At 49.9% G+C, this 69906-nt stretch overlaps 2 protein-coding genes across 10 annotated transcripts; one reads left to right on the top strand and one right to left on the bottom strand.

Moving 5' to 3' along the window:
- Positions 1-18407: 18407 nt before the first annotated feature.
- Slc52a3 (solute carrier family 52 member 3) lies at positions 18408-32726 on the bottom strand. 5 transcript variants are annotated; one of them, XM_076929970.1, is made up of 6 exons: positions 32570-32726; positions 24596-25231; positions 23224-23711; positions 21580-21703; positions 21054-21293; positions 18412-19426 (listed from the first exon to the last, which is right to left on the bottom strand). In XM_076929970.1, exons 2-5 carry the CDS (start codon positions 25160-25162, stop codon positions 21081-21083), a joined length of 1392 nt encoding a protein of 463 aa, XP_076786085.1. In that variant the 5' UTR covers positions 25163-25231; positions 32570-32726; the 3' UTR covers positions 18412-19426; positions 21054-21080. The 5 variants fall into 5 exon arrangements, with proteins under 5 accessions (XP_076786086.1, XP_076786085.1, XP_076786084.1 ...); XM_076929971.1 differs by lacking the exon at positions 21054-21293 and having other exon boundaries at positions 18408-19426; XM_076929969.1 differs by lacking the exon at positions 18412-19426 and having other exon boundaries at positions 20229-21293.
- Positions 32727-34361: 1635 nt separating this feature from the next.
- Fam110a (family with sequence similarity 110 member A) lies at positions 34362-57556 on the top strand. 5 transcript variants are annotated; one of them, XM_076929968.1, is made up of 2 exons: positions 34362-34385; positions 56032-57556. In XM_076929968.1, the coding sequence occupies exon 2, from the start codon at positions 56108-56110 to the stop codon at positions 56996-56998; it is 891 nt and encodes a 296-aa protein (XP_076786083.1). In that variant the 5' UTR covers positions 34362-34385; positions 56032-56107; the 3' UTR covers positions 56999-57556. The 5 variants fall into 5 exon arrangements, with proteins under 5 accessions (XP_076786083.1, XP_034349605.1, XP_034349606.2 ...); XM_034493714.2 differs by lacking the exon at positions 34362-34385 and adding an exon at positions 46726-46930; XM_034493715.2 differs by lacking the exon at positions 34362-34385 and adding an exon at positions 52630-53077.
- The last annotated feature ends 12350 nt before the right edge of the window (positions 57557-69906 follow it).

The raw sequence follows: 69906 nt of genomic DNA, 5'->3' as shown, positions 1-69906 counted from the left end.
CCACAGGGTCCCCATGGACACTGAACCTCATGAGAAGTGGCAGCTGCTTCTGCAGACAGTGCACAGTAGGAGCTGCTGCAGGTCTTCAGCTGGGCTGAGCTGGTTGCACATGGCCTTGACCCTTTCTGGTCTCTTCCGCACCCTTGGCAGGCTGTTCTGCAGAGAAGGCTGCCAGGGGGCTGGGCTGTGACTGATGAGTAGGTGTTGCCTTAGTTAGGGTTTCTATTGCTGTGAAGAGACACAATGACCAAGGCAAAGCTTATAAAGGACATTTATTTGTGGCTGGCTTACAGTTTCAGAGATTTAGTTCACTATCAACATGGCAGGAAGCATGGCAGCGTCCAGGCAGACATGGTTCTGGAGAAGCCAAAAGTTCTACATCTTGATCTGAAGGTAGTCAGGAGGAGACTGGATTTGATTTTACGGGTGTAGCTTGAGCATTTAAGACCTCAAAGCCCCGCCTCCACAGTGACACACTTCCTCTAACGAGGCCACACTTCCTAAGAGTGGCACTTCCTATGGGTCAAGCATTCAGACAGTTCGGATCCCAGCTCTGTCACCTACAGACTTCGTGACTCTTGACAAAACACAGTATTTCTTTCCCGTTGCCTCCCTCTCTTCCCTTCATGGTTTGCAGAGTGTCTCTGTCTTTGTCTTTCCGTCGACTCTCCCTCTAAGTGTCTCTTAGAGGGAGACACTGCTGTGTCTGGATGCTCCAGCCTCTCACAAGCCTAAAAAGACAAAGCCATGTGGCTGGAGAGCCTCCTTGGCCACACTCAGGAGCTAGAGCTGCCCAGTGCCTCAGAAGCAGTGCCTCTTGTCTCCTCCTTTGGCAGAATCTGTTCTTTTGTTTTTTTTCTTTCTCTTATCCACCTGTGGGGCCTTGTCTGAAGGTTTTTTTCCTGGCTCCTGACTTTCAGCCATCTAGTTTCCCCAACACTCACAGGAATTCAATCAAGGGCTGAGAAGGATCAGGCCTGAGAATCCTTGTACTGTTCTGCATGAAGATTCTTCTTGTCATAGTGGTTCTGTGCACTGAGGCTCTTATTGTATCTCATGTAGAGACCAGAAAACAGAGCCATGGAACATGTAGTCAATTGCTTAAGGTTGAAGGAACACAGTATATGATACTCAGCTTCTGCCTCAGTTCTCTCCATGTTCTAGAAGAGGATTGTCCCATTTTTCAGATGAGGCACCTGAGGCCCAGAGAAGACAGGCAGTACAAACAGTCATACAGACCACGGTTGTTACTTCAAAGCTCTGATTTTATTCTTCCTTCATCTTTGGCAGTGTTCAGTAGGGAGAGTCCCACAGGTGGGTACAGAATGACACCAGGGACTGAATCAACCCCTTTCCCCTTCTGCTGTCAAGGCTTGTTCAGGTGCTAGGATCAAGGCTAGGGACTGATCTCTTCTCGTCCTGGAACCTAGACTTGGTGTCTTAGGGGCTTATCGCTGTAAAGAGACACCATGGCCATGGCAACTCTCGTACAGAAAAACATTTAACAGGCTGGCTTACATTTCAGAGGTTTAGTCCATTATCGTCATGGTGGGGAGCATAGTGCCATGCAGGAAGACATGGTGCTGGAGAGGTAGCTGAGAGTTCCATATCTGGTTCCACAGACAGCAGGAAGAGAACGTGAGACCTCAAAGACCACCTGCTAGTGACGTACTTCCTCCAGCACGCCACGCCCACTTCAATAAAGCCACACCTACTAATAGTGCTGCTCCCTCTGAGCCTATGTGTGTGTGGGGGTCATTTTTATTCAAACCACCACTCAAGGCAAGGACAGTACCCCTGTAAAGCTGCACACTACACACAGTAAAGTGTGAGGCCCATGTACATCTCTGGTTTGTTTTCCCGCTTGTCTACTCTGGTGGCTCTCTGATCAAGTCATCCCATCCGTATCCCCATAGCCATCCCATAGGATTTGGACCCTTAGCAGTGTCTTGTTATGGCTATGATTGCTATGATGAAACATCACGGCCAAACGCAACGTGGAAGGAATGGATTTATTTGGCTTACATGTCCCCAGTCACAATCCATTGTGGGAAGTCAAGGCAGGAACTCAAACTAGGTGGGAACTTGGAAACAGGAAGTGATGCAGAAGCCATGGAGGCGTGCTGCTTACTGGCTTGCTCCGTCTGCTTTCTTGTAGAACCCAGGACCACCAGCCCAGGGATGACACCACCCACAATGGGCTGGGCCTTCCCCTCTCCATCACTAATTAAGAAAATGCCTCCAGCCAGATCTTACGGAGGCATTTCCTCCACTGACGTTCTCTCTTCTCAGACGAGTCTAGCTTCTGTCGACATAAAGCTAGCCAGCACAGAATACTCATCCTTGAAGTTCACGGAAGGTCATCTGCAGTTCCAGAGCCCACTTGACAGATGACAAAGGGATAGTTCAGAGAGGGGAGGTTTGTCTGCTGGCAGCTCAAAGCCCAGCACTGGTAGGTATAGCTTAGAGCAGGAAAGAGGGGTGAGACAGGGGCATGCCTTTTTCACAGTCACCTTATAGGAGCCACAGAAGTTGCTTGTTGGGGTTTAACATCTGGTGACAGAGCTGGAGTATACATTTCATACACATCTAGAATATGGTGCCAAGGTTGTTTTGCTTTGTTTCAATGTTGGGAATAGAACCCAAGGCCTCATGGTTTCTAGGCAAAGCTCTACCACTAAGCCACACCCCCAGCTATGAGTTTCATTAACTCTCTACGGAGTAGATGGTCAGGAGACGGAGCTGTCAGGAGATTATTGCATCTGTGAGTTCAGAAGGAAGGACCATCCAGGGAGGAGAATCCTAAGCTGCACTGTTCTTCCACGAAGGACTTGCGATAGATATAAGCATAACTCACAAGTTAGTGGTGGAGGTCCTCAGAGGGTCAACGAATACATAGTACCTTGGCTTAGTACTGAAAACTCCCTGGCGCTATCTTTTAAAAACTTTCTGGCTATTACTATTCCACTTCTCTCTGAGGAAAGACAGCCTTCTGTCTGTTCCACTGAGGGGACTGGGAGTCGGGGGAGGGATGTTGTGTGTGTGGGAGAATCAACATGTGACCACAGCCTAGGCTGGAAGCTCTGGGCCCACCATTTGACCTCCAGCAGAAGTGAGCTGAGCCCTGAAGTAATCCCCATGAACTTGTCAGCTGAAATGGAGCGAACTATAGAGGACAGTGCTGGATCCCTCGCCTGGGGTTCCATGAGTATAGCGGATACTTTCTCTGGGGCTTGCGGCGCGGACTGCGCAGAAAGCATTCCTTGAAAAATCCGGCCTGCCCGCCTGACCTTGGCTGCGCTCAGGCGGGTTTCCAGTGCCATCATTGACCTAAAGTTTTGTAGACTCTCAGACTTGGAGCAGCCCGCCTCCCATGTTTTCCGCAGCTGACGGCGCGGCAGATGGGCCGGCGCGGGTCCGGAGTCCCGTCCAGGTGGCTCGGGCGACTCCCGGCCAGCTGCGGGGACCGGGCGGGTGGGGACCGCACTTTCCATAACAATGCCGCCGCAGTGCCTACAAAGGCGCCGCCATCAGCGTTTTATTGGCTCCAGTTAATTATCTGAGGCGGGAGGGGCGCGCGGTTCGAGGACATTAGGCTGTAGGAAGGATCCGCCCTTTCCTGCACAACTTGACTCCGCCCCGGCCTCGCCCCACCCCAGGCTCCGCCCATCCAGCTTGGATGCAGAGCTGCAGCGCCCTCTAGCGGCCACTTTGTCCTTCTCCCATTCCGACACCACCAGCTTGGCCGAAGTCAAAGCGTAGGGATGGGGTAGGGGACGAACTGAGAATCCACGTTGTTAACTGTTCCACCCGTATCTAGATCTCTGTTGACTCCCATTTGCACCATGAAAGACTCCATGAGACTCCAGAGCTCCAAAAGACTTACACACTGACAGACCAAAGCCTGGTGGATGCCAGAGAAGACCAACAGTGGAGCCGGCGGGCCTAGAACAAACTCCCAGGAAGGAAGCTGCAGCGAACAGCTACCTAGAGGAGGCCCAGTCTGAGACAAGACTAGGTGGGGGAGCAAAAAGGAGTGAGAGCTTTCATGAAGAAGTTTCAGCAGGAGAGCAAAGGGATTAAAGTCTGAGCAAGATGACCCAGCAAGATGCTGGGAGGGGTTGGTATTCACTGCATAGAGAGGACCCACGAGGTGAGCGAGGCTACCTGAAAATGTGTGCTGGCAGTGCGGTGAGAAGGGGAGGCCTGCCAAGTCAGGTTTACAGAAGGTGGAGACATCTATCTTTCATGAAAATAGAGTGTAGAGGCAGGCACTCTAAGGTTGGCGTGTGTTCCACAGTTTAGGAGCCTGGACTCCTGTCTTACTATTCCGCTGCTCTTAGTGCATGGCCACAAATGACTCTGTGGATACCTGCCGTTACATTTGCATCCCTAGATGAGAACCAGTTGCCAGAAAAGACTTGTAATCCTAGCCCGGACCTGTAATCCTAGCTATATGGTGGTGGCACACTTTAATCCCAGCACTTGGGAGGCAGAGGCAGACCGATTTCTGAGTTTGAGGCCAGCCTGATCTACAGAGTGAGTTCCAGGACAGCCATGGCTAGACAGAGAAATAATGTCTTGAAAAACCACACACACACACACACAGAGAGAGAGAGAGAGAGAGAGAGGGAGGGAGGGAGAGAGAGAGAGAGAGAGAGAGAGAGAGAGAGAGAGAGAGAGAGAGAGAGCGAGCAGGGATACAGCTCAGTGATGGGGCTGTATCTTATTCTATCTGCTGATCTTAAACCCAGAGAATGTTCTGCCACATTACATACTAATTATGAGAAAAAGCAGAAACAAGCATTTGACATCACTGTAGCCCAATTAAAAAAAAATTCTTACTCCCTTGGGCTGCAGAAGATAGCTCATCCATCAACAGCCATTACTGACCAGAGTTTGGAGCCCAGCACCCAAGTAAAAACAAACAAACAAACAAAAAAAACCAACAACAACAAAAAAACAATCATGGTCTTGCTGGTTTGATGCTGTAAATCCAGCTCTGAGCAGGGTAGAGTATCACTGGGGCTTGCTGGCTGCCAGCCTAGCTAAAACCCCAGGCTTCGGAGTCACCAAGAGGTCTTGCCTTAAAGGAATAAGGTAGACAGTGAGAGACCACAGATATCCTCTGGCCTCCACATATTCAGTGACACATGCATGTGTCCACACACAGGGTATCCTCTAATGATTCTTCCTGGCAATTGGGAGAAAGTTTAAACTTCAGGATGTCCCCACTTAGGCACCCACTGCAGCTACTACCCACTTCCTTGCAGACGGCGCAGCCTAGGCTCTTGCACTGCACACCAGCCATACCCCGAGGCTCAGCTCCTGGGGAAGTTCCTGCCACTCTTCGAGATGGTCTTCTGGGTGGAAGAACCTTTTCTTCATTAATTGGACCAACATGGTTCCTGATACTCACTATGTTCACCCCAGAAACTGTCTTAATCAGGAGCGTGCTTCCAGGTCTGTCCCCTCAGGTGCCAGACTCTCCTGACACTGGAACACCAGAGCCCCTTTTCTTGGTCTCGGCCTAACCTGAGGTAAAAACCTGGATACTTTTTTTTTTCAGTTCTTAACTTTAAAGTGGTTGTGTGTGTGTATATGTGTGTGTGTGCACACGCAAGCGTGCGCGTGCATGTGTGTGTGTGTGTGTGTGTGTGTGTGCATGTGCGCATGACAGTATTGGATACCTTGATGTGGTAGTTACAGGTGATTGTGAGTTACCCTATGTGCCTGGGGTAAGTAGACTTGAATCCTTTGTAAAAGTCGTAAGAACTCTTTTTATTTTTATTTATTTTTATTTTTTATTATTTATTTACTTTATGCATATGAGTACACTGTCACTCTCTTCAGACATACCAGAAGAGGGCATCAGATCCCATTACAGATGGTTGTGAGCCACCATGTGGTTGCTGAGAATTGAACTCAGGACCTCAGGAAGAGCAGTCTTAACCATTGAGCCATCTCTCCAGCCCTCGTAAAAACTCTTTAATTGTTGAACTATCTTCCCAGTCCAGACACACTTTTTGTTTGTTTGTATTTTTTGAGACAGGGTTTTATTGTGTAGCCCTGGCTGCCCTGGAACTTACTTTATAGACCAGGCTAGTCTCGAACTTACAGATCTATCTGTCTCTGCCTTCCAAGTGCTGAGATTAAAGACATACTACTATACCTGGCTACGTTTATTTATTTGTTTTTAAGTATTTCTTTTTTTTAAACCATGCATTTATGTATGTAGTGCACGTATATGTGTGTCTCTGTGTGTGACTGGGAACATGTGGATGTTCACCTGTGCATATATGTGTGGTGGCCAGAGGTCAACATTAAAGAACTTCTCTATAGCTTTCTACCTCAGTTTTGAGAAAGTCTCTCTCTGAACTTAGAGCTCAACCTATTGGCTAGTTTCCAGCAAGGAAATGCCTTATCCCCAACCGCAGTGCTAGGATTACAGATGTATACCATCATGGGCAGCTTTATGCAGATGTTAGAGAGTCAAATTCAGGTGCTTTACCCACTGAGCTATCATGCCAAACCCAAATATGTTGTTGTTGTTTTTTAAATGGTGGCCACAGACAGAACCTATCTCTTGACAAGGAAAGATGCTCACATCCCGACTCTGCACTCCCAGCATGCAGCCTTATTTGGAAATAGAGTCTAGGCAGAAGCAATCATGTGCCCACACTTTGTGTAGCCCTGGCAGTCCTGGGCAAAGTAGCCCATGTCCTGGGATAAAGTGGCCCTCATCCAAAGACTGATATACCGATAACAGACTTTTGGGAAGACGCAGCCATATCAGGAGACACCATGTGATTGTGGAGTCAAATACTTGAATACTATGTCCACAAGCCAGGGAAGGTGGAAGCTGGGTCAAAGGTAGAGGCTAGCCTGTAGCCCATAGCTGTTAAGAATAAAATGAGGGAGGCTTTTCCAGGCACATTCAGTGATGCCCTGTCTCCCAGGTTAAGAAAAGTCTCAGCCTTTGGCCACCAGACTCAAGAAGATGCCTCTTTTTGAGGTCTGAGCCAGCTTAGGGTGACCTGATGAGAGCCTCAGGAAGCCAACACGTCCCAGCAAGTTAATCCTTATGGCAGCTCTTGGCAGATGCTTTTGGGGATGAAACAAGTTACATCAGTGCATTCCACACGACAGCCCTCCTGCTTCTAGGGTGGATGGATATTGTCTCCAGCCTCCTGGAACTCCAAAGCAGGACTCAGGAGAGGCTAGCCATGGAATGGTAGCGTCTCATTGCATGGAATAGTAGCATGCCCATTCACCATTAGCAGACTTGCCCTTAGCCACTAGCAGAGGAAAGATGGCTCATCAAAGACAGGGCCAGCACCGACTCTACCACTTCCAAATAGCCACCCAGAGACAGACCCACAGGGGACAAGGGATGTAACTAAGTTAGTAGAGTTTTTGCCTAGCATTCATGAAAATCTGCATTTGATCCTCAGCATTAAATAAAAACAGGAGCTATGGAGGTGGCTCAGTGGATAAAGCATTTATCACACAGACACAAGGACCAAAACTAGCATCCCAAGAACCGATACAAAATGCAGGGTAGGTAAGGGCAGCGTGCCTTCAATTCTAGGGGATGCCAGAAACAAACAGGCTAGCGAGACTACTATCCTTGTGAATGAGCTCTGGTTTCAATTGAGAGTTCTTGCTTCAATGAGTAAGGCGGAGAGTGATGGAGGAGGACATCAACTTCATGCCTTCACATGTATGTACACGTATGTACACACACCTACACACACTGTGCTCACACACACACACACACACATTCTCACATGCACAGGCTCTCCACACATAAACACATACAATAAGGATACTGCATAAAACAGCAACCACCACCGGGTGAGGCAGCTCACGCCTGCAATCTCAAGCAAGCTGGAAGCCAGGGTGAGGTAAACATAAACAGAGCAGGTGACAGGAGCTATGTGGTTGGGAGGGCTTCTAGGAGGAGGTGGGCTGTCATGGAACTCTGCAGGAGGACTGGCGCTGCTTAGGGAAACTCAAGAGCTATTGGATGGAATTCTGATGATAGAGGTCACATGGCTGGAATCTCGGGGCGGTCCCCAGGGGTGAACTTATAGTGTGGCTGCTGCAGGCTGTCCCTTGGTCGAGGCCGGCTGGCAGCCGATGACAGAGACAGCCTAGCAGCTGATACACTGCTCTGTGATTGTGATTAACCATTCAGTCCCCTCCCTGCTCTGCTGAGTGTGACAGCTGCAAAGTGAAGCAGAGGGGCCAGGAAGGGGTTAATGGGTTATGCTTCCATCTGAGCCCTGCAGACGATGAGGGGGAGGACAGGGCTCTGGTGAGAGATGTGCATCAGCTGGGCCAAGTGAATGGAGGGGACACAGGCCTTGCCCTTGGGGACAGAAGAGCCGTCACCCTGCCATCATTTTCCTCTGTAGCACCATGCTTTCTCCTCCCCCACCAGGCCAGGGCATCCCAGATGACTGCCCTCCTGGTTCCAAGGTGGGCAGTGTTTCCAGCCTCTGGGAACTCTGGCAGAGCCCAGGAGGGCTAGCCACAGAATGGCGGCATGTCGCTGCTATAGGTACACCCAGCTGCAATCGTCAGACTTTCTCTCGGACACAAGCAGAGGAAGGTATGACCCATCTACAACTTGATGGTTATACTGTAAGCAGGGCCAGCACTGGCGCTGCTACTTCCCAGTGGGCACCCTGGGGACAGGCTCACAGCATGACATGGGTGCAGACTAACTGCAGTTTGTATGTAGAGCATGCCCATCAAGCAGGAAAGTGCCCCATGGCCACTGCAGCCAATGTACAGGAGGCTGGATAATTGCCATCCAAACAAGTCCAGAGTTCTAATCCCCGCATTCTGTTAGTATGACCCTATATGGGAGATGGATCTCTGTAGATGTGATTAAGTTAAGGATCACAACATGAGGGCTGTCTAAGGGGACCTTTATTACCATACCAGGTAGAAGAGAGGCAAACACCAAGAGGGGGCAGTGTAACAAACTGGTAACAAAGGCAGATGTTGAAAGAAGTGGAGATGTGGTTTCAAGCCAGGGATTGGCAAGAGCCACTCAAAGCTGGTGAGGATCTCTTTGAGAGCCTTTGGACATAAAGGCTCCACCATCTCTGTGCTATGTAGCTGAGAGCTCTAGTAATACTGATCTACTGAGTCTGTGGCAAAGAGCCAAAGACGCAAGTCTGACAAGAGAATAGGATCCACCACGATCCTGTGTGATGACAGAATGGCAGACGCAGGGCAGAAAGAAGTAGCTGATCGTCAGGAATAAAGCAAGCACCTCCTCCCTGACCAGGCCATGTTAGAAACAGGTACTATACAATGTTGGAAAGCTCCATGCTTGGCCGCCTTCTTCCTCTGAGCCTGGGACATGGTGGGGTGAGTGCTTGCTTCCAGGGTACTGTGAACATTCCTGAGTCCACTGCCCAGGCTTCAGAGAGGGATGAGGAGAAAGATGGGTTCCTGACTTGCTGTGTGACTCCCAGGAGATGTCCAGAATAAGACTCTGTCAGACTAGGACAGCACCTAGAGCTGTTCAGACCTCTCATGTAGAGAGATGTCACAGCAACAAAGAGTGGTGTTGCAACCAGAGATTGTGTTATTTACCGGGAAAAAAAACCCAAACCTGTTTTTAGTTGTGGTGTTGCTCAGCACACACAATTAATCTCTCTGGCTGGAACACAGACATGCCCTTTAATCTCACCTTTACTCCAAAACAATGAAGGTAAAGTTAGTTTGTAAAAGGAAGCGCCCTTGTTTGAAAGTGATGTTGAATTGAGTGGCAGACAAAATGATGAATCAGAGAAAGATTTGACAGAATGGGATGTCACCAGCTTTCATGAGAAGAGAGAGGAAAGGGAAGCTACTTGAGGGGCAGTGCAGAGAGAGGAAGGAGGCAGTTTTTACCAGGACACTTGTACAGAGACAGGTTGCAGAGAGAGAACGAGCTAGATACAGGTGAAGACAGAACAAACCAAAGAATGAGAAGGAGCCAGAAGATTAGAACAGATTGCCAAAGTTAGTTTGAGGCCAAACAGAGCAAAAAGTCAGAGGCTGAGAGAGAAGCCAGATTGAATCAGCCAGCTTGAGCCAGAATAGCTAAGTTGAACCAGCCATCTAGAGATCAGAAAGAACAAAAAAGGGTGAACAGTAAGTCTCAGAAGCTGAAAACAACCTAGGCCTAGATTAGATTGTACAGAGGCTAGAATTTTCCAGGACTAGGCCTAGGTTAGATGGTAATCACATCAGAAAAATAAAAGATCAGTGGCATGTATACACAATGGGATATTTCTTGGTCTAAAAAAGGGGAGAGAATGTTACCATGTGGTACTTGGGGGCAAACCCTGAAGACACAAATACGTGAAAGAAGCTAATCTCAGAAAGACAAATGCTGCATAATACTTGTGTGGAAGGTGCCAACAGCTCAATTTAACATAGCAAGTGGAATGGTGGTGGCCAGGGGCTGGCTGAGGTCTACTGTGGAGTTAGTGCCTAGAGTTTTGGTTTATAAAGACAAGAAGGTTTGGGAGATGACTGGGAACAGTTGCTTAACAAGGTAATTTTACTTAACTGACCAAAGTAGACACTCAGAAACCATTAAAGTGTTATACTTTTATGCAGTCTTTGTCTTTCTGAGATTAGCTTCTTTCACTTATTTGTGTGTCTTCGGGGTTTGCCCACGAGTACCACATGTTAGGATTCCCTCCCCTTTTTTAGACCAAAGTGTGTACATTTTTTTATAACAACAATAATAAATTGGAGCTAGAGAGATGTCTATGAGGTTTAGGATAACTATTGCTCTTACAGAGGACCCATATTTGGCTCCCAGCACTCTTGTTAGGCAGCTCACAATGGCCTGTAGCAGTTTCTGGGACTCTGGTGCTCTCTTCTGGTTTCCAAGGTCACTGCACCATATTGCATAAACACACATGGAAACATATTATTAAAAGATAAAATCTAAAAGAAGAAGAAGGAGAAGAAAAGAAGAAGGAGAAGAAAAGCAAACTATTTTTCTCTAAGGTCCCCAAGGGTGGCCTCCAAAACATATATAAACTATAGTTCAGCCCTGGAACTGCTTACATGAGAGCTAGGGCCGTCTTGTGTGATGAATAGACTTGCTTCTGAAGCTAGTGAGCACTATGGTCCCCTCTGTCGACGGCTCCGGAGTGACTCACAGGGATTCTCTATCCTCTTAAAGATGCCAGGCAGCAGCAGCAGCCTGGGAGCCCTGAAGCCACAAACACTGATTACCAGAAATGATTTCAGACATGGATGCTTGCCGTTGTCTTACGTTGCTAGGGTTTGATATGTGATAACTGATTTCTTGACATGGAATATCAACACATTTGCTTCTATACGATGACAATTCTCACATGCCCCGTGAGAATTCGACAGAATTCTTGAGTCCTGTCATTTCCTCCTTTACTGTATAGTCAGACTCCACATCCTCCCTCCCTGCAAAGCCACCCTGGCCATTTTGGTCACGATCCCTTGACCCTTGCCCTGGCCTCGTTATTTAAAAGTTAGATTCACCCATTTTTTTGGTGTGTGTGAGCAATTTGCCTGCATGTACATATATGCAGTGTGTGCATGCTTTGTGCTCACAGAGGTCAGAAAAGGGCATCAGATCCTCTGGAAGTGGAGTTATGACCCATCATGTGGGTGCTAGGGATGCAACTCAGGTCCTCTGCAAGAACAGCAAGTGCTCTTAACTGCTAAGCCATCTCTCCAGCCCTTATCTTACCATCTTGATGGCCTACTCTTTCTTTCCATTACTTTGGCCTGTCTTGTTCCTGCTGCTGCCCTGGGTGGATCTTTGGGAGTGCAGGGGAAGGGATTACCCATGGCCCCTCAGGATGCAAAGACAAGGTGCCTGTGGGAAGCAAACACCTTAGCACGGTCCTTACAAGAGAGGCCTCCTCCCCTGACCATCATCATAGATATGGCTCCATAGTAGTGTCACAGAGGAGGATGTGGTGACATTTGTGCTTCTGCTCTCAAGGGATCATATACCCTAGTTTAGAGCGTGGGACTAGGTGAGCATTAGTGTGTGTATGGAGAGTGTGTGTGTATATGGATGGGTGCCATGATTTACTTTGTGCCTGCTCTCAGCGGCTGAGCTGTGTGGGTCATCAGGGTAAGGTTAAACCGTAATACTCATGCTTTGTCTGTGTGACCTTAGGCAAGTAGCTTAACCTCTCAGTGCCTTATTTCCACTGAGAGATCAAAACTACTGGGGAGGGTATGCCAAGAATGGACAGAAAGACTTGGGTTAGAGGGGCTCCCTGAAGAAATTACATCAGAAATGGCCAGGCACAGATCAAATTCCGAATGTGTCATGCACTTGCTATGTAACCTAATACCTGAGGTCACATCCTCACCTCTAAAATTCAATTCTAACTGTAAATGAGAAGTCTCATTCTGGTATGAGGCTGGCCATGATAAAGGGCCTGAGGTCTCATCTCCAAAGCCTTCCTTTGAGGACCCCAGCTCATTTCAGTGGGGTGTGGGGGGGGATGTAGGGGGGCACTTGCCCACTTTTCCCTGCATTTTGAGTGACAGTGACCCCTGATGGTCACATTCCACATTGCACCCAGTGCAGCCCAGTGGGAGCTGGTTGGCAAGAACTGTTTGTCCAAGGGCCATATGCAAGCTCACTTACATGCACCCATAGTCTGAGTTCTAAACAGCCTGACACTTCATCATGGAGTCACCCAGAGCTGGGTGTGCAGCTCATACCTCCTGTTGACCTCCATTCCAGATGTGCTGCTGCCCCAGGGGCCTCCAGCTGACCTTGCCATGTGCTCACTCTTCCTTGAGTTCAGACATGCCTTCTTAACTGAGGTTCAAAGTCCATGACAAAAGTGGCAAGGCCTGTTGGAGTCTTGGGGCTAGAAAACCCACTATATCACTTCACTCATAAGTTTTTGGGCAGAGAAATTCACATGTATTACCCAGACTCTGTTTGATGGAGAAACTGGCCAAGTTCACCATGGATTTCTGGAAGGACCTGCAGAGGTGCTTCTACAGGCACCGCTGAGGGATGGGAGTACTGTGCTGAGAATACTCCTGCTTCCACGTACTGCCCCCGCCCTTTCCTTGTGTGCATTTTTTCTTAATGACTTCCCATGTGTTATACAGTCTCTAAGAGGCAAGTGGAAGGCTTCCCCATGGAGAGCTAGCCAGAGGGGTTTGTGCTTCCAGAAAGAATCTGAGACTGCCAACCTCAGTCATTCTTTGCAGATTAAATCCACTAATTCTTGTTAGGCCTAGTGCACGGCTGCTGGAAGTGGCAGCTCAAGTTAGCATTTAAGGAGCAGGAGGCAGGAGTATTAAGTTTGAGGCCAGACTAGGTTACACTGTGAGATCTTGTTTTTAGAAAGCCAAACCAGGCTGGCAAGATGGATCAGAAGTTAAAGGCAGTAGCTGTTAGGCTTGATGACCCGAGTTTGATCTCTGGGTCCTCCATGGTCGGAGAGAGCTGACTTCCAAATTATCCTCTGGATCAGAATAGAGCAGAAGGAAACAAATGAAACCAGCTGGCATAGAGCATGAGCATGTGACAGGCATGCAGCGGGAACACGGGATGGGCTCACCCTCATTTTGTTCACACTGGTTCTGGGCTCAGGTTTCTTGTTTTAACTCTTTTTTTCAAATGATGAGACAGGAAGGAACCCCAAGAGGTATAGCAAGCTCCCTGAGCGCCGCCCAGCAACTGAGCAGGACGCAGGACTAGAACCCAGGTTGGATGTGTCCAGTGCCTGGCCACATGCCCAGAGAGTCAGGACAAACTGGTTCATGGCTACGCTGTTCCCATAGTTTCCAGTCACAGACCACTATTAGTAGGCCCCGAAGCAAAGCATAGCTCATTAGGCCAGGGAGGAAAAAAAGTCACTCTTCACAGGGGACATGGAGCCCTGTCTAAAGACAGAACTTCTGAAACAAAGAAAGTCCATAGCTCATAGGAAACACAGCCAAGTATTAAAAGAAAAAAAAAATCTATGTCAGGTGCCGGTGACCTTGGCAGCCCAGCGGAAGCTGCTGAAGGTGATTAAACAATGGGGTCTACTTATAGCCTTCTTCCTTTCTTTAGATCTTACTGAATTTTGGGGAAAAATGCAAAGTCAAAGAAAAATTCAAAGTATAAAAGAGTGTCAAAGAAAAATAAATTACAGAAAACCCTTCGTCTCCTCTAGTTAGTGAATGGTGGGCTCCTGTCCCTCCAGCTCTGGGTGTTTTATCTTGAGTCCCAGTCTTTATGCCTCATCAGAGCCCTTTTGCCTTAATGTGGCCAGTCCTTGACACAGGGAATCCAAGGGCCTGAGGCCTCTGTTCTGGGCCACTGTGCACCCGGTGAGAAGTCAGAAAGCCAGGCTCAGGCTGCTGGTCGGTAGGTTAGCTATGAGAGGGACTGGCCAACAGGCCTCCAAAGCAGGACATAAAGGACACTAGAGGGCTAGAGAGATGGCTCAGTGGGTAGGGGAGCTTGCAGCCAAGCCTGATGGCCTGAATTTGAGCTTCAGAACCCAGGGGAGCATCTAATACATCTGGGTAAAGGGGCTGTGGAAACATGTCTCTTTCCTGCCAGCGCCTAGGTTGGGGAAGGCAGAGAGGAGGCCGGGATCTGGCTGCCGAGCTGGGCTCAACCTACCCTTTCTCTAAAGGCTGTATTCTTGCTTCCTTGTTGCTGCAGTTTAACTCTTCTTCAAAAAGTTATCCTGTGTGTGGTGGGGATGCATGTGCCTCAGGATGTGTGTGGAGGTCAAAGGACAATTTGTGGGAGTCGATTCTCTTCCTTCTTCCACCAAGTGGGTTTTGGGGATCGAACTCCAGTCATCAGGTTTGGCAGCAAGCCTCTTTACCTGCTGAACCGTCTTGCCCAGCTACTTAAGCTCTTGACTGCTTGCTGCCCTGCTGTGTTTGAAGTTTTTCCTTTGGGAACTTAAGTAACCAGACTGGTGCTGGGGCCCAGGCAAGGTGTTTGACCCCTCTGAGCTTTGCTCTATTCCTTCCCTCCATTTTTAGGGTATTTTGTTTGTTTGTTTGTGACAGAATCTCACTATGTAACTCTGGCTCTCCTGGAATTCACTATGTAGACTAGGTTGGCCTTGAATTCACAAAGATCCACCTGTCTCTGCCTCCTGTGTCCCGGGATTAAAAGTGTAGACAACCATACCCCCTGAGCTTTGGTTTCTTTGTGCTCAAACCTGGACTGAGTGTAGGAATCCTTCCAGAGAGATTCTGTGAGAACGGAATGAAGAAAGCTGAGGGTAGAGCCCACGCCCAGGAAGGACCTGCCACACACAGAAGGTGGCAAGAGTGGCCTCTGGTCCTGGCATGGGGCTAAGCAGGGAAGACCCTTTAAAGACATGATGTTGCTGGTTCCCAGGCAGACCTCTGGGGAGATGGGCAGGTGGGGATGTTTGGTATGGACCAGCCCTTGGAAACATATGTGCCTGTTTCACACCGTGTGGACTTGACTCCAAGCCATCCTGGCCTGATTTTCTGTTTCCTTCTTCTTGGGTCCTCTTTCCTCTGGATGAATCTTTAGTGTGAACCTCGGCATTTACTTACTAGGAAGAACTCAAGAGTCAGCAAGCACCACATCCGTGTCAGGACCTGCCGTGTGGATGCAGGTGTCTGAGGAGGGCAGAAGAGGACATTGGATCCCTTAGAACTTGAATTTCAAGAGTCTGTGAGCTGCCCAGTGTGTGACCAGGAACTGAACCCTGGTCCTCATCAAGAGTGTTAAGTACTCTCACCTCCCAATCAATCATTTTGTATCCTGAATGTGCAGCACCCTTTACAGGGGACTCTGGTCCTTCTCTCATCTGGACCTGAGTGTCTACAGCCTGGCATGCTCTGTGGCCATCAAGATGCACAAGGACATACTATCCAAGAGCAAGGGGCTGTGGGATCTCAAGAGGAAATACCATCCATCATTTTTTTTTTTTAACTGATGCTGTAAGAAACTACCACACAGCAGTAGCTGTGAAAGTGTGGGTCTAGAGGTACACACCCTTGATCCTGGCTCTCAGGAGGATGGAGAATTTGAGGCCAGCCTGGGTTACATGGTGATCAATGGATTGAAATCTAAATTGATTGAAGTTTTGTAGGTTAGAATTAGCCAAGGTCTCCCGGCAATGAGGATATTGGCCATCTGGGTGGAGGCTCTAGGAAAGTTGACCTCTTTCAAAATCCTTAAGGCTGTGGTCAGAAACTAATGTGCACATTTGCAAGATGAGATTCTGGTTCCCTCCCTGCCTCTCTGTATGAGTCCTACTTCTGACCCGGCCAGCCACCAAGGCTATTGGCCCCAGACTTCCATGCCTTTCCCTTGGCACCTCTTGTGATTCTCTGCATGCTGAGGCTGATGTGGATTTATGGAGCCCACTCAGGCGATTCCACACAAGCCTCAATTTTAGAGCATGCTTCTTTCATTTACTTGCAAAGAGTCCTCTGCCCTGCATGTTCCCTAGTTCCAGGAATTAAGGCGTGAAAGTTTTTCATGATCCTTCTCAGGGCGAGGCAGGGTGGAGTGCAGGGTGAACAGTTCAGCCTTGGCCAGTTTCCGTCCACAGGCTAGGACAGACATACACGGACACAGACACACACACACAGACACACAGACACACAGACACACAGACACACACACACACACACACACACACACACACACACACACACACACAGGCTTTTAAAGGCATATGTAAGGCCACACCCAGTGGGAGTGTTTTGCCCTATAAGGCTTTGGGTTGTCCCAGATCAGGAAGGAAGGACCAGCTGTGCAGGAACTGGGTGGGACTCTAAGATTTCTGGGCAAGAACAGGATTTGCCTAGACCAAAGGTAGGACTGGCTGAGCCAGGCTTTCCAGGGAGCCAGTGAATGGGCTGCTGTCTGGCTCTTGTTTCTTCTTGGCCATTCTGAACATCTCTCTAGGGAAACCACACCAATAAAATGGCAGGATAGACTGTCTCCAGGAGAACCCCACTTTGAGGGATTGCAGTGACTCTCACTGGGGTTCCTGGACAGAGGTAGGGACCTCATTCTGGCTCTGGCTCCCATCTCCCCTCCTGTCCTACATTTGCTGGCCTGGCTGTTCTGTCCTGTTCCTGAGTCCCTTTGTTCCAGGGTCACCAGGTCCTGAAAGGCATTCCTATGGGAGCAGAAGGACAAAGTCCACATTTCTGCTCCGTGTTGGCCCTCGCCCAGTTCACTGAGCCAAGGCCCTCTGCCAGAGTGGTGCTTTCTCCCCAGAGCACCCCAGTGGTGTATTAGCTACTTTACATCTTTTGTGCACCTTTGAAGGTTACCCCACAAAATATATTCAGGGCAACACACTGTTCGCACTGTATGTCCAAGGAGGTACTTCTGTGGCCCCCAAATGCCTTCTCAGGCTTCACCCACTTTGCTCCCACCTGCCTGGGGTCAGCATCTTTAGCCAAACCCCATGCTAACCTCAGGCTGAGTCCAGAGGGCTGGTTGCTTTCTTTTTTATTAAAAAGACTGGGCCTTGTTTTATTTCCCAGGTTACCCTTATGCTCTGAGGCTCCAGTGACTCTCTTGCCTTGGCCTCCCCAGCAGTTAGGACTACAGGCCCTCTCTACTGGCAGTTATCTTGGTTGGCCACTCAGTAGGCTACAGAAACATCCCATATCTTGGGACAGACTCAAGACTGGACTTGAGGCTGCTGCCTAGGGGACTTAGTACTTGCTTTGCAAGAGTGGGAACCTAAATTCAACCTCCAGAACTCTTTAGTAATCCCAGTGCTGAGGAGGCAAAGACAGAGAATCCTGGGAGTTCACTAGCCAGCCAGACTCACCCTGGGGTGATGGGGTAGACAGGGGTACAGCTCAGGGGCATCAAGGATCTGTGGTAAGCAGGGCACTTCCCTGTTTGAAGGGATGATACTGAATATTGTGTACACACAGCTGCTCAGACCCACTCCTAAGAATCCTGGGAGTGAAGCTCTACCCACCAGTATGCAGAAAAGAAGCTGAGCCACGCGGCCTTGAGCCAAGTTACAAGCTGGAGGCTCCTAAGATGGGGTAACAGTCAAACCAGACTAAATCCTCATGTGGCAGTGATGTCCCAAATGTCAGCACACTGCTTTATCTTCTACTGAGTGTAAGCCAAGATGGCTGTCTGTGCCCTCCAATCATTAGTTACTCTTGGACCATCTTCCTCTTCTATGCTGCTGTCTGGATACCCATGGGCACATTTTGACTGGCTGTCCAAGGGAAATTGCAGAGTATACTCTGGCTGGGGGTGGGGGCAGCTGAGGGATGGAGCAAGCCTAGCAAGTACAAGGCCCTAGCTTCTACCCTCCAGTACTGCAAACAAATTAACTCTCCCTGATACACAAAGAGGAGACAGTTTTCATTTTCTTCAGGGCATTTATGGAGTCATCTGAATTCTATCCTTTTGAGCCTTGGGTCTATTTGAAAGCTGAAGGAGTCCGTCCTGGTTAGTTTTGATTTGTTGACTTAACACAACTGAGAGTCATGTGGGAAGAGGGAGTTTCATCTGAGGGAGGTTGTCATGTTTGTGGGAAATCAGCTTGATTAAAGAGTGATGTGGGAGGACCGGCCTGCTGTGAGTGGTACCACCCTGTCAGGTGGCCTTGGGTTGTATCAGAAAGCTAGGTGAAGATGAGGCAGAGAGAGGGAATCAGTAAACATCGTTCCCCCTTGGTTTGGGCTCCAGGTTCCTACACCCATTTCTTCCCAGGTTGGTCACAGTGTTTATCACAGCAGCAGAAACCAGACTGGAGCAAAAGCTCTAATCTATTTTACAACAGAGGGCGGCTCTGCTGACCTGGGGGCTTTACCAGGAATATCACGGAAATCTGCATCTGGTCACCCAGCCTCCCGAGGAGGACAGATGCCTACTTCAGGGCATCATACTGATCTAAAGAACACCTGTCTTAAAGATAAGAGCTTGAATAAAGACAGTCAGCTGACATTGATGGCCACTCTATCGCCAGGGCAGTTCAGAGTGTGCTGTGTGACCAGTGGCCTTGTCCAGTCATTTTCCTTAAGGATTCATCATTAGATGTTTGAGAGTATCTGTGTGATGGATCATGCCCACCTGGCTATGGAAAGAGAGGAATTTTATGTTTACAATTTCCAGAAACTTTTTTTTTTTTTTTTGTGGTATTGGGACAGAACCTTGACATGCATCATGTGAGCTCGATGCCATTGAGATCCACACCCAACTTTTGTGTTTATATCATCGCTGTAGTAGATTGAATATGATGCCCACGGCTGCCAGATTTGGAGCCTTTTCATTCCATAACACTGCTTTCTTTTCCTTCCGCCTATGCAGAGAATTACCAGATTTTACTCTTCCGTTTCGCTCCCAGCGTCTTCAAATGTGGACAAAAAATTTGACACCCCCAGTAAAGTACCATCCAACCTAGGGTAAAAAATGAACAGGTTCTGTTTCCACTGAACCAAAAGGGGTGAGACGCACAATGGTTTGTGATTCGTTATCTTGAGGTCCTAGAAGGAAGTCTCTGTATTTCCTGCTACTTTGGAAGGGTGAACAGGAAGTAATGAAAGTGTTTGTGTATGTGTGTACATGCTCTTCTGGTTTGTTAAGACAACTCTCACTGTTTAGCCCATCCCGGCTTGCCTGGAACTCACTGGGTAAACTAGAGTGACCTTGAAGTCTCGGGCTCTGCTTGCCTGTCTCTTTAAGGCTGGGATTAAAGGTGTGTGTCACCATTCCTAGCTGGATTTCTTGAACTCCTGATTCTCCTGCTTCTCCCATCACTATCCCCCATCCCCTAATCCCCACGCCCGCCATGTGTGAGCACACACATATCAAGAGCAGCTGGATAAGCACCATTTAAGTATTTTGACTTTCAGTCATGGGACTTAGCCTTAAACGGCTGGACCATCTCTCTGGACCTACTTTAAGAATAAAGAGGAATGTAGGGTGGTGCAAGCCAGGAAGACAGCCCAAAAAAGTGGGCTGCATTAGGCCTCTCTCTGCTCTTGCTTCCTTGGTTCTTGACCTTGACTGAAAAGGGATTAGAATTAGGCTGAAGGCCGGGCAGTGGTGGTGCACACCTTTAATCCCGGCATTTGGGAGGCAGAGGCAGGCAGATTTCTGAGTTCGAGGCCAATCTGGTTTATAAAGTGAGTTCCAGGACAGCCAGAGCTACACAGAGAAACCCTGTTTTGAAAACCGATATCTATCTATCTATCTATCTATCTATCTATCTATCTATCTATCTATCTATCTCGGCTGAAACAGTGTAGCTTTCACAGGGTTCCTTGTGTGTACACAGCCCCTAGGGTAAAAGCATAGACAACTTTAATTTTTATAAAAAGGAACAAAATGCAAAACAAAATAGTAATTACAGACGAAAGTCATCCTGCCTGAGCCACCCCCTTAGAGGTTCTCACTGCCCACTATGTGTCCTGGTGGGGTTCACTCAGACGCAGGGTCCCCTTCAACTCATCTCAGGGTCTCACCATCCTGCTAGGCAGGGAAGGCAGAGGGCTGTACTGGGGACCCAGGAGCAACAGGCTTGGGATAAAGAAAAGGGATGGAGGCAGGGTCCCTCCCAAGTCCTCTGATCACTTCCAGGCTGTATTAAAGGCCGTTTACTACGACCCTACTTTAGTGAGCAAACAGAGACCTAGAGAATCAAGAGACTTCCCCAAGTTCTCACAGTAAGCAAGAGGCAGCTAAATGTTCCAGGGGTCTTCCCCTAATACCCTTAGGCTGCCTCCAACTGAATGTTACAAAGCAGATGTCTCTGAAGTCTGCAACTGGGGCTTATAAGCACTGGGACATAGTGTTGGGGGAGGGGCTGTGCTGTGCAACTTCAGGTTGGGAGGAGGCCTTTGTGTTAAAAAGCTCAGGCCTGGCCTTCCTACTCCCCAGACCCAGATCTATGACCATGCAAGGTTGAGGTGGAGGTTGGAGGTTGGGGTTGGAGGTTGGGGGGTGGGGATAGGGAATGGAGCAAAGGGTTATTACCCTTTGTGTCTCTGGGCTCTTCTGGCTTTTAACTTCAGTGATGGGGTACCTGGTGTCCTGTGGAGGCCAAGTGAGCCTAGACAGAGCAGTCCAGGTTGCAGTAGTCAGCAGATGAGAAGAGTTTCAGTACATTAACCAGTGGGAACATGAGCAGGGCACCAATCAGAGAGCCCAGCTGCACTGCTGCCCCACACCACAAGAGGGCACTGCGACTCCGGTCACGCAAGATCACACCCAGCATCACCTTGACATAGCTGAGACAGGCTGCAAACAGCACCCAGGAGAGCACCTGCCGGGACAAGGCCACCAGGGGAGATGGAGGGGGGGGGGAAAAGGGCTCAGAAATGACCCCTGACTACAAGGAGGTCCTATGGAGATGACCCTGGAAGGCTAAGGGGGGCACAGGAGCCATCCTTACAAGGTAAAAGGAAACCCAGGTGTCTCTCCCTCCCCCAAAGTGTCATTCATAACAACCTCACCTCTCTAAGCCCTGTTTTTACGCTTTCAGGCTAACAGAAAGGGCTGTCCTTGGGCTTCCCCAGCCTTGGGAAGTGAAAGTGGGAGGGGATACTTACAATAAGGACTTCTCCACCCCAATGACCCTGCAGGACAGGGCAGGGGCTCATAGCAGCCATGGCCATATTGTAGGCCCCAAAGCCGGTCCCCAGCACTGTGAGCAGCCCCAGGAATAACAGTGACCTGTAGAGGAGTGGAGAAGGGCATTGAAGGGGTTGAGAAGCCTGCCTTTTGCCCCCTTCACCTAGGCCTCAAGGAGTAGCCAGGGCCTCCAAGTTTAGAGGTTAGACCTTTATGGAAAAAAAAAAAAAAAATCCCAGGCTACTTAGCTTAAGGGGGACAGTGAGAAGTGTCAAGGACCTCATGTCAAATCACAGTTTAACCACCCACACCTCGAGACTGATCCTTGACCCATCTCTGACCTAACCTCACCTGCGCACAATGGGAGTGTGGTGGGCCCCTGGGGAGTGGATGGAACACAAGTGTGGGCAGCTTCCCAGCTGTGAGCATTGGCTATAGTTTCCTTCATGACACCAGCTCCTTGTCAAAGCCACCAGAAGCTTTGATCTCTGCAAGGCCCTTCAGGGTGTGATAGTTTTCTCCAGGACCCTCCCTTGCTTGGGGAGGGCAACCATGAGCTTGGAGGTGATGCCAAAATTCTATCAGAATCTGGCTGGCAGCTGAGGACATTGCTTTCCTTTTGTGAGGCTCAGAAAATTGGTCACGCCTTCCCCTAGTCCAAGAATGAGTGTTTAGCAGTGATTAACCAGTATGTGCAGAAACCATCACGGCAGCTTTTACTTTTTTTCTGCAACCTAAGACTGTTTCCCAAAGACTCCACCTACCCAGACTAACCGGTACCACCCTCTTGTCCTGCACAGAAGAAACACACTGAGTTTTGGATTGTGCAGTAGGTGCCCTCTCTCCATCAGAGTGAACACAGCCCACCTGACCCCCTCCAGCTTTTCTGTATGTGTTGCTGTCAGTTCTTCAATCTCTCTCTCTCTCTCTCTCTCTCTCTCTCTCTCTCTCTCTCTCTCTCTCTCTCTCTCTCTCATTGTCATGGCCTCCATCAGGTTTCCAGGATCAAGCCCCCAGACTTCTTTCTTCTTTCTGCCCCAGAGTTTGAAGCCCCAGGGAGAACTGATGGACTCCCCTAGCTCACTCTCCTGCTTGAGCCTGTTCTTGGTCCCAGCTGGGTCTGTGTTTGTAGCAAATCTGAATGGCTAGAGGCCAGGGGTGGCAGCAAGGCCCAGCCGGGCCCCTAAGCTTTGAAAATTCCAACGTGGATGTTTCTCCCGGGGTGGGGAGAGTCAGAACTCCGTATACTTTTGAGCCAGGGCCCTGTCTACTCTGGTAGCCTCAATTAAATCTTTATCTAGCTATCCTAGAAGTACAACTTGATGGAGTTGGCTGAGCCAGAGGCAGGAGGGTAAGGTTGAACAAGCCCATCTCAATTTCTCTAATAGAGAACACTGAGAACAACTCATATCACATTCCCAGACACCATAGGAGGAAGCATTGCTACTCCCATTTTTCAGATAGGTACCCTGGAGGTACATAGGCAAAGCTTTGTGCTACCCCATACATCTGGGAGACCATATTACCAACCACCCTACTACATATTGGCCAGTGGGGCTTGGCACTTGGGGTTCTGAAATGGAGTGATCCCCACTAGAGTTCCCTGGGGTCAGGTGGGGTACCTGTTAGGCAGGAAGATGGGGAGGAAGCAGGCAAGGGGGCTGGCCACGGAGCTGAGGGTGGCAGACAGGTGGTAGGCAACAGGCCCGTAAGGCAGGCAGGAGTAGGTCTGCACCGAGGGCAGAACGCCATTGGTGAGTGCATTGACAAAGGCTACCACAGAGTAGATGAAGGCCAGCTGGGCTGGGCGGAGGGAGGCTACGCTGGCTTCCACTGATCCCTTGCCCGGGCTGCTCACAGGGGCGCCCAGGGAACTGGTGTCCTCTGTGTCTCGAGGCCTGATGGAGTGCAGTGTGACCTGGGAGTGGAGGAGGTCCTCTATGGAGCCTTGCCGTCCCCAGGGCTGCCGCTGCAGGAGGAAGAAGGCGACCAGGCAGCTGCCTGTCAGGAAGGATAGCACTAAGAAGAACAGCAGTGGCGAGAAGCGAGGGGCCAGGTAGCGGCTCTCCAGGTGCCAGGTGTGGGGCGGCAGGGAAGGGCTAAGGGTTCCCTGTGGAGGAACAAAGCTGCAGTCAGCCACATGGCTGGGGGAGTCTGAGATGTCAGACATCACACATTGCTACATCACACATTCCCAGATGAAAACCTGGGCCTGAGGAGTTCAGAGACATCTAGACCATAGATTCTCGTTTCCCCAGTCTTCGTGATTTTGTTTGGGGGGCTCAGGTTAGCCCCCCAATCTAACTAAAAGACCAGGATACATCACCCTGAGAAAGACTTCTTTAGTACCAGTTACTCTAAACCAGTTGAGTTGGGACAAAGTCATAGCTCACCAAAGTCAGGACTGAAATAGGCAACCTTTGTCTTGTCGCTTGTCAGATTCCATCTGAGTTTATGACGGGTCACCTTTGCTCATCAGCCATTTCCTCTTCTCCCCTCCCAAAGTACGCCTCCACACCCCGGCGAGCAGCAAGCCCCTGTCACTCACCATCTGCTGTCTGGGACAGTTTAAATCTCTATCACCTTTGAATCACATTTGAATCTCAAACTTGTATGAACCTCCAACACTCACACACTTCAAACGTGTCTTTCTGCCTCCCACCCTTGGCTGACAAGATGGCTCCACAGGTAAAGGCACTTTCCACACAAGGCCCACAGCCCGTGTTCCATCCCTAGACAGCCCGTGTTCCATCCCTAGAACCCTCGTAAAGGTGGGAAGAGAGAACTGACGCTACAAAGTTGTCCTCTGACTTCCACACTGGTGCTGTGGCTTGTGGCCCTATGCGCGTGTGTCAGGATACACACAATAATGAAATAAATAAATTAATGAATACATAGTCATGTCAAATAAAGGAAGTAATGGAAGTAAATCTTCCCTTTCCTATACTGGGGAGGAAGCACAGTACAACAATGGCTCCGGGCCATGCTAGGTACCTGAGTGATGGCAGTCTCCACAGTGGTCACAGGGTTCAAGGTGGTACCTGGTGTCTCCGTGGCATTGACACAGGTGGTGATACCGGAGCCTTGGACAAGGGCCACCAGGGCAGGCAGGAGGCCGCTGAGCCCCTCGCCTATGAAGAAGGTGGTAAGATAGTACGTGGGCAGCTGGCTCATGAAGGGCAAGAAGGTGACAGAGGAGGTGCAGTCCACCAGGGCCAGGAAGAAGGTGAGGACGATGAAGGCCACACTATGCTGGCTACCCTGTATCCAGGAGGTCATGTTCCACAGGAAGGCTAGGAGGATGCAGGCAGCCGTGCCTATGCACAGGATAAGGAAGATCACGGGCACCTCAGACAGGCAGCCGGGTCGGAAGCGATGCATCAGGGTGACTAGGAGGGGGCCTATGTTGGCCAGCTGGATGACCACAGTGAGGTAAGAGGGCAGGTACCAGGCCTCGGGCAACTCAGTCACCAGCAGGGGCAGCTCTACCCAGAGCCCATTGATGGCCACCCAGGAGCCCATGCCGAAGACGCAGACCAGCAGGTGTGTCAGGAAGGCCATTGTGGGCAGCCCAGGACAGGCGATGTCCAGTCCTCCAGATTAGGCTGCAGAGGGACTGGTGGGGGACACCTGGTGAGACAGTTACAGTTTCATCATCCACAAGCTGGCTTTGTATTAGCAGAAACCATAGATGCATTTGTTCACAGACAGCCTTTAACTGGGTAAGGCTTTCCTAGGCAGGACGCAGAAATCCTGACATCATAAAAGATTGATGTATCTAACTTCAGAAATGTTAAAACTCACAAATGTAATAAATACAAACAGGCAAACAAGATATCTTCTGTAAAAAATAACAGCGGTACAGTCAAAAAACAGATGATAACCTGGGGGAGAGATGGGCAAAACAGATAAAAGGCTCGGTTCTTCAATATATAAAGAGTTTTTTTTTTTTTTTTTTTTTTTTTTTTTTACAAACTGATAACTGAACATCCAGAAAGAAATTTGCCAAGGATATAAAAAGTTTAGAGGAAAAACTTAAACTTACAGATAGGTCTTTGACCCATGAACAGGTTACCATCTCTCTTCTGGGTGGAAAAATGACTCCAGGATGCTATCTCCATGGTCACATGTTAATTTTCACATGATTTGGAAAAGTCAGCAGATGTAATATTTTTTGTTAATCATAGCCAAAGAAGTTTACCCATCCCATACTAGTGTCTTTGATGAGCAGGTGAGGAAGAAGAAGCCCAGAAAGGCAGTCACATGCCCGAGGCCACCCAGCCAGCATGTGTCACGTGCCTCTGTGGGAGCTGTATCACCCCAGCGGGCTCCTCCTTGTACAGAGGAAGGGGGGACCCCTTTCCTCTCATCGTGTGCCCTTGAGCTGGTCCCATGCCAGCACTCATCCAATTGGGTAGCCACAAGCAGACTCCAAGTCTTTTTCCCTTTTTTTTTTTTTCTTCCTGTTCTGGTTTTGAGACAAAAATCTGACCATTTAGCCCAGGGTAGCTAGAGGTCTAGATTTTTCCCACTTTTGCCTCAGGGGTATAATGTGTCACCATATTCTTTGATTCTAGTAGTTCTAAAGCTTTCTCATGGTCAAGCCTCACCCAGAAATCTTTGATGCTTTGTCAGCTCCTTTCCCTGGTCCCTACATACATAGGAACCTACTCATCTAGGAACCGGAAATGATATAAGAGATGGGAGAACGAGAGTGACCAGACCTGGAGGTTATCCTGTTCTTATCCAGGGCTTTCCTGGCCTGAACCCGGGTTTGCTAGAGGACCTGGAGACAGGTAGCTCCCAAGCTGCACTTACCCTCCTGCCCCACCTTCAAAGCTGTACTGGCCTGCAGATTCTTCTCCACCCAGATTTCTGCAGGATCTTGTACCAGGAAGCCTTCCCAGTGCCCTTGCTGGGCTGGTGCTCTAGGGGGTACAGGAGGACACGAAGCCCTGCCAGTCACTGCTCTGCTGATTTCCTGACACAGCAAGTGATAAAGGGAGCAGAGGGAACCAATAATTAGAGGAGAAATTCCCCTTCAGAGCTGTCACAGGAAAGGAGAGATAGGCGGAGTTTCATCAGGGTCTGCACCCCAGCTCCCCATGTTTGTTCTATCCAGTGAGGGGATGTCCCACAGACAGAGAGGACAACATCTAGGAAAGTCAGACTGCTGCTCTCAGAGCAGTGAAGGTTCCAAGTATGATGGGGACATGTTTAAAAGATGAGCACGAGATGGGGTGTGGCTCAGGTATTGAGCTCAGGGACACACATACGCCAGGCAGGAGCTCTGTCACCGAGCTATGCACAGCCCCATTGCTTTTAATCTGGAGACAGGGTCTTACTGAGTTGTCCAGGATGGCTGTGATCTCGTTCTGTAGTTCAGATGGAGATCCCCCTGCCTCAGCCTCCCTAGAAGCTGGACCTATAGGCCTGGACCATAAGGCCTTGGTCAGTATCTGTATTTTCTGCCTGTGGCTCTTGGTCACTCGGGTATGTAACCTGCCTTTATTGGGCACCTACACCCAGTTGAATAAATTAATTGTCTCTGCTTTCAGGAATAGATCTGTCACCAAGGAAAACAGAAACTCAAAATGCAGAGCCATCCAGGCAGCAGTGAGTACCACAGAGTCAAGAAGAGTTGGGAGGTGGGAATATGGGTGTCAGGAATCTGGGGACAGAGGGTCCAAGGCAGAGACGCTCAGCCAGTACAGGCCGCTCCCCTGTATTCAATTGTAATATTCAAGGATTAGCCTTGGGGCCAGCGAGGCTGTGGCTATAAGATTAGGGGCAGCAAAGAAACCAAGGGGAGGTCACCAGGCCCTTCAAGGACAGTGTGGATGTGTCCTCATTGACCCCTCCTAAATGAGGGAAGACCGGTCTTGATGGCTGCGGTGATGACTGCCACAGGGAGCCACAAATGAAGCAGGATAGAGGCTCTGCATGTCATCAGGGTCCTGACAGACAATGAGCCATCATGGCTGCTTGGGATCCATCTGTACTAAACCCCTCATATCTGCAGCCTCTCAGCAGACCTGGGTTCATCTTCATTTCACAGAGGAAGAAACAGGCTCAGAAAGGAAAAAGAAGTGGTCAGAGGTCATACAGCTGCTCATGGTGGGATTATAAAGCAGGCCCCAGGAAAGAATGAGAAGAGGTGACCTAAATTTTCAAGCTCTGGGTCCAGGTAGTAGGGAATGAGGAAGGGGGAGGAGGCCAGAGACATGGACCCTAAGATAGAGCTACTTCCTGGGTGCCGGGGTCCCTCTGGACTCTGACTCAGACAAGGTCCAGAAGCAAGTGGTGACAAGGGACATCAGAGGGTGAGTTCAGGCTTGGTCCTTCTGTTGTTCTTGTGCGTGTGAGTGTGTGTATGTGTGTCTGTGTGTGAGTGTGTGAGCGAGTGTGTGCGTGTTTTGCAGGGGTGAACCAGGGTCTTTGTATGCTAAGCAAGTTTATCCCACCCTCTTTGTTACTTTTACTTCAAACACCAAGTGTCAGCAGCCTCACAGCCCCATTGTGTGGCACTGGGCTGCGTCCTCCCCTGTGTGGCCTGACCTTGGTCCTGGACTGTAACAGTTTCCTGGCTTCTGTTCGAAGCCTCCCATCTCTGGATGCTCAAAAGCCAGCCAGTCAAGAAGCCTATCTGTGTCTATCAGCCAGTGCAGAGTTCTCCCACGGGAACTGGGGTATGTGTGGGGGTATTTTCTCCTATGTGAAGGCAGCATCTGGCTTGCAAGGGACTGGGCCACCCTACACCCTGATGCCATGGTTGGGTGCTCTCTCTGCATAGATAGGCTGGCAGCTGGTGGGCGCTGAGCCGAAGGGGCCCAGACTGCAGAGAGCCAGCTCAGGCCTGCAGGTGGCCCTGGGGACTGGCTGGGACCTGCTCTGGGTAGGCAGAGCAGGGGACCAGAAAGCCAACCTAGGGAAGGAGGTGGGGTGCTGAAAAGGGGGTGAGGAAATGTGGAAGAGTGACTCAATGATGAGGGACAGGACACTGGGGCCCAGAGAGCCAATAGACCCCGAAGTAGGCAGAAGGAAAGATGCTGGAACAGAGGGGACAGGAGAAGCTGAGGCAGAGGAAGAGACCAAGAGATGCAGGTTCAGGAGCTGCTACTGGGTGACCAGGAGCCTAGCCTCTCTTACATCCAAGTAGGACAGGAATCTCACCTGTGGCCCCCAGCTCATGCCAATTCAAGTTCCCTTTGCAAAGACTTGTTTGGGCAACCACACATCCAGAAAGCAGGCTGGTGGCAGTGGCTTCCTGCCTACCCTGATCTCAGAGAGTTGTCTGCCATGCAGGCCTGTGCTCCCTCACTGTGTATGATCTCAGGCCTTCTCTGAGCCTCCTAGGAGGTCCCACCTTTGGAAGGGCCTGGGTATGCCATGGCTTAGTGGTCCAGGTCTCAGGGAGGGAGGGAGGGAGGAGGTCTCAAGGCTCCCTTCCTTCCTCCCCTCCCTGCGGGCTACGAAAGGCATCCGGCCTTTCACACAAGCCGAACATTGGAGGAGAGCCATCCCCAGACTGGTGGGACCTTGTGCACCCAGGCCAGGTTGCTGAGGCTGGGCAGGTGGATATAGGTGTAGCGTAGCATCCAAGGCCAAGCAGGCCGGGGCTGGGGGCGCAAGGGCGGCTCACAGTCCACAGCTGTTCCTCTTAACCCAGCCGCCCTCCTGGCGGGAACTAGGGGAAAGGTCACAGGCCACCCGCTGTCCCCTGACTGACGCCCCTGCCCGTGCTTCACCGCCACTCACCGAGGGTCACGGAGGGTCCGCCTGCTCGGTGGTTCCAGGAGTCTGTGGTGGCACCTGTCTGTCCCCGCCCCCGGTGGCAGGAAGGTAGGCGGGACCGGGAGTGGCCCAGCACAGCACTCAGGAGCCACTGCCTGCAGCCCGCAGGACCTGAGCCTTCGGCATCCCGCCCCTCTCCTTCCCGCGGGAACAAGTCAGGGGTGGGGCAGAGTCTCCTGCGTTAGACTTAAGTTAGCCATTGCCCCTCACTCTTGCCTCTGGGAATCTACTACAAAAACTCTGCTGTACAGATTAGGAAATTAAGGTTTTGAGTGGAGCAACACAGCTCCAGGGGACTCTCAGACCTCTGGTGTCTGGGCAACAGTAACTTAAGCCTGCAGGGCAGGGGATGCTTTTCTGCCCCATCTCACAGATGGCGAAACTGAGATTCGGGAAGGAATAAGCTTGTATCAAGGGAGCTGAACAGGAAGCATGGGCTAGGCCTGGAGCCAGAACCACAGGGGACACTCTCACTGGGGGAAAAATGTGTCAAACAAGTCTTGGAACTAAGCCTCCTTTTGAATGGCCTTCCATGAATAATTCAGCTCTTTCTGAACTGCCTGCTGCTCCTAGCTCTGAGAGACCCCACTGTTAGGAGACCTGGGCACTTCTCCCTCCCTCCCTCCCTCCCTCCCTCAGCAGGCAGTGAGCTATGGGGCTCAGAAAACAGTACTCAAAGTGTACCTAGAAGATAGCAACTGGCCTCCTATCTCTCACCCTATCCTACCCCTAGCAGTTATCTTTGGATCTCTGGTACAGTTTGAGCTGGTCCTTCTCAGGCTTGCAGGAGCAGCCTGAGGCGCTGCCTTTGGCCACAGAATCCACGTCTACCTGTGAAAGCCAGCCCAGAGAGTCACAGTATATCTAGAGCTGTAGAGGGCTATACAGACAGCTCCGATCACCTGGACGGGACGTTTTATCTCTCCAAGAGACTCTTCACTCACGTGCAATGCCTCCCTCCAACTTCCTCTCCCTGATAACCTGGGTGCCACCCCCCCCCCCCCAGCCCCATCTGTCACAAAGCCTACTGGACTAGTTCCCAACTCTGACCCTTCTCCAAGCCTCAGATTTTGTGATACCTTGGCTGGAACTCCTCTTGTTGTGTCACCTGTCCATACACGTGTCCGTCCATACACATGTCCGTCAGTGCATGTGAAGAATATGGCCTGAACCAAAGCCATATGTGTCAGCCTCAGGGACATAGGCTTGGCTCTGAAAGGCAAACCTCCACAGCAGAGGCTACCCCAGTGCCCTGGAATGCTGTCCTCCCAGGTCCAGAAGGGATTCCCTCTATCCCAACTACCCTCCTTGTGCCCCAGCCAGTGGCTAGCCTCTCACAGGTACTCCACGTGGCACTGCTAGTTTAATGAACTGCTACCAACCCTTGGAGACCCTCTGCTGCTCACCTAATTATTCCAGGTAAGTCCTTTCCCAATGGATTTCCCAATAAGCTTCAATGCCTTATAGACTCTCACCAGTTGCCCTGACTACTTTTAGAAGTACCTCTGAGCCACCACAGTCCACCTTATCTTTCAACGGAACATCCTCTCTGCCTGATCCAATCTTATTTTCAAGCATGAATGTCAGGTGCCACCTCCACTGAGGGACTCTCCTGTCATGGGCTGTGTGGGTGTGGCTCACCGTTCACTGCACACATGAATGGACCCCAGCCCGTGTGTGTCCTCCCTGACTCTTGTAACCCTTAGAATTGTCCTTTATAACTTTTGTTTATTTAAGATCCTTTACTTCTGAATATTTTTCTCCCCACCTATAGCCTGCATTTTTGGTAATGGGGATGGACCCAGGGTTTAGATAGGTACTTTATCACTGGGCCACGCCCCCCAGATCCTTTAAGCAGTTGAAAGGTTACAGAAGTTTAATGTTTATAGGCAAAGGCTGGGGTGAGGAACAGGGGCACAACTCACTGTCTGTTTATTCCTTTGTTTTTGAAACAAACATGTGCCCCAGGCTGGTCTCAAACTCCATAACTACCCAGAGAGGGCCTTGAACTTCTGAACCTTCTGCCTCTTGGTTTTATGCAGGGTTGGGAATCCAAACCAGGGCTTTGTGCATGCTAAGCTAGTGCTTTACCAATTGGGTTACGTCCCCAACAACTCCTAGATTCTGAAGTTGCTTTTTTCACTTAAGGTCAAAGACCTCTCAAGCCAGGTATGGTGGTACACAACTTTAATCCCAGCACTTGGGAGGCAGAGGCAGGCAGATCTCTGAGTTCAAAGCCACCTTGATCTACAAAATGAGATCAAAGACAGCCAGGACTATATGAGAAACCCTGTCTAGAAAAATCTCCCCCCTCAAAAAAAAAAAAAAAAAAAAGAAAGAAAGAAAAAGAAGAAGAAGAGAAAAAAGAAAGAAAGGGAGAAGGAAAAGAAAAAAAAGAAAAGAAGTCATGTCTTCTGTTGGGGGCTTTATTATCAACTCCAGTTAATTCAACAACTCCAATTAAACGCTAGCTGTACGCCTGGCACCGTGGGAAGGGCTTAGGATGTACAAGCGAACAGGGTTCAAAGTTCTGGCCCTTGGCAAACCCATTTTCTAGCAGAGATGAATGTGCCAGCAGCTTACTCCGCATCTTATAATGGGGCAGGAAGCCCGAGAAGGGTGGGCGGGGCGTCTTCTGGATAGGACAGTTGCTGGGGAGCCTTGGGTCGGCCAAGGTGAGGAAGTGCTCCTGTCTGCTACCTTGTTTGCCCTGTCTGTCGCTAGGGATTCTTTTTCGTAGGATCAGCTTAGCTCCGCCCTTTGCGGGTGCTCATTTATCTGACTAGATCGCAACTACAAAGTTTGGAGCGGTCACACGGCCTGTAATTTTAGCTCTCAGGAAGTTGAAGCAGAATCACGAGTTCAAAGCCAGCGTGGACTGCAGAGCAAGTCCACTGTTCTATCTTTCTGAGAGCACTACTATCTTTTTCTGAAAACAAAACGAAAGGGCCGTCAAGATGGCTCATCAGGTAAAGGCGGTTACTCCCAGCCTGCCAACCTGAGTTTGATCACCGGGACCCATATGATGGAAGGAGAAAACCGATTCCTATACGTTGCCCTCTGACCCCCCCCCACACACACACTGTTGCATGTGCTCCCTCCCCCACTAAATACATGTGATGGAAAAGACCCTAGTTCATAAACACAAAAGAACAACTCATCCATAACTAGTACCTGTAAATATTCAGAGCCTCGGGCAACTCGAGGTGGTGCTCACGTTCCTTGGAGAACCTCAAAAGTAGAGACCAACATGTCCACATCTGGCCAGGTCGCACGAGAAGGTTCTCGTCACACCACGGGCTCAGCTTCCTGACCGCGCCCTCGAGTAGGAAGATCAGGCGCGAAGGCGCCGCTGCAGTTCACAGGAGCAGCCGTCAGGGGGCGCAAAAGCCTCCGTTCTACCGAGGCGGGGGTGGGGGTGGGGGTGGAGAGCTCTTAGAATTTCACTGCTAAGTGCGCTCCCCACCACTCCAGGGTGAGGTAGGTGGGGCCGCAAAGCTAGCAGTGAGGAGAAGGCGGAGGCGAAACACGAAATGCGAGTGTGGCTAAAGTGTCAAGGTTAGAGGAGGACTCCAGACCCATATGCTCCCTTTGCGGGGAGGAAGCACCTCGCAGTCCCTGTTAAAAGCAGCTGACCTCACACTCAAGAACCCAGAACAGCGCGATCGCCCGCAGTGTGTGTGTGTGTGTGGGGGGGGGGGTGGTGGGAGGTGGTGGTAGTGGAGGGAGGTTGGTAAATACACACCAGGTAACTTTATTCGTTTGAAAACCAACCCCACGAATAAACCCCACAAATTCTTTAGGGATGTATGTGTGAAATTTAGCACCCACAAAAAACGATGTAGAAGCATTGACAGTGGGGTGGGGGTGGGGGTGGGGGTGGGGGTACAAAGGCGCAGAAAGACGGAGCAAAAGGAACTTTGGCCTGAGTGGAAATATTTTAACCACCTGTGATGTGACTCTGTAAACCTGATGATTGTTTAAAACCCAAACTTATAACACTTCTAAAAGAATAAGTAGCAAAAAATATCCGATGTTAATTTATGCCGCATCAATAAAGGTCTCAGCGCATGGGTCAAGGGAGGTGACAGGTCCCTCTATTCTTTGGTGAAAACGATCTACAATTAGCAGGCTTGTCTGCTAAATGTGACTAAATATAGCTCTTGACGAGGCTTGACACAAAACTGTAAGCTTACATGATGAGATTTTAATATTTTTGGTAAATCGGTCACGCGGTTCTCTGTAGCTGACAGTATCTTGTCTCAATGTCAAAAAGTTGGACACACCTGTGTTAGGCATGCCAGGGCGGGGAGGTGGAGGGAATCTCATACATACAGATCAGAGGTAAGGGGTTATATGCCCTCCAACCAAGTCTGAGGAATGGGGTGGGGCTGAGAGCTGATCCCGGGTGTGCAGGCCAGGATGGACGCTTGTACACACCTCTGCTGCCCAGGGAAAGGCTGGCCCCGGGGAGTAAAGGAGCGTGGAAGTACCCCTCTCTCTGCTGAGACAGAGACTCCCCACTCACAGAGGAGAGCTAGTGCGGGGCGGTAAATGGTGGGGGAGTACTTGGTGGTACCCGGAGTGGCTGCTGCGCAAGCCCGCACCACAGGAGGATGTGAGCAGGTGAAAGTGTTAGTTTGGATGAGGTCAGGGCTGAGAGATCAAGAGCAAACCTCACCGACTGCTTGTGCGAATTTGAGTGCTTGCAGCTTCAAGAAGTTGCCACCAGATGGCGCTGTCTGGAGGATTTGAGAAGGACCGTGGAGCCTGTAGAGGAGATCTGGGGTGGGTGCTATCTTCCCCGAATTTCACTGTGTTCCCGGCAGGGAAGGTCGGCAGGGGACATGGCCCCCAAATAGACCTAAGATCTTCCCTGTAGATTGCGTGTCTGATTGACCCCTCCAGAGATCCGGAAGGACCCAGGACTCAGCCTTTCTCAAACCTCCACAGGCATCACCACTCAGCCTCCTTCATGGCCCGCCTGAAGGTGAGGATCACTTGGTTCACTGTCCTGCCCTCTCTCCCCTTCTCTTGAGACTCAGCCCTAGCGATGCTGTTTGCCTATCCCTTCTCTGCACAGTACCTCACTGCCCTGTCGGGTAGCCAGCCTCCTGCTCTCTTGTCGCCAGGAACTTGAGTGGTTTGTCTTCTCTCCCTGCCTCAGGCCTCACTCAACATCTTAATGGCCTCTTTGCAGTTTGTGCCACTTGACAAACTTATTCCCTGGGTCAGGATCTTTGCATTCTCTGGTCCCTTCACAGGCCCTTTCCCGGAGGCAGCTGCATGGCTCCTTCATTAGCATATTCAGGTCCCTGCTAACCTCCAGCCCTGAGACTGTCCTGGAACCTACTCTGTAGACCAGACTGGCCTTGAACTCAGAGATATGCCTGCCTGCCTCTGCCTCCCGAATGCTGGGATTAAAGGTGTGTGCCACCCCCACCCTTGACTTCTCTGCTCACCCTTGTCTCCAGAAGTGACTGCTTCACTAAAGTAACCCAATGCCTACCTGGTCGAGGCGCTCTGGAATTTTGTACAGTGCCCTTTATGGTGTATTGCGTGTTCATTCCTGCATCCTCTTTAGGGTCTGTCTCCCCACTAGTGTTGGGGAGACAGAAGCCGTGTTTGTTCTGTTCATGGCTGAGGCCCTAGGCGCATGCTTGGCAGACAGCAGTACCAGGTGTGGTAGTGCAAGCCTGTTACCCTAGGACCTGGGGGCGGGGAGGGTAGATGCAGGAGGATCTCCGGTTCAAGGCCAGCCAGTGCTACATGTATCTCCAGAAAACACGGGCAAGGCATATCATATAGCTCACTGGCAGAGGTCCTGTCTGGAATGGGCTTGACTCTGGGGCACAGGTAGGCACTCACATCCCAAGTGTACAGCCCCAGAAGGAACTGTAGCATAGCACACGGTTAACAGGCTGGAGAGATGGCTCAGCTGTTGAAGGCTAGGCTCACAGATGTCTAAAGATTGGGTTTGGGGGTAAAGGAGAGGGAAGGAGTGAGGATAATTGGGGTTCCTACCTGAGCAGGGCATGGTATCTGGAGTGGTAGTGCAGAGAGACACAACTAAGGAGGAGAAGCCCAGCCTGCTGGTAACACAGCCATCCAAGACCGTGAATGGGGACCCTGTTCCTCCTCTCCGTGTGGCCGGCCTCACTACCTTTCTGTGTTCTGGACATCTTTCCTCTCTAAGGGTGTAGAACAGCCAGACAGTGAGAAGGGATCGGGGTGACTTGGGGATAGCCTGGACCTCAGAGTCTCTGCCAGTCAAAGGGGGAAATAGAAGTGTCAGCTGGACACAACAGTGTGAGTGAGGAGGAAAGCTGTGCCCTGCAGCACTTCCTCAGCTCACTGTGACATCGCTTGGTCTTCAGAGGGAACAGCTGAGCTGTGCCTTTTTCTTCTTGCTCAGTCTGATGTGCAGGGACACATGGTCTAGAGAAAGTCCCTCAGAGCACCAGAAGCCATCTCCGGGATGGAGAACCAGAGGTCTTAGGGGAAGGGGCCACAGGCACAGAGGGATACCCAGGGCTGAGACATCCTGGAGGCAGGGCTGGTGTGCCTATGGGGAAAGTTTTTCCTACCTTGCTCAGATTCCAGCTCTTGTCTCCTCCTACCGAGTTCAGTCATTATCCAGAACCAGCCATGCTGTTTGTCTTTGGAACATTCTCTTTAAAGCAACATGCTTAGGTTGTATTGGACTCCTTTTAGGCTTGCAGGACACCAGTAACATTAAGGAGCACATGTCCATCATCCTGGCTTTCCCAGCACCTACATGTCTGTGTTGTCTTTTCCTGAAGGTCTTTCTGCAAGTTAGAGGTATGGAGACTTTTCCTTACCAGACACCTTAGCCTACAGCTTTGAACCCATTGCCTGGAACCAACAGCAGACACAACCGATTCCCTGTTGTCCTTCGAGTGTGATTTCCAGTTGACAAGAGCTTTGTAGCAACAGTGAACTTGACACAGTGCACCCTGTGGATGGAGCCTGCTCCGATTCTTGCAAGGGAGATGAGCTCAGCAGGGTAATTTTAAGCAGTGTGGAAGGAAATGCCTTCAAACCTGTATCTTCAGATGTGAAAGGGTTCCAGGAAGGAGTCTCTTGCTCTGAGGGTTGAGGTGTTGGAGGTGGCTCCTGCCCTAGGGGAAGAGGTGACAGACAGTGGCCTCTGAGATTCTTCCTGGGAATGTCCTACAGGCCCTCTGGAGGTGTGAACCTTCCCATGTTCTGGTTTTGTTCAGCAAAGAAAGAAATCATAGCTCAGGGCAGGTCCTTCCCTTGATCCTCTCCCGCTCCTTCAGACTCCTCAGAAGTCTCGCCTCTTCCAGGCCTGAGGCTTTCTGTTCTCACTATGTTCTGGCCCAGGTAAAACCCTCCAGTCTTGGGTGTGGACATGGACATCTGAGGCAGGACAGCTGAGGCAGACAAGCGTGGCTAAGCCCAGCACAATAGGAGCACAGACATTTGCTGAAGGAACAAATGATATCTGTTTGCATTTCACCTTTTCTGAGGACAAGTCTGCCTCTCTGGCGTTTGGGATGGGTGTTTAGCCTTCACCTCCTCCACAGCCTGTTGTTTCCCTTATGGATATCTGTGGAGTACCTACTGTGTGCTGGGCTGTGTTATAGTCAGGGAGGGGCAGGCTAGACCCCTGCCTGAGTTACAGGAGGTTAGAACAAGTAAGAGGACAGGAAGATAAGGGACCACAGGTGTCATCCATGGTGTGAGGATGCGCTGAGTTCCTGAGAGTGTTTGGGGACATCATGGCCAACTGTTTTTAACTGGAAGGGAAAGTGAGGCAGGGAAGAGACACAGAAGCCAATGGAAGGTTTAGGACCGGGAGCAGATAGTGCACAGGAGCCTGTCCATGCCTGAGGCTCATAGGAGAGGGCTAGGGGCAGGCGCTGAGTGGCAGTATCCAGGCAGGATGCAGGAGGGGCGTCTGTGCCAGGGGGCTGAGGTGTCTGTAGGCACCTGTGGCCTGCAAGCCTGAGGCCATATGCAGAGCCAAGTTCACTTGGGTTTGATTAGCTTGTGTCACTAACTGGTGGTTCAAGTTGAAAGGCCTGAGCTTTGTGTGTGGGGATGTGGTGCCTGGGGTACAAGGCTCTTTCCCTAGGCAGTGAACTTCTGATAGGGGAGGGGCTACTTTTCAATTCCTTGCCTTTCTCCCTCCTGGCCCTGCCATCTGGGGTTAGGGAAGGCATAAGGGACAAAGCAGTTTTCTTTCATGAGAGGTTAGTAGGCTGGGGGCATCTTTCCCTCCCAGCCTCCTTCCTTTGCAAAATCCCATCTGTCAGGGCAGCCTCTGACCCCCAACCTCTCCCCTGATGTGGGCAGAGGATGGGGGAGGGGAGAACTGTCCCCCACAGCCCTAGGGAAGCCACAGCCTCTCCTTCTAGCCCTTGCCATCTGTCCCCTCCCGCTTTTGGCCACCTGCTCTTTGCAGAAAGGCAGGGGTACCTCTCCTTTGTGGGCTTTGGCTTCTCTGTGTATTGAGCCAGGCTTTCCCAGACGGGAGTGGCGTGTGCTCACCGCACCCAGGATCCACCAGCTCCCTCGGTGAACTAACGTTTCTTAGTTGAGCTCTGCTCTGCTTTACTTAAGTGGATTTAATTTAATTAATTCTGGAAGCTCTGTAAATATCATCTGCCACAGCTTACAATTACAGGGATGGGCTGGTGGGGCAGCTTCAGTGGGAGACCTGAATTCAGTTCTTAGAGGCTCCGGGAGGCAGCACACAAATGCCTGTATTCCCAGCTCCAAGAATGCAATGTCCTCTTTAGGCCTCCTCAGAGACCCACACAGGTGGCATGCATACACGCAGACACAGTGGCATAAATGTGTATTGGTGTTTTGCCTGTGTGTATGTCTGTGTTTGACATGTGTGCCTGGTGCCTCAGAGGCCAGAAGGTGTTGTATCCCTTGAAACTGGAGTTACATGTGGGTGCTAGAAATCAAACCTGGGTCCTTTGCAAGAGCAGCCAGTGAATGCTCTTAGCTGCTGAGCCGTCTCCCACACTGCATCTTCCAGATGTATAACTCCAGAGCCGTCTGGGTTAGTGACCATTGTCCAGCCTTCAGATTTGACATTGGAGAGTGGCCCTGAGACCTCTACTGCTCCATTCACCAGTCCCATGGTCACGTGGCCAGGCAATTGGTTTATAGCCATGTTAGCAGAGTTCCGGAGAATCACCCTGGTACTTGGGCAGGGCAGCGGAGATCTCAGATGCAGGATGCCTCCCCTAGAGAAACTTCCCAGACAAAGAAGCAAACAGAGGCCAGAAGAAAGGGTGAGGGGCCTTTGATAGAAGCAGACTTTGGGGAAAGGGCAGTAGCATTGCAGGAAGGCAAGGAAGACAACGGAAGGGTGGGAAAGGCCTGAGGTCCGCATCCATGCAAACTTTTATCGGGCATGTAAACTTCACTCCATTTCCTCAGGATAACGGAAGAAGAAATAACAACATTTTGTGTTCTTGTTTTGATTCTGTAGTCAATCAAAGGCTGTTTTATATGTACCCTAACTCGTGAAGGGTGTATAAGATACATACCTCATTTATCACTATGACTTTACCTTTTAGTTTCTGTCAGCTTTGGGTGGGGAAGGCACCCAGTTAGTTGTATTTATTGTTTATTCTTTAGCGGTCTGGCCCGTTAGGACCATAGGCTGCTCTGCTGCTCTCTGTTTTTAACTCAGCTGTGACTAGCAGTTGGAGAAAAGCTCACGGAACTGTCAGCATCTGGGGGCTGGTGAGGTGGCTCAGTTGGTAAAGTGGTTTTGAACAAGCATGAAGACCTGAGTTCAATTCCAAGCACCCTCATAAGAAGAGATCCTGTCTCAAAAAACCCAAAGTAGGTGGTGCTTGAGGATAACGAAGCTTTGACCTCTGGAACTTTCTTTCAGTTAACTTCCTTACTTATTTTTTTATAAGGATATCCCGTGTTTATAAATAGATAATGCATTTAAAGGCACAGTGTTCAAACGATGCTGTGATGGGTAGTCTTCACAGTCAAGTTGAATGTTACTCACTGTGGGATGATTAGCTAAAGCAGAGGAGAAATGAAATAAACAAATATTTTGATTTCAGGAAGTGCTGACACTGGACGAATTTGAGTTTCTGCCAAATGGCTTTTTTTTTTTTTAATATAATTTTTGTCTCATTTAATCTTTTGATAGAACAGGCAGTACATTTTGTTTGTACTTCCCACAGTTCTCCATCCCCCCACCTTGTTTATATTTTTCTTCTTCTAATTCAGTGAGCATTGCCTGGCCTTCCTGTTCTGAGCTACTTACTGATAACATATTATTTTGAGATGATACAGGAGCTTTGTCAAATATAGTTGTTTTCAGCTAGTCTTTGGATCAACCGCCATGTGCACAGGAGCACACAGTGCCCAGCTGCTATTAAGGGAGTTGAGAAGTGAAGTTATAATCCCTTTCCATTTTCCAAACCCTCCTTCCCCTAGATTAGAGAAAGGATCATGTCTTTCTAAGGTTTTAGTTAACTGATGAGAGTCGCCAGTGAGCCTTTGGAATGGTGCCCCCAGGAGCTGCGTCATCAAGAGTGAAAGTACGACATTGGGCCCTGTCATTACATGGATGCCACCTTTTTCTGCTAATGTCCTGTCTAGAGCTGGCCTGTTTTCTCACATCATCTCAGATGATATCCAGTCATTTGTACCCTTGATATAGCTCCCTAGTATAACTTAGTACATGTAATAATAGATCCAGTATCTATATTTTTTTCAGTCTATATTCTAATTTATGGTAGGTGCTCAGAGTAGTACTAACTCAAATTCTGCTATTTGTTTCCTAGCCTTAAATCCATCAGAGGCAGCCAGATACACCCCACCCTCTGCTTTTCTTTTCAAGACTGGAATTCTCTGTGTAGCCTTGACAGTCCAGGAATTTGCTGTCTAGACCAGGATGACCTTAAACTCATAGATAACTGCCTGCCTCTGTCTCCTTTTATGCTGGGATTAAAAGCATGTAACCATCACTGTTCAGCTTAGATGCACCCTTCTCAATGAAAGGATATGCAATAGTAAAAGTGCCAGCTGATTGGACCAAAGCAGCACCCAATCCTACTCCAACTGGCTGGTGAAATTTCTATTACTGGGTATTACTATTACTATTTTTATTACTGGCACCAGGCTGCTCCCCTGGCAGCACACAGGGTAGTACATGCTACATCCTCAAAGGCACGGAGGCCCTTCTCTCCAGACACATTACCAAAGAATCCCAACGCTCTTCACTTTTCAAGAGAGGAAGAGTAATTGGTTCTTAACAAGAGAGGTCAGGTAATCCTGGGGTTTCTGCCTCAGTCCCTAGATGGGTTGGGAAGAGAGAGGAAATGGATTTACAAGGTAGAAAGGAAGAGCATGTATCCTATCCCTAGGACCATTGTGGTCCTTTGGAGTGGAACAGAACCACTCAAGTTTCAGGCCCCCTTGCTGGGCAGGTGTAACAGTCACTCTTATGTAGGGCACTGACAGAAGAGTCAACCCCTCCTAACGCTTCATTCACGACTCCCCTCACCCTAGTTCCCACCTCTGTAGTCTGCTTTAAATCTTAAGTTTCTACAACCCATGATCGACCTTAAGAATCTCTGGGTTTCTAGGTTCAACAGTGTGTGAACAGACATGGACCACATTGAACAGTTAATGCAAAGGTTGTTTTACTTACATCAGTCACTAAATTTCCCACGATCTTTCCCCAGGAGGGGAAAAAAAAAAGGCTAAAGCCGATTCTTTCTTAGTTTTCATTTTAAAAGGTCTCCTTGTGGGAGGATCCACCAATTTCCCTGGCCTCTGCGGTCAGCAGCCCCTTTACACAGCAGTAAGTCCAGCTTCCCTCAGCCAGTCCAGACCTCATTTTCCTGGCTAACAGCGCCTGAAAGAGCCCTGCCCAGGTCAGTTCCAATTATTTCTCTTTCTAGACTTATTATTGTTCAGTTCCCAGGCTGGAAAGAACGGGCTGGACATTTGAGTGACATGTCAGAGTAGGAAGGTCTTGTCATCTAAAAGAGAGCAAAATGAAGGAGAGGCCCAACATATAGATTCCATGGTCTTTCCCAAATGTGGCAATCCATACAGCCTAAGGGACAGTGTGAGGTCCTTCTGAGGAATGTGAGGATTCCAAACGAGCTACAGGCAAACTCTTAGCCCAAGGCAATGAAACTCTAAACTTAACATAGTAATTTGTCATTTAAGGATCTGATTCGTCCTTTCAGCTTTTCCTGAGAAGGGAGGGTATCAAGGAGTATGACAGTCCCAATTAGTCTCTAAACAGGCTTAGAATGGTGGCAGTAAAATGGCTTCTGTTGTCTGATAGGGTATTTTCTGTGGGTTTTAGGAGTATCGTCATTAAATGGTTATTTCTCTCGGAGGAGGAGAGAGGAGGCTTCCATTCAGTTAGTTAAGTGGTTTACAATATCCAGTAAACTATTTCAGTTGACTCACTTCGGATGTTTCTGTGGCATCTCCTTGGATACCCAGGGTCTCAGATTATGAGGTGTCTCGTACCTTTTTCTTCTTCTTGTGTATCTTTTTGTAAGTCCTACATGTCCCACACATATGTTCAGCAATGATGGAGATTATACAATGATAACTTCTGTGTTCCATCTCACACAGCCTGGGCTTCCCCAGTGACTCCCCTTCTTATACATCGTGCACTGTCTAGAATCCAGTCTCTGGAGATTTTGTGGCCTTTTAAAATCAAGAGACAAGTGATTTATAAAGGGGTACCATTGTGCCTTGACTCCTGGCTAGCCTTGAAGGACAAGAGGTTGTCCTCTCCCGACCCTCCACTTCTCATTGGTATAGGCTTCTGGGACTTGGTCGCTGAAAGCCAGGACGGCTTTGCCAGTCATGCAGTTCTGCTTCTGTGTATTGTGAAGGTAAGGATCAGACAAAGCAACCTAGGCTGTTTTAAATGAACCTTGATTTCTGTTATGACTCTATTTCCCCAAGTAGTTAAACCCTAGCAGAGTTAGCAAAAACACAAATAATTATCTCCATCTGACATTTCTGCTTGTTCTTGTAAAGATTATTGTGAGTAGACAGGCATAGGCTTAGAGATTTTAACAAGGAATAAACAACCTTTGATCATCAAATGTCTGTCATCCTAAGCCTCACCCTTGTATAACTTGCTCAGATCCTCTGTGACTTGGATTTTACTCTCATCTGTAAATTTTTGTTCTCCGTAAAAAGCCATTTTATCACACAAAAGCTACCCTTATCTGGAGTATTCTCTATTCTATTCAAACACTTGTTGCCAAAGTTATAACCTCATGCTTACAACCTTCTCAACAGTGCTCTCTTACACCCGTTTCTTATTTCATTTCCTTAAACAAGAATTGAAGCAAGTTAGATGTGCACATCGTAGTGAATAAGGAGCATCTGGATATATACTTTTAAGTGCCAAGGTTTTTCCTACTGTGAAACTCTTTTCTGCCTGGATTCTACAAACACCATTTCCTCCTCTGAAGGTTTGACCCAGCCCGAGAGTTATAAAATGTTTCCATTTTTTTTTTTTTTTTTTTTTTTTTGTGGGCGGCTTGGAGATACCAGTGACCTTGAAGTAAAAGTTTCTTTGCAAACAAGGAAAAGCAAGCCGGGTACAGAGGGCCGGATACCTGATGTGTTAATTCTATTAAGTGCAGCTTTATATAGCTGAAGACATTCTCTCCGGTCCAGCTACAATAGAGAGTAGCACGCAGTCCTCAACCCAGCCAGGAAAGTCATCTCTCTCCTCCGTCCCACCTGTAGACCAAGGGGCATCTCAACTGGAACCTGCTAAAAAAGGAATCTTCATTTTTTTCCCCTTAAGATAGGGCAGACCCCTTGAATTATCTTTTCACCCCACATATATTTATAACACTGTTTTCTCTTTTCTCCCTGGAATTTTCCCTCTGTTGCAGTCCTACAGGGGATTGCAATAGTTTAGTTTTTGTTTTGTTTTGGTTTTTATCAACTTGACACAAACTAGAATCATCTGGTAAGAGGGAATTTCAATCGAGAAAACACCTCCATCAGATTGGCCTGTGTGCAAATCTATGAGGCAGTTTTGGAACCTATGATCGATGTGGGAGGCACAGCTCGATGTGAGAGGTGCTACCCTGGGGCAGGTGGTCCTGGGATGAATCAGATAGCCACAAAAAGCAAGCCGGTAACCAGCGTTCTTCCGTGGTCTCTGCTTCAGTTCCAGCCCTGACTTCCATCAGTGAGGGACTGGGACCTACAAGTTAAACAACCATCACCCTGCCTCCCACACATTGATTTTGGTCAGTGTGTTATCACAGCAACAGAGAAGAAAAACCAGACAGGGCTCCTCAGCCTGGTGACCTGGGTCCTGCTTTACTGCTCAACTCGTTTTATAGTAGATTCTATGAAAGCGTTTGCTTTTTTTTTTTTCTTTTCTTTATCTGTTGTTATATATGCCTTTTGGGTTTCCCTCCATAACTCAAGTTTCTGACCTTCCACCCCACAGTCTTCTGTAACTTTCCTGCTATGTCTGGCCAGATGTTAGTTACCAAATGTAATTTTAGCATCCCAGGTCCCAAGGGCTCTTCTGTGTCTAACTTTCTCTTTCTACTTTAACTTTTTTTTTTTTTTTTAACTTTCTATTTTCTCCTTCTGGGAACTCTTCATGACTCTTCTTTCTCCTGTTGCATAGTAAAGTCTTCTTTTTCCATATACTAGGTCCAGGGTAGTGAACTCCCTTCATGGTGGTGTGGCCTCCGTGGGCCTCATTGCTTTTATTCCCTGAGTGTTGTTGGTTGGGGGAATTTTTCATCTGCTGCCATCACACTTGTATTTGCCATCACAATACCAATGTCAAATCAGAACAGATATAGAGTAAGGGCCCAAGGAACTGATCCAGTTGGTCTGTCACTCCATATGATCTCTGTCTTTCCTGAATTGCTCAGCTTGGCCTCATGCTAATCCTAGTAATCTGTTCTCTTCTGGCTCCTTTTTATTTTCTGGCTCAATCTATTTCCACCTGTGTCTAGCTTCTTCTCTCTTTAACCTGTCTTTGTACAATTGTCCTGGTAAAAACTACCTCCTTCCTCTCTCTGCACTGCCCTCAAGTATCTTCCCTTTCCCCTCTCTTCTTGTGAGAGTTGGGCATGTCCTATTCTGTCAGATCTTTCTCTGATTCATCATTTTATCTGCCGCTCAACTAGACATCACTTTCAAACATGGGTGTTTGAAACTTCTACAAACTAACTTTACCTTCATTGTTTGGCATTAAAGGTGTGTGTTAAGGGCTAAGCCACACCACTACTAGAGACAGATTGTTTTTTCAGTAAATAACAAGACCTTGGGGTTCACAGTGTGATCAATTATCCTGCAACACACATGTATGAACACATCTCTCACACACATATAAACAAAAGTTAAAAAAAAATGTTTCCCATGACAGTTCAAGACTTGGAAATTGCAGAATTCACAGAAGTTCGCAGAATGAGTAAGAAGTTAAGTGCTGACAGGAAGCATCCTTCCTGCAGATCAGCTTTCACAGAGCCAGAGGTGCAGTGTAGGCTGCTGGGAAAGAGGAGATATCAACAGCCTTACCCAGATGTGAATCCTGAGCTACAATAGTGACCAGCAAGGCGTGTGTATGATAGTGGCACAAATGCTTTTGGGGTAGCCAACAGCTTTTTGGTTGGACTTATGGCCTATTCCATGGGATATGTGTGCCTGGTGATCTGGCCAAGAACCCATGGCTGGGGAGCTTACTGGTCCCCGAGTGAACATACTGCTATTATTTGCTAAATGGACATACTATCAAACCGCCTCCTAAATTCATTTCTATACCCATAACATCAGTGCAGCTCACAGATGCCATCAGAGAAGGTTCTCTGTGCCATGGATGGCACGGCTGGTTGAGGGGCTGGGAATAAGAGTCTGTGGAGCGCTCTGTCACACGTGTGCCATCTGTGTCGAATGTACAGTGTGAAAGACTGTAAGAGCCAGAGGTCAGGAAGGACCAGAGCAAAGCAGACTCTTCTGGGCACTGCAGGGCCACTGTGCTTGCGAACCACAGCAGCTGTGAGTGTCTGCACAAGATCAAGCCAGTTAACACTTCCGTACAGAGAGGGGAGAGGCTTATGAGTAACTGAGGAGCTAGTTACAGCTGAATGTTTCTGGGGGAAGGAAAGTCAGTCTTTTAAAGGGTTGCAGCCCTCGATGGTTTGATCATGGTCCATTGGATTGCCCTACCCCCATGAATTAGGGCCGCAGATTAGACTTAGTGGCTTACAAAAAAACAAAAAGGGAGGAAGCAAGGGTGGATGTAGGAGGAGTTAAGGGGAGAGGGTGGGATAAATATGATCAAAATACAATGTATGTATGAAATTCTCAAAGAATGAATAAAAGTATTATATTTAAGTGTAAAAGAAATTAGCTGCTGTTATTATAAATAGGATATGTTTACTTAAATAGCATGGTTATGTATTTAATATTTGTCTGTGCTGTACAGAGCATTTTGAAGCATGTTTAAAACATGACACTTCCTTAGCGTTCTTTCGTTGTTCTTAAATGTTATTTAATTTCATCATTATAAGTTACTGCATAATATTCCCAACCGGAAAGTGGAGACAATTGAAGGTAGGTACCTCAGAGCTGGGTCCTGAGTACTGTCAAGAATTATGTAGAACGCTCAAGTCAGCTTCTTCCCAGGATGAACTCCTGTAGTTGATCTGGTTTTGATAAGCACCGTGGGAACTACTGGTGTGCACATTTGAAAACTAACTGACTAGCCATTGCAGTTAGGGGGACGGAGAGGCAAAGAGGATTGTGGGTAAACACATAGAGAGGTAGGCATTTAATACCAACTCATGGGTAGACTAAGGCAGGCAGATAGCAAGTCTGAGGACTACTTGGACAAAACGCATGAATTCCAAGTCAGTCTGGCAACTTGGTGAGACCCTGTCTCAAAAGAAAAAAGTGAAGAGAGCGAGCCAGGTGTGGTATAGACCTATAATCCTAGTACTAAAGGAAACTGTGGCCAGCCTGAGCTAGGCTAGTTAATGTGTCAAGGCCTTGTCTCAAAACTCGAAAATGTTGGTATTAGGGACTGTGCAAAGCCAAGCAAACTAATTTGGGACTAGTAACTCTTGCAGCTGGAGACCGAGGAAACCCAGCTGGAAGAGAAGAAAGATCTGCCAAGATCTGGGCAGCAGGAAGGCCAAGCGGCCAGCTGGGCTCCGGGCGGCAGGCGCCCGGCTGCATCTGCCGCTCCTGAAGTTGCCTGGCAACCCGGGTGGCGCGCCGTTCGAACGGAAGCGTCGGGCCAATCAGGAAGTCCGGGGCGAACCATTGCAGCCACGGGGACGGCGGGCTCACTTCCCTTTCCTCTGGGCCCTGGGGATTGTCTCTCAGTGGGATCGTGGGACAGCTGGGGCCTCCCACTCGGAAGAGCCTGCTGGTCTCCACAAGCAGTGGCCTCCTCAGGTCCACAGGGACCACTAGCTGTCATCCTCGGCAGGCAGAGAGGAGTGGGGTTCCTCCGGGCGTGGGCTGCAGGTGAGCATGGGGTAAGGGGGCGGAGGGTCGGGGTCAGTGCCTTCCCATCAGCCTGGGCCAGCATCTCAGCACAGGGGGTCGACAGAGAAGAGTTTATGTAAAGTGTCCAGCCCAGGGAGCCAGCAGAGGATCTAGGCTGTTCCCCTGTCCTACCTTGCAGCCCCCGTTCCTGGCAGATCAGAGGACTGCAGCGGGTTACTCTTTCAGGGGCTTATTGGAAGGATGTGGCTCAGGGTATCCCAGGGCTAGGCTACTCCTGTCCTACCGGCCCTTGGAGTTCCCCTTCGGGCATATGCCTTTTCCTCCCCATTGGCAACTTTTCTGCCTAAAGCGTCTGTCCCGAGTCCCAGTGGTGCCCTCTCAGAGGGCCTCCCAGGGGGCAGGGTTGATTCCCTAGGACTGCATGCAGATCCAGAGGCCATGGAAGTCATGTGGGTCTCGTGTGTGTGTGTGTGTGTGTGTGTGTGTGTGTGTGTGTGTGTGTGTGTTGGAGGTGCCTCTAAGCCAGAGTTGCTAGAACTGAACTTTAGAGTTGGGTGCAGGGTCAGGCCCTCCCAAGTGGAGCGTCTAATTTAGGCTGGACTCTTATCCACTACCCTGTTGTTGATCTCCTTTCGTAGGTGGGGAATCTGAGGTTCTGAGAAGTTGAGGCTGTTCCTCAGAGTCACAGACTTAACTATGCAGGAGTCTTCAGTCCTTGACACAGGGACTCGCCGATTCGATGAAGGATCTCTTCTGAAGGGAACTACTCTTCCTCAGAGCCTCATTCTGACTCTGAGGAAGCTGTGTTTGTCCATCTGTCTTTGTGTCATACTCCCTACCCCAGCTCTTGTATGGCCGAAGCTGGTCTCAATCTTACCATGCACACCAGGCTGATCTTGAACTCATCTTCCTAAATCTGCCTCCTCTGATGACAAGCAGCACACCAGTTTTATTCCATTTTCAGGATAGAACCCAGGGCTTGGTTTGTGCTAAGCGACAGTCTAGTAGAGGAGTTACACAGCTGCCTCATTTCTTTCCACACCGTCCAGCTTCTGTAGCCCGGTCTCTGAGTGTCCTGTTTTTTCTCAGTAGCATCTGTTCGATACTATGCTATGCACGAGATATCTTCTTGGGCAGTTTATTGTCTTCCCTAGTTGAATGTGGCAGGCAAGTGAGATGCTTAACACAGGCACAAAATGTCAGGGTGCCCGAAACTTGCAGAATCAAGATGATTAAAGCCAACATCTGTTGGCCATTTGCTGTGTATTGTGCTGGGGGTGGAGCAGGATAGGGTGGTGTCACTCAGGTGGACTCTGGCCAGCAGAGAGGCAGCATAGGCAGTTATGAGCGCGCACTCTCTCTCTCTGTCTCTGTCTGTCTGTCTGTCTGTCTGTCTCTCTCTCTCTCTCTCCCACCTCCCCCAGCTACCTCACTCTATGCAAAATGACACGTGCTGTGATGCTGCCATGCCTTGTAGCAATCGAGAACTGGACAGACGCATGGACAGACGCACAGTGGCCCTCAGTAGGGGCTGTTGGGAAATAATCTGAAACTCCTTAGATAAGGATGTGGCACCAAGAGGAACGTAGATTACTGAGCAAAGGGGCTGGGTGAGAACTACACATATAACATGGTGTGCTTTGCAGTCCTAAGCCTTGACTGTGTGTCAACTAACTGAGAAGCCACAGACAGAGTGATTGCATCTACGCAAAGTTATGAGGTCACTGCCCTGCCTGTGGTTTGCCATTGACTGTGTGGGTTTGGGCAAGTTTCTTCACATGTGAGTTCAGGCCTAGGCAGAAGGCACTGTAGGACAGGAAGTGGGTGTGGCCACAGGCCTAATTCAAGCCTCACCTTCCCATCCTGTGTCAGGCCCTTCCCTAAGGCCTTGCTTGTTAGAAGTCTCTCTCTCTCCCTCCCTCCTTTACTGCAAGTCTGCCTTGCTTCCCATTTTGTTGGGGTGCAAACTGAGTCCCCGGAGTTTGACTTAGTGGAGAGCGTGTAGGGGAGAGGTTCATGCAGGAGCTCACTGTCCTGGGCATCCCTGCCCCTCCCATTGTGGCCCACTCACAACTCCCTTCCTGAGGTTTGTGCAAAGCTACTCTGAGCAAGGCTGACTCCTGGGCAGGCCAGGGCATGAGCCTAGTGAAAACTCCAGAAATAGCTTGGAGCCTGGCCTGCCCTGGAGAATGCCCAGCAGGGTGTCTGACCTGGACAGCTGGACTGGCTCTTCCCCACTGCCTGGAGCCTTCCTGATCCTCTTCTGCAGCAGCCAGAGGTCCTCCTGTCTACCAAGCCAGGGCCAGGTTTCCTTTGAAAGGACAGAGAAGCAGGTGGGGTAGTACAGAATATCATAAAATGATCAACCCTAGAAATCCCGCCTTCTACTGGGAAGAGAGTACACGCAGCTGCCTGGGCTTGGAACACTTGCCCCGTGCTGAGAACTTTACCCGTGTGAGCTGTGATTTCTGTCCACTCTATGAAGTGAGGGGATTACTGCTTTTATTTCGTGGATACGTATGCTACAGCAGGCACATGAGGGGACACTTAGAGGAGTCAGTTCTCCTTCCACTGTGGGGTCAGGGGACTGAACTCAGATCACCAGGCTTGTATGGCAAGCACTTTCACCCTAAGCCATGTCTCTGGCCCCAACTTAACTACTTTGAAGTATAAAACGCTATACCCAATAACCAGTCATTTCCCACCCTCAGACTCCCCTGCACTGCCATCCTACCCCATTCCTGGTGTCTCGACTCTGTGTACACAGAAGCGTGCAGTCTCTGCCTCATTGGATTCGGCTCAGCACACTCAGCCAGCCGTCTTCAAGTTCCATTCATGCTGCAGCATGTCTGTCAGCTTTCCCTCTTAAAGGCCAAATAATCGACTGGACACGTGTGTTTTTAACGTTTCTTTACTCATTCATTCATTGGTGGGCGCTTGGATCGTCCCACCTTTTGGCTATGGTGACTAATTCTGCTGGGGATCCCGCGTGAGGCTTTCTGCTGGCACGCAGGCACGCTGAAGGTCCTCTGAGATGAGTGTTTAGAAGTCTGATTCCTAGGTGTTTCTCTGGTCAGTGCTCAACCAGCAAGGAACTGCCATGCTGTGGCTGTCACACTCATCGCCACTGAACGGGGTTCTAAGGTCACCCTTCCTCACCAACACTTAACATAGGATCTGTGGTAATGGGTACGACACTGTTGCTGTGATTTCGATTTCTTTAATGGTCCCGTGAAGTGATGTTGAGCATAGTATCTTTCATTCACTCGCTCTGTAGACACCATGTGATTATGTGTGTGTATATGGCCCAGGCTGGCTTTGAACTAATGGTCCTCCTGCCTCAGCCTCCCGAGTGCTGGGATTAAGGTATGCGCCACCATGCCCAGCTTTGTTTTCTTTTATGTGGAAGGGCTATGCCAACTGACTGCACCACACTGCTGCTCTTGTCCTTGCAGCGTGCTGGCGGAGGCCTTCCCCAGAGCCGGGCTCTGGAGGAGCTGCTTGTCCAACAGTCCTCATGGCTCACTTTGCTGGCCGTGCCCTGTCCCTGTTTTATAGTGGGGGAAACCAGGTATGGACATGCTCCCTGCAGTGGTTTGGGTGGGATGGGCCAGAGCCCTGAAGATTTTGACTCTGCCTCTTTGGAGGAAGAACAGGGCATGGCTGGAGGTGTTCTGGCTGGAACAGCATTGATGGAAGGTGGGCAGAGGACTGTGTGGAAGGGCAGTGTAATGTGGAAGCCTAGGGGAGACTTGACACTCAGGGATCCTGGTCTCCCCCCGTGCCCCCCAGCTAATTATTAATTACAATGGGGAAATGACCATCGAACCAGCTGATTACCAAGATCTTGTCACATCCTCCTACAAAGGAGGTGTGCTGAGGACGAGGGCATTTCTATGCTTCTTCCTTCACTGTGGCCCTCCCTTCTTCCCTCCTCCTCGTCTCCCTCCTCTCCCCCTCTTCCCTCCCTTTGGAAATTGGAGTGTGATTGACCTACAGAAGTCTGTATGTGTTTGATGTGTGTATGTTGATGTTGGCCTGGGCCTCCTTCAGCCTCTTGGTCAGCGGTGTTCCCTCCCATTTGTTCCTGGGAGGAGGTACACACAGCAGAGCTGGGAAATCACAAGTGAACACCGGGAATGCCAAGATCAGCCAAGGTGCTTTGGGGGGAACAAAGGAGGCAAGAAGATCTACGGGGGCCTCCCGGGGTAGACAGGGAGGGCCCTCAGAGAGGTGACATCTAAAATAAGGGTTGAAGACAGTGAGGAAAGTGGTTCTAGATAGAAAGCAGTTGGTGCAAAGGCCCTGGGGCAGGAAAGACCTTTGTAAAGGATTAGCAGGACGACTTTGTGGCAGGCCCAGGAATGACAGTGTGGATGAAGTGGTAGATCTGGGCAGAGATTGGAGGGCTGCGTGGGAGTTGGGGGTAGAGTTTATCACCAGAGTGTATAGCAGTATAGTGGTCAAGCACAGCAGCAAAGTGTGATCTGCTAGAAAGACATTGCCATTATTACCCCATGAGACAGCTGAGGGAACTACAGCCCAAAATATAGCTGGATGTGTTTCCGTTGGTAGCAGCTACTTATGGAGCCCAAGCAAGCTGTCTGTGGGGTCTTATGGATTTCCCAGGAGGCATATTCTGTCTCTTGTTTCTCTCCTTCCCATATCCAAGCCTGGTTCAAATCCTGGTTCTGTCATTTGTTGACAGTGTGATCTCAGGGAGGTAGCATCACTTCTCTAAGCCTCAGTGTTTTTCATCTGTAGAAAGGGCACAATAGCAGTAGCTACCTCATAGATGGGTGTAAGGATGGAATGAGTTCACATTTGAGATGGTCAAGGCAAGTGGATGGAGAGTTCCAGACTGGCCTGTACTATCCTGTAAATCCCTGTTTAAAACAAACACCCATCCCCCACTAATAGCAACAACAACAGAAAGCTCCAAACAATGTGTGCTGCCAAAGAAATGTGCAGAAATAACTGGGCTTCACCTTGACAAGTGCAATCTTTTGTTGTTTCCACTGTTAGTGCCCAAGGCCAGCTCCAAGCCTGTCCCTTTGTTATCCCAGCTAGGGCCAGGCAGTGAGTAAGCTGGCAGACCATGGTGGATGACTTGCACCCCATCCCCATTAATATCCAGGACCAGAGGGAGTGTCAATGCTCCCAGGGAAGGAAAGTGGACAGGGACCACTTTCTGTCTCCTCCTCCCCAGCCCTGGCCCAGCGACTCCACCTGGGTACAGGAGTGCTTTCCCAGGTCCCTGGGATCTGAGGCCTTGTTGAACATCTCCTTTCCCTGGACCTCACAATACCCTGGAAAGTGACAGAAGGCTTGGACTGGCAGAGGGAACAGTGGACCCCTCCCAGGGATTCCCCCCAGTAGGGTTGTAGTCTCCTCTGTGAAATATGGGTTTCAGGTCATCCACTTCCTGGTGGTCCTGTTGTTCAAGGGTTAAATGGGCTGTCTCATGCTGTCACTCTGCTGTAGCTGTTCCTCTTTATCCTTCCAGCTGGCACAATGCTGCAGTCAGCAACCTCAAGCCTTGAGAGCTTATGGTAGGCTGTTCCCCAAAGGTCCCACTCTTCTTATTCATGGGACTGTGGCTCAGCCACCTGCTGGCACACAGGAAAAAAGGGTGACATTTAAGGAGTGGTGGGAGGGAAAGTACCCAGGTTGGACCCCACCCCCCCAACCCCCCTCGTCAACTTTAGGCAAGTGACTCAGCCTGGCCTGTCTGGGGTTTCTATTAGTCAGCTTGATGACAATGGAGTTGCCTCATAGGAAGGCTACCCAGACCACACTAATGCTCACTGCGCCCCGTTTAATCACGGAAAGATTAAATGCCCAGAAAGAGCACTTTCCCGTGCCTGGCCGAGGACATCAGCGAAAATCCCGCACAACTTCGTCAGATGTGTTGCCGGCTGTGCAGGCTCCAGGTCGGATAAGAGCCCAGCTGGGTGAGCCTGGGGGCGCTGTTCCTGCAAGGTTCCCACACCGGGCTGTCAGTCACCCATTGCGGCCACTGCCTGGCCCTCCTTGCCTCTCCTGGAACACTCCCAGCCGTCAGGTTCACCTGCCAGGCCCCGGAAGTTGCGCAAAAACCGGCTACCTGAGCCAGGTGGGCGGGAGGCGTGCAGGCTGCTGGAAGGAGGCGGCTTGCACAGCCAGGTATGTTGCGATCCTTGGGGGTGAGGGGCGCATCAGGGATTGTCCCTTCAGTCTCTACATTCGAGCCGTGGGCCAGCTCCTGCTCAGAGAGGGACAGCAGATGGTGGGAGTTACACAGCCTTCCCTCCGCCCAAGCCTCGCCGCCTGAGTCTCCAGGATTGCCTCCAAGTGAGGACGACCCGAAACCAAACTAGGGGCTTTCCCGGAGTCCTGATCTACTTAATCTTTGGGAGCCTGAAGGGAGGGACCGAGTCGGGCTACGGCATTGGAATAGTGACCAGAAAGGCTCAAGGTTGGTGCATTTAGGACCATTTACGACAGCATTTGGAAACCCATGGTGAAAAGAGACCTCAAAGGAGATGATAAATCTCACTTGGTGACCGGGATCCTAGCTTCCTCTTGGAGGGGCCCCTGTGACGTGCGTTGGTGCGGATCGGCTGCCTCATTGTGATCAGCTCTTACCAGCTGTCTCCTTTGTCCCTGCTGGGGCTTAGGTCTGCCCTTCTGGATTGGGTTTAGAGACCCTCGAAGGGGGCGGGGTCTGCTCACTCCACAGTCAGAGCCTCAGTCTATGACAGTGAGTCTGGTTTCGGAGCGTTGCCCATTTTCCAGGTGCCTGCGAACCCGTTTGATCTTTCCAGCGGTGACCCGAAGGCACAGGGAGGTCTATTTTTAACTGGGTTTAGATAGGGCAACAGTCTGTTAAGAGCTGCCTCTTGTGCAAGGTGCAAGGCTGGTGGGAGAATGGGGACCCTGGTGTCTACCGGACCAGACTTGGGAACACACACCTGTCCCCGCCCCCATTTCTATGTAGGGTTAGGTGGTGGGTATAAAAGCAAGGTGGTAGTGGTGGTGGGGAGCTTCTGCCCCTCTGACCTCCTTCCTCTTTCCCAGGTGATGTCGGGGAGGGAACTGCCTCAGCCACTACCAACGGGTTGGACTGGTTTGGGTGGCAGAGCAGATGTGGGGGTTAGGGAGGTAGGGCAGAGTCTGGCTACTCGAGATAGGGTTCTGTAGCAGTTCTGCTGGCCAGACCTTAACCGCCCAAGGTCACCTGGATGTCTATTTGTGTGGGGCCAGCCTTCCTCTTCTGCCCAACAGCCCCTTAAGCCTTGGGAGAAGCCCTCCTCCTCCTCCTCTTCCTCCTCCTCCCCAAAACTCTGCTGAGGTTTCCGTGGGGCCTAGGGAGAGCAGATGGAAGAGCAGATGTAGCTGTAGACACACTATGCTTGCCCAGGACTAGTTGTCTTTTAAAAATGGTGATGGAATTTGCTCACAGTTAAAAATCTAGAGAAAGCTTGTCCTGGATTGCCTGTCCTGGTGACACTCCACCCCTCACCCTGGACCCACCTGCCTGTGGTGGGCAGGGCCTCTCTAGTTCACTGGTGTGCTGGTTCTCAGCTGACTCCCGTGGGCATTTTAGTTCAGGACACACTTGTGGAATATCTAGCATGTATTGAGAGCCACATCATGAAGCTGAGACTCAGTGAACAAAGCAGCCGAAACCTGTGCCCTCGTGGAGCTGACATTTTAGGGAGTTGGGGACAGCAAAGAAAGAAAGAACCATATTCACAGTAAGTTATATGGTACCAATGGATATAATGAGAGAAGACACTGTGTGTGTGTGGTACATGCAGAAGCGGTGTGGTAGGAGTCAGTGTGCTCAGGCTAGGCATCATGGGAATCTGCCTTTTTAATCTCTGTTGGGACCTAAGGAAGTCATTTCCCAGAGTCTCCGTTTTCCCAGCTACAAAATGGTAACCGTAGCTTCCAGGCTCTTGCAGGTGGTACAAAGAGTAGCTCTGAGTGTCTGGCACACAGTGGGGATCCCTGTCTTGAGATGTCTGGTTGTTCCGGCTGGGCTTTTACTGTGTTTAGGCACGCTCCTGCTCAGTGGTCTCTGGTACAGTAGCCACCTGCCATGTAGTCAAGGAGAACTTGAAGCATGACTAGTATGATTCAGGAGCTAGTGGCTGCTGAGTGACCTCAACTGCAAATGCCCTTGGGGGAATCGCCCCCTTCTACAGACCAGGAGGTTTGGTATATGGGTTTTACACTGCATATTTGAGGGACCTGGGAGTGGAGAAAGGGCACTTTCTGACCTTGTTTCTTTGGAAACAGATAGATGGCAGAGTTGACTTGCTGGAATGGTCTAACACTTGACTCTTGGATAACCACAGGGACACTTGAGCACCCAGGGCCCTGCAGCCCCTGAGCACTGTCAAGATGATTGGTCAGCAGCATAGCACTGGGTGGGGCTGTGACCTGGGTAGTAATTCCTTGCAGCAGCATAGCTCGGGGCTGATGTGTATGTCCATCCACATGCCTGGATCTCTATAGGTTTGGCCTTGGAGCCATATCCTGGAAGCTACCCTAATCTGGACTCTACTAGGGTTGGGGTGGGGACTTTCTGCTCCTCCCTTGCAGCTTCTTGCTTTTGTGCCCCTTGTGGGCCTGGCATGTCCAGGCAGGTGATTGGCACTGCGCGGCTTCCTGCCTGGGCTAGTTGCGGGATCTTGGTTGTATCTGGCTCGCTGTGCAGTTTAGGTAGGATGTGGATGATGGTCATTCAATCTCAACTGCCTGGTTCCTAGTACCCTCTCTTTTGGAAGTAAAGGGTAGCTTAAGCAAGTCCATTGCTTCTTTGAGCTTCAGTTTCCCAATCCCTAAGTGGGGCTGTTGAGAGGACCCTGGACCTTGAGCCTGTTTTGCTCTCTTTAAAGTGGACCTGGCTTCTCTACCTCTTTCCTCTCCCTCAGCTGTGTAGGTCCCCCGCCCACTATTGGAGGGAAATGGAGTAGGTGGGGCCACAGGCCTTCCAGTAGTACATTTTGTCTGGTGATTGGCTCTTTCTGAGGCAGGGGCGTGCCCTTTACCTTATAATAGCGCAGGCTTCGCCGCCAGTGAGCCTTTGTCTGAACAGTGCTCAGCCTGTCTTCTTTGCTTGCTTGTAGCGGAGCCGGGTATCCAGCTGCCAACTTTGTGCCTGTATCTGTCTTCTCGCCTCTGCCCTCGGGGTATGTAACGGCCATGCCTGTGGATACGCTGAGCCCTGGAGCCCCCGCCACTCCCGCCCTACCTTTTCGCCTGCGAACCAAGGTCCCCGGCTACCTGCTACCAAGGCCAGCAGACGGGGGAGCCAGGAAACCGAGTGCTGTGGAACGCCTGGAGGCTGATAAGGCTAAGTACGTGAAGAGCCTGCGTGTGGCCAACACCCGCCAAGAGCCTGTGCAGCTCCCGCTGGCCAGACAGCCCCTCTTCAGCCCTGGTCCTCGCGGCCCAGTGCTCACACCCAGCCGCCGAGTCCTGCCCTGTTCTGGCCGCCGGCCCCAACTGGACCTCGACATCCTTAGCAGCCTCATCAACCTGTGTGATAGTCCTGTGTCCCCATCCGAGGCCAGCCGAACACCTGGACGGCCAGAAGGATCTAGCCACAAGGTCCCACCAGCCACCCCTCCTCGCCCGCCGCCTAGTACGGTTGCGGTACGTCGAGTGGACGTTCGTCCCTTGCCTGCTTCACCTGCTCGGCCCTACCCATCACCTGGCACCACTACTACTTCCAGCCCGGGCCGGCCCCCTGGTCTGCAACGCTCCAAGTCGGACCTGAGTGAGCGCTTTTCCAGGGCAGCAGCTGATCTCGAGCGCTTTTTTAACTTCTGCGGCTTGGACCCAGAGGAAGCACGAGGATTGGGGGTGGCCCACCTAGCAAGGGCCAGCTCGGACATCGTGTCTCTAGCCGGGCCAAGTGCTGGACCTTGCAGCTCTGAAGGGGGCTGCTCACGCCGCAGCTCTGCTACAGTGGAAGAGCGGGCTCTGGATCGTGTCCCCTATGGGGTGTCTGTGATCGAGCGAAATGCCCGTGTGATCAAGTGGCTGTATGGGTTGCGGCAGGCACGTGACCCTCCCGCCACTGAGGGCTAGGCCTCCTGGACTCAGGCTTCCCGGAAGGACATCGTGAAGAGACAGTTGGCACTTTGTCCTTTACTGTATTCATTGGCTGCTTTCCTGCAGACCCAGAGACCCTCGGGTGAATTTAGTGTAGAGGCCAAGACTAAGACTTAGACCTAGACTAGCATCCTCGGCAAGCAAGGACTGCCCTGCAGGTTTGCTGTTGCCCTTGGTCTCTCCCACCCCCTAACAAGGTTTGTGACACAAGTGTGCTTCTGCCTGGTTCCTCGGGTGAGACTGGATTTGGGCCGCTTACCCTCCACTGAGTTGGGAATCAAGTCTGTCTGCCCCAGGCCTATTTCCTTCTTCCCTGTCTGTCCTCCTTTGCTGACTTCCTCTTCCCTACCCAAAGGGCCCTGGTTTCCTGGGAACTCACCCCGGGGAGGAGGTCGAGAGGATGAGGCCTGTCTGCTGCTCTTCCTGGTCTTTGGCAGTTGGCCGACGTGGGTAGAGACTATATAGGAGGGATTGGTTAGGAGTCCGATGCTCTGAATTCTCTGTGGTTAATAAACACAAATGTTTGTTTCTCAAGGTCGGGGCTTTGGACTCTTCTCTGTTCACAGGGGAAGGAGTGTGAGAAGTCTTGGGATAGGGCCTTCGGAATGGAATGATTCTTGAACCAAGATCTGGTGTGCAGGAGGTCAGCGGCTCTCCTATCAGCGCAGGCAGGCCACACCTGAGACCTATCCAGCAGGGCAGCCTCACCTTCTCCAGAAACCTGTAGGCTCCTCTGTAGGTGAGGAGACAGCCAGTCAGTGAGTGGAACCAGAGCCAAGAGTGGCTTCTTTCTGGAAGGAAGAAGAGGCTTTCAGAGAAAAGGCTGGCAGGAGCATCCTGACAGCTTCTGCCTCCCCAAGTCCTGCTGAGTTGCTAAAGGGACACTCAACAAGAGAAAACTCTGACTGTTGGTCACCAGGCCACAGAGTAGGGGCTGGTGATGAGAGTTCTTAGAAGAAGAGGGACATGGGAGTGGTGGCCTTGCCTGTGACCCTAGGTGATCCTGGATAGGACAGTCTTGCTTCTGTGCCTCAGTGGAGAGCTAGGTGGTTTGGAGAGCTTGGGGTTGGGACCTTGTATTCCGGAAGTTTTGAAGTAATCTGTATCTCAGTGTCTGGGCCGAGCAGAGCAGCTAACCATGGACACTGTGGTTTCACACCTGTCCAGTCTCCCTGTTTAGTTTTCCCAATATAGTGAAGCAGCAGGGCTCCCTGGGTTCACAAAGGGTGACCTGGGGGATGGCCTGACTGTCCCACAAAGGGGAGGGAGGCTTGGTGGTGTTTCCTCTCTTCAGGTTGCCTTGGCTCCAGTCTTCAGAAACAGGAAACATCGGAGGGGGTGGTGGTGGTGACAGGTTTGATGCTGGTTTTATTTTATACATTAAAGAGGAGATTTCATGTGGGTTGTTGACAAACATCTGGGTCAGCATAGCTGTCTGTTTACCACCATCCCCCAAAGTCCAGGTGGTTTAGAGAAGGAAGGGGACACTGAAAACAGGCTCCACTTCTGCTTCATCTGGAGATGGGCACAGGGCAGTGTCCTGGCACATGCTGAAGAGGAGTGGGGGTTGGGGAGTGATCCAGGCCAGCCACCTGCCCTTCTGAGTACCCTGCTGGCCTTGGGTCATGGTCTGTTTCTGACTTGTGACCCTCAGTGCTCCAGCCACCCATAAGTGTAGGTGAGCTGGCTGCACTTGGCATATGAAGAAATGAGGGTTCTAGCAGGGTAGTGGTGACACACACCTTAATCCCAGCAGCGGGAAGGCAGAGGCAGGTGGATCTCTGTGAACTGGAGGCCAGCTTAGTCTACAGAGCTAGTTCCAGGACAGCCAGGGCTATTCAAAGAAACCCTGTCTTAAAAAAACAAAACAAAAAGTTATTAGGGTTCTGGTTTCAGGAACAGTGGTGAACCCCAGTTCCTGGAGGAGGGGTTATTGCTGGCCACACATCTCATTGGAGATGCAGGTATAGGTGGTGGTAACTTGTGGGTCATCACAGGGCAGGACTGCAGGGCAGCCTGGGCTACAGCCTGGTCTTCCAGACACTCCACAGTAATCAGCACCACCCTGTGTACTTAGTGTACTCCCTCCCCGTGTACCCAAGCTCTCTTCCTGATCAGTTAAGTACCTACTGGATACCCCTGTTAGACACAGTCCTCATCCCAGTGTGCAGGGAGAATAATCTGTGGAGGTGTCTAAAGCAGGAATGTCCAGGGCCATCAGCCCTAAATGTAGATCTGTGCCTTTTCGCAGCTGAGGACCCTAGTGGGCATCACTGAAAGTGGGGGTGGGGCTGGACTAGGCCTGATTTCTCCCACAGGTGCTGCCTGGTCTTGGGAAGGTTCCCAGGCTTCTAAGAATTTGTGGAAGCAGAAGGCTGTGAAGTTCCCCTCTTCCCGGCAGCCTTAGGATCTGGGGAGCCAGCTTCTCCATTGTTCTGCCTTCCCTGTGGTGTGAGCCTAAGCTCGAGCCTGCTGTTGTTCAGCCCTACAGAGACCCGCAGCTGCTGCCCCGGTGGCTGGGGCTCCCGGCCAGCCTGGCCCCAGCTGCCAGGTTGCCTAATTAGGCAGAGACATGTTTTCAATTCCTTCCTACTAGCTGGCCATATACAAAGGAGCTTGGGAGAGTGAGGTTTGGTGATCTACTTCAGGGCTAGAGGTGTAAAGGGCCCCTGGGGAAAGCCCCACACGCCAGCCTCAGTTTACCTTTTGGCAGAGAGTAGAATGCAGCTAGCTGTAGGGGCTATCTCTGATGAAATGGTTATTTCTGCTAATAAGGCATCCCAGGAGATCCGGGGCAGACTTCCCCATCTGGCCTGGCATCCTGGTGCTGGGGAGCAGTGAGGAGTTAGGCTATTGTCCCCTGAACTCTGAGTTCCCAGAGCACAGTGGGGACATAGGCTAGAACATAGTGACAGCTGCCCCTGCATGCACAGAAGGTGTGTGGCCTATCCAGGCTGTGGGCAGAGCAACCCTACTCGCTTGTTTTTTGTTTTTTTAGTTTTGTTGTTTTTAGATTATTTATTTTAATATATATATGAATATATATATATATATATATATATATATATATATGAATATATATATATATATATATATATATATATATATGAATATGAATGTTTTTTTCTTGCCTGTGTGCTGGGTGACTGTGGAGGCCAGGAGAGGACTGGCCCAGATCCCCTGGAACTGGAATTAGGGATGGTTTATGTGGACGCTGGAAATCAAATCCAAGCCCTCTGCAAGAGCAACAAGCAAACTGCCGACCCCACCCTCCAGGCCCCCACCTAGGTTTTTAACAATAGTGTGTATTTCAAATGACACACGAAGTGGCCTGCTTTCCCCTGCTAGTCAGAAAAACTTGAAATGTGAAGAAATTATCCAATGAACACCCACCTCCAAATGCACTTTAATGTCTCACTGCATTTGTTCTGCCTGGAGTCCATCTGTCCACCTGTCTGTCTCTCCATTATATCAGCACTTCTTATAAAGCTTTTTGAAGTGTGAACATAAACACACTTCCTTCTGGGGTATGATATAACACTATTGTATGTGATGTGTGTATGTGTACACGTGTTTATTACAGGCACACTTGTCTGTCCATGTACATGTGCAGGCCAGAGGGCCACATCTGTTGCCTGCCTCTTGTCCTTCATCTTAGTTTTTGAGGCAGGGCTTCTTGCTGAAGTTGGAATTCTCCTTGTTCAGGTATACTAGCTAGCCAGCAAGCCCCTGGGGGTCCCTGTGATACTGAGGTTACAGATGTTCACTGTCACACTCAGTATCTGTCCCTCACCACCCATGTGTGTCCCTGTGATACTGAGGTTACAGATGTTCACTGTCACACTCAGTATCTGTCCCTCACCACCTGTGTGTGTCCCTGTGATGCTGAGGTTACAGATGTTCACTGTCACACTCAGTATCTGTCCCTCACCACCCATGTGTGTCCCTGTGATGCTGAGGTTACAGATGTTCACTGTCACACTCAGTATCTGTCCCTCACCACCTGTGTGTGTCCCTGTGATGCTGAGGTTACAGATGCTCACTGTCACACTCAGTATCTGTCCCTCACCACCCATGTGTGTCCCTGTGATGCTGAGGTTACAGATGTTCACTGTCACACTCAGTATCTGTCCCTCACCACCCGTGTGTGTCCCTGTGATGCTGAGGTTACAGATGTTCACTGTCACACTCAGTATCTGTCCCTCACCACCTGTGTGTGTCCCTGTGATGCTGAGGTTACAGATGTTCACTGTCACACTCAGTATCTGTCCCTCACCACCTGTGTGTGTCCCTGCAATGCTGAGGATCTGAACTTAGGCCCCCATGCTTGTGCAGCAAACACTTCACTGCCATCTCCCCAGCCCCATGTATTATTATTATTATTGTTGTTATTGTTAATGGTAAGACACACAGCTCTTAAAAGGCCACCACTTGCTCATCACTTGCTCAGTTTAGCTATGTGTGTACTGTGCCCCAGCTCTATTTCCATCACTGCGGGAAGTCACCGGTGTCCCCTCCCAAGTCCTGCTCCCACCTGCTCTCCTCTTTGCACCTGTATGGGTTAAACATCCCCAGTGAAAACATTCTTCCCCTCCCAGCCTCTTTCCTCCAAAGCAACCACATTCAGCTCTTTGTTTTGTTTTTTGTTTTTCCCCTGGTACCTACTTTGGTATTTCTAAGGAGCCCTGCTCCTGCTGGTTAATTCTGCACACGTACTGATTGGTTTTGCCATCTGTTGTCTTCACAGTGAGTACAGCAGCCTGCTGGCCTGCCCTAATTCAGCTTCCCCTCACAGGTCATGTGGTCAGTTTTCTCATTTGTAAGTGGTCATGAGCTTTCAGGTGGTTGAGTTTTTGGGAGGACTTACACACAGGTACTTAGCATGGTACATGCATGTGTTTAGCCTGATGCATGCATGTGCTTAGCATAATGCATGAGCCCATGTTCTAACTTCCTTTTGGTTAATATCAAGGGAGTTAGCTTTTATTCACTTACTCTTCTGGCTTGATGTGTACCACAATTTTTCACTAAGCAACTATACAATATTATGTCACTACTCTACAAATGCTGTCTCACATGCCCTGTCCCCTTTGCATTTCCTTTCCTGTACAGATCATTGTTTTTCTATGAGTTGCTGTTTGCTTTTCTTTTTTTGTTTGCCTGGTGCTTCTTAACCTGGCCACCATTCCCTGAGTTTTCCCAGAATTGTATGACAGACAGTGGCTCATTTATTGGTTTCAGTTTCCCTTCCCAGGTGCTTTTGAACAAACTCTCCTCCAGTCCTTTAAATTGGAGCCCCTTAAAAAAAAATCCTAGAATCTGTAGATAATTGTAACAGAAGCATCCCTGAGGACCCATAGTGTGCTAGAAGCTGAGCTGGGACCAAACAGTTCGGAGATGGATGGGTAGCATCCTTAATCACTGCATCTCTGGAGTGGGTGCAAACAGAAAAGGATTCTAGAAGTCATGTGCAAGGGTCCTGTGGTGGAATCATAGAGGAAAGGTAAGCTTGGACATGGTGTACCAGGCCAGGTTAAACAGAGCTGTGGGAACCTTGAATACTGTGAGCCCATTCTGCCAGGCAGCCTGGACCATGCCCTCATGGTCAAAGTCTGCTTGGCCAGGCTGTCACGACCTTGACCCTGTTTCTTCCCCACACTCCATGCTACCTCCCTACTATTCCAGGAGTGCTGGGCACATTTCTGTCCAGCACCTTTGCACCCACTGCCTTCTTACCAAGGTTGAAGCCCCACATGACGCTTTTTCTCTTTTATTCGGTGTCTTTGTCACCCCCTCATGAGCTCTGTCTGTTTTGTTTCCCCCAAGCCCACACATAACCATCAGCAGTGGTGGTCTCTGTGCCATCTGCTCTAGCTTACCACCTCCAGGGATGTGTTACACAGAGGCCACATGCTGTCAGTCTCACTGGAACAATCTCCCCAGGAGGCAGGGAGTTCCCTCTGCTCTGGTGTCCCCAGCTTCTGGGGGACACTTGGACAGAGGACAAAGGACAGAGTGAGTGGGTTCAGGTTCCTGCGGGGTGGCAGTCTTTCTTCTTCCTGTTTCTTCTTTTCCCATTTGTGTCATAAAGCCAGAGAGCGACTTGGGACTGGCAAGCTTAGCCCACCCCCTCCCCCGCTGTGGGAGCAGAGTCTGCGAGAGGGCAGAGTTGGCCTCCTGCCTGGTCTCTGGGGTTTGAAAATAGCGCAGCCTGACCCCTAGTGAGGCCCCTATCCTCCTACAGTGTCCTGCTGGAGTGGGGGTTCTGTCTGGAGCCTCCTGCCTGGCGCTGGGCTGAAGTCTACGGAGTCATATCACCTGACAGCTGGTCCCACGTTCTGAAGCTCTGACCGGCAAGCTTCCTTCCCACCTAACCTCCTTCTTCCCTCCACGTCCATGGGGGTGGGGAGTCCCATAATCCTACAGTTTGAAAAGCTTGCTCTCAGCCTAGGATCTGATTTCACTCCTCTGCAGTGACTGCTTAGCTGGTGAAGACACAAGCTTAGCTAGGATGGAGGTCATACTGAAGGGACATTCTGGGCAGAGCACTGCTTCCACTCCAGCGCAGGTAGTCCCGCTCGCCTGTACCAGTGGACGGGTATGTGTACACATGTGTGTGTCATGCTTTTAAAGAATGTTCTTTGCTGTGGTCAATTGGGGTCAGTGAGGTTGGTGGCCAAGAGCATATGAAGTCACATAGAGGGTCTGGGTTCAAATCCTACTTTGGTACCTCTACACAGGGTGCACTGCCCACGCCTGCTGTCAAGTCCAGCAAAGGAGAGGATGCCGCCATCCGTGCGGATGCTGTCAGGATGAGTATCATATGTGCTGCTCATGAGTGATGGTTTCCAATTTTGATTTGTTGTCAATATTTAAATACTTGAATTGTTGGCAGGAAAACCATATGCCCACTCAGTAATGAATTCCTCTGTAACCACAGACACCCACAGAGCAGGGTAAGGTACAGGTTTGGCATGGAGTAGATCTGGATCTGATATGGTCTTAGAAGGGGAAGTCACATGCTTGAGGTCACAAGCAGGGAGGGAGGGCAGAGGCTCACAAACACCTACTTCAGTTGATCACTATCTGGGTATCTGTGGATTCCACCACAGATGTGCATATGTGGTGGCGGTAAGTGAAGACACCTGCTCCAGCCGCCTTTTTCTATAGGCTCAGCAGGATCAGAGCACCAAGAGTCTCCAGAGAACTGGGGCTTTAGAGCATGTTCAGTGGTGGCCTTCATAGTTTCAGTGAGGGCAAGCAGCTGAGCACAAACAGATTCTGCCAGCAAGTGTGGGATTTTCTTCCTCTCTCCACTGCTTGTATTAGCAATAGAAAATGGCTGTTTCTGAAAAATTGCTAAATCCAGGCCAAGCTATATCACAGAGCCCTATGTAGCAGTCAAAAGTGCTGTATGCCCAAGTGTGCAAGCATGCAGGAACGACCAGTTGCAGTGCTGGCTATTTGTGGGAACAAGAAAATGGCTGCAAAGGAATGCTACTCCATCCCTGAAGATGGGATCCACTGGGTGGCCTGGGTCAGTGGTAGGAGGGAGCCTTTTCCTTTTGTGCTTTTGAGAGTTGGGATTACATATGGATTTATTATCTATGCAGAAAAAGTAAACAGATTTCAAAGGAAGTAGCCGAGGAGAAGCCCAACACGGACAGGCCCGGCGGGACGCCTGGACTGCCTTTTGGATTTGGCCCAGCTTGGCTACGCTGCTCCACCTCTAGGGTAATATTTTGGTTTTCACACCCACAGGGAAACCCAGCCAATAGACATCAGGTTCTGTGCTGGGTGTCTGCCAAGCCTGGTTGTGGGTATGACGAAGCCCCAGGAATGGCGTGGTCTACGTACCTGCAGGATGACGCAGCCTGTATAAGAGGGATGGAGACATGCCAGTTTTTACTGGCTTCCGACTTGCTACTGTGGCTCTGTGCATACAAGCCATCCCCACAGCTCTCTTGGTGGCAGAGACTAGGTTCCTCCTTCCCTCCCTCCCCCCCCTCCCTTCTTCCCTCCTTCCCTTCCTTCTTCCTGTATTCAGTAAGTATCCACTGTGCCTCAAATCCTCTTCTAGGCCTTGAGGGTATATTTAGGGTGCTCTATAAATGTGTACCCCCAGATTTCCTCTCCACAAAGCCTCAGTTTCCCTAGTGCTAAAGGATCTGAGTGTTTGGGACAGGACTTACCTCTCTAACAGTTGACCATCTAAAGACTGAAAATCTGTTTCTGCCTCTAGCTTGCTTTGTGGTTTGGAGAAATCACCTCTATGCTCTCCGAGCTCAGGTTTTCTCAGCTGAAACACGGTAGATAACACCTAAATTGGCAGGAGAGAGAGATGCAGGTCAGATGGTATAAGGCCTGAAAATGTCAGCTAGCTAGCATTGTTAGCATACCACCAGAAGGAAAGGTAAGCATTGCCTCCCAGGTTAGGAGAAGTTTGGTTTCCATGGAGATGAATGCTGTGGGCTGGGCTGGGCCAGACCTGCCCGTCTTTCTGGGAAAACTAAACTAGCTCGTTCCCTCCAGCCCTCTGGCTGTTGGTGTAGCCAGCCCTGGCTCTTAGGACTTGGAGTTGAGAGCACATAGGAAGTATGGGGGAAGAAATATACTATTCCCAACTCCTAGAATTATCCCCTGCTTTCATTTCAAACACTGGCTACCACTTGTACACACTCTGGGCACATGAAGGGCTGTCACCACAAAGGCCTTGCTAACCCCAACTGCTTCCCTCTGTTCACAGATGCCTTCTGTAGCCAATTCCCAATTCTCTCTTGAGCACTTGAGTCTTGAGTGAGGTCAGGAAGGCAGAGGTGGGCAGAGCCATGACATATTGGTGCCTTGCAGAGGAAAGCCACAGGCTCTGGTTGGTCTGTGGAGGGGCTCTATCCCGCCCTGGCTGGAGAAGTTGCATGCTGGACTGCCAGGATTCACCCAGATCCATTCTGGGAACACCAGCTTGTAACTACAGCTGTGTCTCTGGGTTAGTCACTCTCTGGTGTCACTCAACTCCCCCTGGACAAGGTAACCACAGAGACAACATTGTTGGGGGTGGCTACATGGGATACCACAGTGGCCTCTGACCTGTGAGAGCAATCACACGAGTCTCTGGGAAAAGCACTGACTTAGGAAACTGATTCTCTAGAATCAGAAGGCTGGTGTTTTGGGGAAAAAAATCACTGTTTGTATGGAATGGCTCAGTAGGGGTTAAGTGGGGGAACCTCAGTGAATAGATGCAGTGAAAGATACAGGTGAGGGGTGCAAAGCCACACCACAGGTTTAGGGTAGACCCAAGAGAGCCACCCCTGCCCTTGAAGACACCTTCCTGGCTTGGGATGCTTACCCCTCTTTATCTTAGGGGTCTGCTCTCCCCTGTACCTCAAAACCCTGAGTTTCTGTACAACTCCTAGCTTTGGCAATAGTATCAGTGTTCCATGAGCTGATTGGGCAAAGGGGGCAAGGCCATGTTCAATGTTATACCATTATTTCACGGTAGAATGGGAGTCTGAGCCAGAACTGAGAAGTGGGTGTTCTTCGCGCAGAACTAAAGCTGGAGTTGGGATGAGCTATGAGGGAAGGTTTGTGAATTTTTAATCATTTGCTTTTCTGTGGAATGGAACCCCTAAACAGTAACTAACAGATACCATGCCACACACGATCAGTGTAAGTGTGGGTGGATCCTATCTGACCTTGCATTTGGACTTTGGGTCCTGCTCGGTGTGTGTGTGTGTGTAACCAGGCACTCACTGTGTTTTGTGCCTCTCCTCTATTTTCTCTGAAGCTTTACAACCTTCTAAGACAGATACTGCTAACACTTCCCAGTCAAGGCCCGGAGAGGCTAAGGTACTAGTATCAAAGTCAACAGACAAGATCTAAAACTAGGGACTATCTATAATCATGCCTAGAGGGTTTCACCACTGGCCACTGGCTCTAAGGAGGAGAGCTTGGAGGTGGCTCTGGAATGCCTGGATGAGTTAGTTCCTGCTGAACAGAGGTTGTGTGGTGCAGAGGCAGCAGGTCTGAAGGAATTTCTCTGTGGGTGACATAGAGCCACATGGCTGGAGGAAAGGGTTATCAGCACAGTTGGGTGGAAGTGTGTAATGACCCGGGGTGGAATGGCATCTTGTTGATGGTCCTACATCCACACTACTGGTAGCAGTTCAGGCTCAGCAAAACAACAATCGCATGGCTTTGGTTAACCCTATCATATTGAAGAGAGACAGCATTGCCCAATGGTCAAGGCATGCACTCGGGAATCAGGACCTGGGTGGGGTGTATGTATGTGAGTGTGTGTGTGTCTTTGTGTGTGTATTGATGCTGAGTGTCTTCCTCAGTTGCTTCCCACCCTATTTTGTAATTAAGTAATGTACTATTTATTGTGTCTGCATGATGTGCGTGTGTGTGCACACATATGTAAATATGTGTGCATGTGGGTATGTGCCATGGTGCATGTGTATAGCTCTGGAACTTGCTCTGTAGAACTTGGCTGGCTTCAACCTTAGACATCTGATTGCCTCTGCCTCCCAGTGCTGCAATTAAAGGCATGCGCCACCACGCCTGGCCCCCACCTTAGTTTTTGAGGCAGGTCTCTCTCTGAACTTGGAGCTCATTGTTTCCAGCTTCTAAGAGCTACTCACCTCCCCAGTCCCGAGTACCATGGTTACAGGTGTGTGCAATGCCCTGCTGTTTATGTGGGTTCTGGGAAAGTCAACTGAGGTCCCCATGCGTGTGCAGCACCCACGGAGCCCTTTCCCCAGCTCTCAGAAGTCAGGGCTGTGGCTTCAGACCTGACATCCTCCTCATCTGGAGCTTGGGCTCTGGGAAAGTCACTGACCCTCTTGACCTTCAGTGTGTTTGTCCCAGTTTGATTTCGGTTGCTATGGCGAAACACTATGGCCCAGAGCATACTGGGGAGGAAACATTTTGTTTGCCTTAAACGTTCCAGTCACAGATGATCAGTCGTAGCCTATCCTGAAATCAGGGCAGGGACCTGGAGGCAGGACCTTAAATAGAAGCCACAGAGGAATGCCACTCACTCATCGGCTTGCTCCTCCTGGCATGCTCAGTTGCTTTCTTATAGAACTCATGAGCACCTGTCCAGGGCGCTGGACATTAGCAGTGTCTGCTAACAGTGGGCTGGGCTCTCACACCAATCATTAATCAGAAAATGCTCCACAGGTTTGCCTACAGGCCAGTCTGACAGGGACATTTTCTCAATTGAGATTCCTATTCCCCAGATAATCCTACATTGTTTCAAGTTGACAAACCCTCAAGCAGCACAGTGTTCATCTCTAAGAAAGAATTAGATTAGCCCAGAAGGGCTGGTGCCTCTGCACTTCTTACTCTCTGCAGCTTCTTTGTCTTCCCAAATCTGTCCTTCTCTTTAATACACTATAGTGCTTATGGTGGTGGCTGCACAGCCTTAATCCCAGTACCTGGGAGGCAGAGGCAGGCAGATCTAAGAATTCAGGGCCAGCCTAGTCTATACAACAAGTTCCAGGACAGCCAGGGCTGTTACACAGAGAAACCTGTCTCAACCCTTCCCACTTAAAAAATAGACTCTAGTGTTGGCAGCTCTTACCAGATATGTGAGCCATTAAGTCAGGCTTGTGTGAAATCTCCCCAGGAGAGTCTTGTACAGCTCGGAAGAAAGCCACTTTGCTCCTCCTCCTCTTTTTCTCTCTTTCTCTCTTTCCCTCCCTCCCTCCCTCCCGCCTCCCTCCTGACACAGAGCTCAGGGATTAAGGCTGGAGCCCAGCTGACATCTTGAGTCAAAGGTTGAAAGTGAACTGTTTAAGTACAGCTGAGGCAACCTGAAGTTAAGGAGAAACTGAAACATTGATGACACAAACGGACATGGGTCAGCCCTGGTCAGAATCTTTCTACACATTAAAAAAATAAACAGCTGGGGACTGGAGGCATGGCTCAGTGGTTAAGAGCACACACTGCTGTTGCAGAGAACCCGGGTTCAGTTCCCAGAGCTAATCCAGTTCTGACCTCTGAGGCAATAGGCATACACGAACCGAGGCAAGCATTCTTACACATAAAATAAATCTGAAAACAACAACAACAACACCCAGTAATGGTCTGGAGAGATGATCAGTGCTTAAGAGCACTGGATTCTCTTCCAGAGGATTGGGGTTGACGCCTGCTCATGACTGTTTGCAACTCCAGTTCCAGGGGATCGGATGCCTTCTGACCTCTGTGGGTACAGAGCACGAATGTGGTAGACACACGCATGCGGGTAAAACACCCTTATGCATAAAATTAAGAAACTATTGTTTTAGAAAAGTTTTATATTTAAGGGTTATTGCAAAAGTCAGGCACACGGGCACACACCTTTAATCCCAGCATTTGGGAGGCAGAGGCTGGTGGATTTCTGTGAGTTTGAGGCCAGCCTGATCCATTGACATAGTGAGTTCCGGGACAGCCAGGACTATGTAGAAAGATCCTGCCTTAAAAAAAACAAACAGATGCCAGGCAGTGGTGGCACATGCCTTTAGTCCCAGCACTTGGGAGGCAGAGGCAGGTGGATTTCTGAGTTCGAGGCTAGCCTGGTCTAGAGTGAGTTCCAGGACAGCCAGGATTACACAGAGAAACCCTGTCTCGAAAAACCAAAACCAAAACCAAAACCAAAACCAAAACCAAAAACAAAAACAACAAAAAAACCCAAACAGACAAGAACAACAACAGCACCAGAGCTATTGAAAGATAGGGCAGAGTCCCTGCATGCCATGGCACTTCCCCACCACTACCATATTAGGATGTAATGGCCCCTGCATGGGTGAAGCTATTCCAAGGAGAGACACTTGTGCCCTCCTTAGTGAGCCTTAAGAAACTGGGGTCTTCCCAAGAGTCTCATGCTGGGAAAAGGACAAGGT

The sequence above is a fragment of the Arvicanthis niloticus genome, chromosome 2 (genome assembly GCF_011762505.2).
Source record: "Arvicanthis niloticus isolate mArvNil1 chromosome 2, mArvNil1.pat.X, whole genome shotgun sequence".
Classification (NCBI taxonomy): Eukaryota; Metazoa; Chordata; class Mammalia; order Rodentia; family Muridae; genus Arvicanthis; species Arvicanthis niloticus.
The sequence above is the reverse complement of the archived record's forward strand: the minus strand, read 5'-3'. Positions and strand labels throughout refer to the sequence as shown.

What these genes read in the sequence shown, in the direction of transcription:
- Fam110a (XM_034493715.2), top strand. Translation starts at nt 52,668, where the DNA reads ATGACAATGGAGTTGCCTCATAGGAAGGCTACCCAGACCACACTAATG. An exon ending in GAGGCGGCTTGCACAGCCAG is followed by an intron (nt 53,078 to 56,031) that starts GTATGTTGCGAT and finishes GCTTGCTTGTAG; the next exon opens with CGGAGCCGGGTATCCAGCTG.
- Slc52a3 (XM_076929970.1), bottom strand. Translation starts at nt 25,162, where the DNA reads ATGGCCTTCCTGACACACCTGCTGGTCTGCGTCTTCGGCATGGGCTCC. An exon ending in CCCATCTTCCTGCCTAACAG is followed by an intron (nt 21,704 to 23,223) that starts GTACCCCACCTG and finishes ACTCCTCTACAG; the next exon opens with GTCACTGTTATTCCTGGGGC. An exon ending in GGGGTGGAGAAGTCCTTATT is followed by an intron (nt 21,294 to 21,579) that starts GTAAGTATCCCC and finishes TTGTCCCGGCAG; the next exon opens with GTGCTCTCCTGGGTGCTGTT.